General features: G+C 35.8%; 4 protein-coding genes and 1 pseudogene across 7 annotated transcripts in view; all 5 read right to left on the reverse strand.

Annotated features, from left to right (window-relative positions):
* LOC144442640 (rhamnose-binding lectin-like) overlaps window positions 1-11,743 on the reverse strand; it is a 50,068-nt gene extending 38,325 nt beyond the window's left edge. The window contains exon 1 of the mRNA XM_078132020.1: window positions 11,625-11,743. Coding sequence (XP_077988146.1) covers window positions 11,625-11,743 — 119 coding nt within the window. The remainder of the gene's footprint in view (window positions 1-11,624) is intronic.
* Window positions 11,744-22,874: 11,131 nt separating this feature from the next.
* LOC144442641 (putative G-protein coupled receptor 101) lies at window positions 22,875-24,341 on the reverse strand. Its single transcript, XM_078132021.1, has one exon. It carries the CDS (start codon window positions 24,339-24,341, stop codon window positions 22,875-22,877), a length of 1,467 nt encoding a protein of 488 aa, XP_077988147.1.
* A 7,158-nt stretch (window positions 24,342-31,499) lies between these two features.
* LOC144442643 (ATP-binding cassette sub-family C member 4-like) lies at window positions 31,500-48,621 on the reverse strand (annotated as a pseudogene).
* Window positions 48,622-51,028: 2,407 nt separating this feature from the next.
* Window positions 51,029-58,837, reverse strand: LOC144442843 (kidney mitochondrial carrier protein 1-like). 3 transcript variants are annotated; one of them, XM_078132227.1, is made up of 11 exons: window positions 58,705-58,837; window positions 57,511-57,593; window positions 57,023-57,158; window positions 56,145-56,369; window positions 55,344-55,494; window positions 54,935-55,115; window positions 54,332-54,439; window positions 53,964-54,088; window positions 53,533-53,689; window positions 53,148-53,228; window positions 51,029-52,823 (listed from the first exon to the last, which is right to left on the reverse strand). In XM_078132227.1, exons 5-11 carry the CDS (start codon window positions 55,400-55,402, stop codon window positions 52,752-52,754), a joined length of 783 nt encoding a protein of 260 aa, XP_077988353.1. In that variant the 5' UTR covers window positions 55,403-55,494; window positions 56,145-56,369; window positions 57,023-57,158; window positions 57,511-57,593; window positions 58,705-58,837; the 3' UTR covers window positions 51,029-52,751. The 3 variants fall into 3 exon arrangements, with proteins under 3 accessions (XP_077988353.1, XP_077988350.1, XP_077988351.1); XM_078132224.1 differs by lacking the exon at window positions 56,145-56,369; XM_078132225.1 differs by lacking the exon at window positions 56,145-56,369 and having other exon boundaries at window positions 58,801-58,825.
* A 7,686-nt stretch (window positions 58,838-66,523) lies between these two features.
* On the reverse strand, window positions 66,524-68,787 carry LOC144442585 (WD repeat-containing protein 53-like). 2 transcript variants are annotated; one of them, XM_078131966.1, is made up of 2 exons: window positions 68,683-68,787; window positions 66,524-67,886 (listed from the first exon to the last, which is right to left on the reverse strand). In XM_078131966.1, the coding sequence occupies exon 2, from the start codon at window positions 67,863-67,865 to the stop codon at window positions 66,825-66,827; it is 1,041 nt and encodes a 346-aa protein (XP_077988092.1). In that variant the 5' UTR covers window positions 67,866-67,886; window positions 68,683-68,787; the 3' UTR covers window positions 66,524-66,824. The 2 variants fall into 2 exon arrangements, with proteins under 2 accessions (XP_077988092.1, XP_077988093.1); XM_078131967.1 differs by lacking the exon at window positions 68,683-68,787 and adding an exon at window positions 68,546-68,569.
* Window positions 68,788-70,000: the final 1,213 nt, after the last annotated feature.

The following is a 70,000-nucleotide window of genomic DNA, read 5'->3' on the forward strand; positions in this document are numbered from 1 at the left end:
ATATATATATATATATATATATATATATATATATATATATATATATATATATATATATCGTTATCATTTTTTCAATATATATATACAGTAAAGTATATATATGTGATACAAATATATGTATATATACATGTATACATTAAAACCCGACTTGATTTTCTTCTACCCTCAACATATATATATATATATATATATATATATATATATATATATATATATATATATATATATATACAATGTATATATATATATATATATATATTTATATATATATATCGTTAACATTTTTTCAATATATATATATATATATATATATATATATATATATATATATATATATATACAGTAAAGTATATATATGTGTATGTATGAATGTATACAAATATATGTATATATACATTAATAAATTCATAAGTGGTTTATCTACCCAAATATATAAATGATTACAACACCTTAGTAACAGACCAAAAGAGAGAAGGGTAGATGGGGAGTCAACAAATAGCTAACAGCTAGCCTAGCCTGACCCCCCCAGCATTGTACATTACAAATGATAACGATAAGAGGGTTCAGCCATCGATGGAACTGAAATACATACATACATACATACATACATACATACATACATACATACATACATACATACATACATACATACATACATAACTGATTGAAAAAATGTACACTCATATCTGTGTATTTAAAAAAAAAACATTATAATCATAGATATTTCGATATATATCATGAATAGATTTGAATCGCTTGATTTGATAAATTGCAACGGACATTAATAATCTTTCACACAAAAGTTATCGTTTCTATGTGTTCCTAGGTATTACCGTAATAATCGGGATCAGTACACAATTCAGACATCACGTCATATTTTTTAAAACTACTTATCTATCTTGACAAATTATTCAATTGAATATTATGAGATGTTTTATTTATATCAAGGTATACACTACTAGGACTTCTTATCTCTACTTGCGTTATATCGTACATTGTAATAATCCACCTACCGAATAATAATCCTGCACAGCGAAGAAAATCATTATCAGTGTGTATGCCCTATCTGCTTTTGTTTGTTAATCATAGCTTACCGCTTCCGAATACTAAGACAGATATAACGATGTCTTCTTGTGAGTGTCGAGGGTTTTAAATATCAAATGACCTGAAGGAGATTTATGGAAACGATCTAGACTTCACCATTAACCAGTAGTACTTGTTATAAACATCATGATTGTGTATGTACATATGGGATATAGATATCTCTTTTCCAGGGTGTTCAATGATATTTTAGCTTTGTTTTCTTGACACTCCGCAGATTCTAACTGCGGATGACGGCCTCAGTTTTATCCCTTTGTTATTATGTACCTACTTAAATAATATTCATCAAATGCGAGGATAAAAGAACGAATATGACGTAAATACCTGCAGCTAAAAATCATGAACGGAGTTAGTTCATTGATTTTGTTTTGAGTGCTGTCGTACGTTCGGTGTACATCACTGAAGGAGAATGAATATTACTAAGCAAGACTGTGAAAACCATCACACTACAAATTCTTTTTAAAACATTGTAAAGCCTACATATGTCACAAACAGTCCATCAATCTAATTACAGCGCAATCTATCTATCTATCTATCTATCTATCTATCTATCTATCTATCTATCTATCTATCTATCTATCTATCTATCTATCTATCTATCTATCTATCTATCTATCTATCTATCTTAGTCTGTCTGTCTGTCTGTCTGTCTGTCTGTCTGTATGTATGTATGTATGTATGTATGTATGTATGTATGTAAATGACTTAATGGGAATCAATGGTAAATGTATGGAATATATGACATTACTTGTTTTATTAATTAATATTATACGATTACGTAATCATTTATTACTTATGCTATTTTTGAATATTACAGAACTGCTTGTTTATAATAGGTATATTAAAAATGAAAAAAATATGATAGAACAAGAAAACCACTTGCTGAACTATCATTTGGTGAAAGGCTTAAGGGCATGATATAATTCACCTAGGCTAAAGAATTCGACGCAATAACAATTGCATGGTATATAATGCCAAGTAAGGTTGGTTGAATCTAGGTCATCATGTTGACAAAATATACGTGCCTTGTGTATTATCCTTCTAGAGGCCGCAAATGTGATACATACAATAAAGACGATGTTAAGCCCTATCATTGAATCTTACCTAATACATCATTAAAGGATTCGTTAATAGCGTACCTTTAAATTGAAGATTGTGGATTAAAACTCCGATGTCAGTAGGTAGGGTTTAAAGTCTAACAAGATGATGATGACGCTTTCTGATTTGGCAATTCATGGCAAGCAATTGAAATCGAATGGATATCGATTGCCCTAACGTTGAATTAATTCTTCGAATTGAATTGCCAAGTACATCTGACGGATAGAAGACTTCGACATAAGTCCTGTTTTTTTATTCAGGCGAAGAGATTACTATCATACAAGTCAAATATAAAATACTATTCAGGAAATATTCCTGTCTCAACTCAAAATTGAATAGAGCAGACAATATCAACTACCTCGAAATTAGTCACACACTCTGAGCAAAAATGTTGTTACCGGGACTAGAAATGTCCCAATTAGCTTACACCTGTAGTATAGCGGAAATATTTGAAAGTCTCGGATAGAAGACATCCAACGTTATTGATAACTTGCAAGGAAATGGAAAACCTGCTTCAATAATAGTATTGGATTTCACTTGAGTAGGAAACGCTTTCTAATCAGCACACCCAGAAACCGTTGCCCCGAAACAGTTTAATTGGCTCGCGCTCACCATCTAATTTTGAATTGTATGCGAAAGGAATACGTATAAGGTTAGTGCTATGCCTTCAGTAACATTATTCAAGCTGACGTGTGGGTTGTTTTTTTCAGAATTTAAAAAATAAAAACGCTGTAAATTTAACAAAAATAACAACAATGATAATAATGTTGGTTTATATATAGCGCTTTCCCTCTTTTTGTTCAAAGTGCTTTACAATTAATAACCCTGGCTCGGATCTGTATACTTGGTCAACTCCATGGGGAGCATACAATACATTGCAGCCTTTATAAGCACATAGGATTAAAGCATTCACATTGGCATTCATATGCCAGGTCCCCAATTATACAGGTGGGTTAACTGAGGCACAGTCATGGTTCAAAACTTGCCCAAGGACTTTAGCCATTTAGATACAAACGACATCGATGGCCACTCTAACCATTCGCCCATCACGACTCCACAATGTTGGTAAAAGATTATTTTAGGCTCAACTACTGTCGAGACACACTCATAAATAATAAGTATATAATTTCGAAGTTGCTTCATTTTCTTTTAAAGACTTGAGCTGTTAACAAATCTCCGAGATCGTGTATGGTAGAATAATATAAACGAAGTATGTGCTACCTTCATGTGATTTGACGCTGAAGTGTTAGTTATATGATGTACACCTTTTAGCAAATCTCCGAGACCGTGTATAGTAATATATAAAAAGAGGCATATGTTGCCGTCAGATGACTTGACGCCTAACGGTCAGTTCTAATGATGTATGCCTTTCGCTGTTATACGTTTTGCAATTTGCTATATTAATTTGATTAAAGGTTTCCAAATGTCACGTGCACAGATATCATACGAACCTGGACTGTATTCATTTAAATAATTTACTAAATGAAGTTTTGAATAATGAAGGATATTTTGTAAGCGCTAATGTGCTTTTTGCAATAGAGGTGTCATTTATGTGGACGTTAAATATCTAATTAATAATGTACGAAATATAGAATTGGTAGGTAATGTTACAAAGTACTTAGACACCGCTTTATGACATTGTAAGTATTACAAGGTTGCTCATTAATAATAGTTCTTTGGCATATAACAGAAGTGAGTCAATCCCATGTAAATCTGACAGGGATTAAAGTATTGAATTATAAATTCCATTTCCTATAGTTATTAGATTTGCCCTTTTTGCGTTTTACAAAGTAACTTAATACCTACGCATGCGCACTTGTTATAATGTGATCTCTCAACCACGACAAAACCAATGTTAAGTCCTATTCACATTATTTTTTTGAAATGCTGCCACTTTGACTAATGGGCTGGCACATCCTTTGGCAAAGTGTTAATAAGACCTGCAATGTATTTGTGTATATTTGCATGCCTTATCGTAAAGGCATAATATATGTGATAAGCAAGGAATGGTTAGAATTTTATAATGGACACTGAAGGTCAAGGTCAAAGTCTTAAAAAATGATTAGATTTGATAATATGGGGTAGACACAGGTCACCGTGTATTACAGGATTTTATTCATTTAAGCTGTAAAATTTTAACCACAAATATGGCAGATATTCAGTCAAATTTGCATATGTCGCAAAACAAAGGGACATGCGAATGTCCCTTAACCTTTGCGCATATCAGAGAAATGACGTGTTACAGAATTAGAAGGACAGACTACCGGACACACAGACAAGTGGACGGAACCCATTGTAGTAGTCCCCCTTCAGGGTACAAAAACAACAACACATGCGTATATTTTACTGACTGTATATGCAAACAACCAACAAGTAACTGTTACATTCAAGTAACGAATCTTGTCGTTCTTTGATCAACTGTAATTATTTCAGTACCCTCTCTTCGTATGGATCCTCTATTTTGATTTCATCTCAAAGGCAGTTTGCATTTTCAATACTCCGTGCAGATACATCGTAAAGTTCATACAGGTCTAGATTTAGCTATCCTGTTGACGGTTATGAATAAGATAAGACTCCTATTAGTAATCGGATTGAGTGAATTGTGAGCTCAAATCCAGATTTCATATAAGCTTTAATCGTAGGTAGGATGTCAACATAATCTGTACGTATAGAAATCAATAAATAATGAATCCCTTTGTACACGTATAGATCAAACAACCCGTGGTCTTCCAAATAGGTATTGAAATCAAAATCCCAACTATCCTTTGTATTAAAAAGCACATGCTGTGTAAGATCCTCAACATATTTGAATTATTATTGAAAGTGTCCGCGGGTTATGGCCTTTTTTGAAAGAAAAGTAATATCTTTTACACACATCTAATGATGACACTTTTCATTTTGTATGCAATATTTAAGAACTATCTAGTCTAAAAGTGATGTTATAGCTTGAAGTAAGAAGACATATTAATCTCTGGTTAGTTGAAGATGACATACATTTTATGAATAGTACCTTAGCATTTTAGAAAAATGACAATTAAAAAAAAATGATTTTAACTCCAGAGGAAAATGTGAGTGTTAATATATATATATATATATATATATATATATATATATATATATATATATATATATATATATATATATATATATATATATATATATATATATATATATATATATATATATATATATATATATATATATATATATATATATATATATCCGGGTACCAGTTCTTCTGCGAGTTCGAATTCCATCACTTGAATTTCCGTTAAAATTTAGTCGTCCGAAGATCGCATTCAAGCGTGAAACTCTGAGTAACGGCTCCGTACCATAACTTGTTATTTTGTGTAAATACAGCTCTACTTCGCAGTATTGAGCGCTTTCCCTTCAGTTTATGACTTACCTCTTACACTGAATTAGTATATATATATATATATATATATATATATATATAGATAGAGAGAGAGAGAGAGAGAGAGAGAGAGGGAGAGAGATAGATAGAGAGAGAGAGAGAGAGAGGGAGGGAGGGAGAGGGAGAGAGAGAGGGGGGACACACGCACACACACATACATACATACATACATACATACATACATACATACATACATACATACATACATAGACGCACAGACACGTTTACTCCGCTGGTTTGACATGTATTGGACAAACAAATTCATGTAAAACGAATTTATATCATTTCTATTAGTTCGAGTAAGAAGTTGTTATTCGCTCACCTAAAGCCTGGAAATGAACTTCAACGAAATCGATATATCTCCCTATTAAAACGCAAAACTTCGAAGTTATTGACAAACACATCAAATCACCAAGTAAGCATCTATATAGTTCAATACATTAACTATGCAAACCACATTAACTCCTACTCAAGTAGACACCGGATATTAAAAACAAGATGAGGAGGCCGACTTGACATTTGGCAGTAACTCTTGGAATACATGACCATTTTTTAACATTCAGACAGTAGTCAAGAATTTAACCAATGTGCACTTTTATTACAGTACATATGACTTTGTCTAAGTTTTTCACACAATGTAACATGACATTTTTACACAACTTCAAATGTCAAACAAACAATTTACACAGACGGCGTGTACAGTGGGAATGTAGAAGTAGTCAAGTTGGTATGTTGATTATCAGTTAGAAAATAAACAATTGCATCCATTGAAATCATCAAATCCATGTGTGATGTTTTATTAGAAGCTTATTTTACTGTATTGTGAAAGATTAGCAATGCTTGTCACTTTTCGATCTGATTGGGTAAAGGATCCTGCTATGTTTGTCGTGTCTCTGTTATTGTTAGTCTGAGAGTTGAAATTTGTCTATCTTGTCCATATTTGTGTGTGTGTGTGTGTGTGTGTCTGTGTCTGTCTGTCTGTCTGTGTGTATGTATGTATGTATGTATGTATGTATGTATGTATGTATGTATGTATGTATGTATGTATGTATGTATGTGTGTGTGTGTGTGTGTGTGTGTGTGTCTGTGTGTCTGTGTGTACACATACAGTGCCTGCTTGTCAGCAGTAATGTGGTGTTGTTTATATTTGTAACGAGTGGTCTGTGGGAAGCCTGTTTCTTATCTAACTAAACTGTTCTTAGGGAACATAAAATGTGTATGATATGCACAGTCGTTCGGCGATCCCATAGCAATTCCTCGATGTTTTAGCTGTAAATACTTTCAGCAGCTGACAAACAGGCCACCTGACATTTTGACAAACGGTCAGCTGACAAACAGGCCACCTGACATTTTGACAAGATAAAGGTCATTCTGTAATCATGTTGAGGTAGAATGTGCCTAGGGGACAATCTTCCCTGAATATCAAAGTTCTTCAATTCTCTCTATATCTGCACTTTACTACATGAATATTGAATGCTTGTGCCTCGTCCTTTTGAAATAATGACAGAATTTTGAGAGTTCGTCATCTTTTTTCTCTAGGAAATTGCCAATCTTTATACAGTATACAACGGCCATATTGGGTGGCGGCCATATTGGATTTAAAAATGATGTCATTTTGACTTCTTTTTCTATGGTAACCCTTATTTTATTGATTTTTAACTGAGTTACAGTCGTCTTGAACACAGTAACAACAAATTAAAGGCTACAGAGTTTAATTCCGAGGAACATTCTACATTAAAGGAACCATTATTATCGTATTCAGTATGGGATTTGATGAGACTGGCGACGGTCTTTTCTGCTAGCCATCTACCCTGAAGGTTAAATGGGCATATATATGTAATAATGTCCGACCGTGAGCTATGTGCATCATGTGCAAATGTTACCTTTCGGGAATACATCTATCTGCAAAACCCCAGCTTGTCTTATCAAACACTCCTATCATTTGCTAATCTTTGAATACCATGAGGGGAAAAATTGCGTCATTAGGGCGGTTTCATTACTCGGTATTGTAAATTCATTATAGAATTATTTAAAAATTATTATTTAAAAATTAATTGTTATTATCATTATTATCATTTAAAATTATTGAGAATTTCTATTTAAAACGATTGTGAATTTTGTAATATTTAGTTTTATTCATTGAAGAAGTATGATTTTGCCATGTAAATAAACTTGTTATTTATATATCCCTGTGTGCCCAGTAAGTATCGCGTTTCTCTCTTCACGTGCGGTGGCTGTCTATTTAAGTTCAGGGCAGTCGAATGCAATCTGCTCGTACACGATCTGTGACTATTTGCATGTGATTCTTACAAACTAAGCACGGGATGAAAACGTTGAAATAGATTGCTTAAAGAATGAATATCGGACGTACAAATATATTTACCGATTTTACACAGTCGTGATCTAGTCACGCCCATTACCACATTTTAATATCTATAGAAGATAGATAGATAGATAGATAGATAGATAGGCAGGCAGGCAGGCAGGCAGGCAGGCAGGCAGACAGACAGACAGACAGACAGACAGACAGACAGACAGACAGACAGACAGACAGACAGACAGACAGACAGACAGACAGACAGACAGACAGACAGACAGACAAACAAACAGACTCAATATATTCTCCTAAATGCATGTAGTTACAAGATTGTAGTATGTACAATGTTAAAAAGAGCATAAAAATGCCTATCTACCCTGTGCTTCGCGATCACTGTATTTATAGTATTACGAACATGTAAACCGAGAATATATTCCGAGTTGTTTACTCAGATTGTCTTCTTAATGCTGCACCGTACTTTTGAAAGTACTCAAAAACTCCACTCATGTACTCCAAAACCACTTGAAAACTGCGTCAACCTCACATTAAAAGAACTACATGTACCAAAATCACTCAGGGAAGTAGAAATTAGAGTGTGTGAAGTGATTAATAGATAAACACTTTCAATTCCTTGTGAGTGTTACTGCACGAAAACGACTCTCAGTAAAGGGTAGATATATTGGAAATTATAGTTCCAGTGTTGATAAGTAAATCATTTGTAGAGTTTTAGGAGCGGCTTTACATGATGAAATAGTGGGTGATAATCTCAATTAGACGGGAAAAAAATAATTGTGTGTTCCCGATAAAATGGCTGAAATAGGATAGGTAGGTTGGGATTTCATTTTATTTTATTTAGCTTTTAATTTTGAAAACTATTACTCCCCCCCCAAAAAAAAAAAAAGAAGTGTCAAACAGAATACCCCTTCTGTGATAGTTTGATGTAATATTTAAATACATCGCTGGGGAAAGAAAAGAGATTTGCATGAAGGTAAAAAAATGAATTTCGTTTCTTTTTGTTTTAAATGTTTTAAAAAAATGTTTAGGGTCGGAGTCGATCGGATTATTGGAAACGCAATTTTTTATTTGGCCTTAGGTTGTCGGATACGGTTGAATTTTAAAGATTTCAGAAAATAATTGATACTTTATATATTCATATCGTTAGCTCTTCATTGTAATTGTTAGTTTTTGCAATCTCTATGACGACCGTCTATATTTGATGTTCTGTATCTGTGCTTAAATTTGGTGAAAAAAATCAAAGATAGCGCAGTGTTTTTTAAACGTCTACAAAACTCACTTGCCATTCATATAGGCTGAGGGCCGAAGTAAGGTAGAAAGCAAATACCTTAGTATTTTGTACGTCTTTATTGACAGCATAAAAGAGACAAATCCCTGAAGAGAAAAATTACATTGCATTTCGGGAATTTGTGATGATTTTAATTGCAAAATTGAGTATAATTTCATATACCCCACGACCTGATAATTTTAGTTCTTGGCGTAATTAAAAGAAAACGATAAAAAAAATCTCACTGGGGTAGCTAAATAAGGACACGTAAGAAATTATAGCTGTCGATGTGGTATTCAACAACATCAATATTGTAGGACCCGATAAGGAGTTAGTTATCTTGAAACTCGGCTATCTACGTCAGTGTCATAACACTGTCACAAATAATCAGATTTTTGAAGAAAAACACCCCCTTAGAAGACATGTCTTCGAAGATATTTTGGGCTACTACACGGTGCAATAACTAAGTTTAATTCCTGGGAAATTGCATTGAACGATTTAATCATTTCGATTCAATATAAGGCAGGGTAAAATTAGTGAACAGATCGTGTACCGCATAATATAAATCATGAATAAGGCTGACGTCAATTATGCTCCGTCTGTGCAATCCTGTATTTTCTCCTTAAAGAGGGAATGGATTTTTCCGGTGACAGCCGAAGAGTATAATTATTTCTGGCCCTATTTCTTATTCCCCTTTCCACTTAACTTCAATCATATAAAATAGATATTGAAACTACGGAAATTTGACCCTTTTTTAAATATCCGACAACTGACCTTGATCAAGGGTCAAGTAAAGGCCACATGTCAGAAGGAAATGTCATCTTCGGAATGCTTTGATGTCAGTTTATGTAGTATCTGGCTGTAAGTAGCGAGATTACTTTATTCTCCTGATAATTCTGCAAGTCAAATAAAAATACGGAGGAGATTTTTTGGCGCAGTCAAGCGCGAAACACCGCATTATTTTGGTAAATGAGTATCGGTAAAGGGAATCTATTTGATTTAAAGTAACAGAAAATAACCACATAAGAATTATTAGATATCCAATTATAACAAAATCTCTACAATCCTGTTTGGGAGGTAAGACCTAATTATTACCTAAATGCCCAAATTACAAGTAGATATCGTTATTTTCTTTAAAGCTGCACTGGCTTCAACTGGAGAGGGTTTTTTTTCAAAATGTTTTGTTAGGTACAGTAACTTACACTTAATATCATGCTCGAACAATATCGCATGACCTGTGGGTAAACGTATTTTTGTGGCTGTATACACGATATAGATATATTGCCCACTAATTAAAAGATACAATGTCAATGTCTTTTATAATAATGCACCTTTTTTAGTATTTATATCTCTGGTTATTTGATGAAAATGTAAATATCCCGGATGTAGCTAGTGAAGGATTAAAGTCATGCATATACGTACAAACTTTCAACGATTATTTTATGGTAATATAAAAAAATTACACAATATTTTAATTGGATGAATGTTGATAAAAAATGTAGAAACCGAAACACATGGAGTACGGTTGATAAAAAACCGTTTGCATTCATTTGTTCAGTTTTCAATGACGTACTTAAATATATACAAACAGAGAACGAATGGTCTGACGTTACAATAGTCTTCTCAACCACTGAAATAATTGTAGAATTCAATGTACGTTACTCATTCACAGCGGCATGGTCTGATAGTTTTCGGACGTGACGTCTCCTAACGTTATGACATACATACATACATACATACATACATACATACATACATACATACATACATACATACATACATACACACACACACACACACACACACACACACACACATACATACATACATACATACATACATACATACATACATACATACATACATACATACTCTGATCACATTTTGTTCACCCGCAACCCAAGATACATTGAGCGATATCCATCATTTGAACAACTCACTCACTAACCGATCGAAGAAATCCGTGCAGATTGGGGAACGCCTTCATCCATCTCATCAAATATATACAAGTAAAAGTTCATGTAAAAATATGACATAGTATGCACGTGCTTAATGGGGTTACTGAAGATAGCTTTCTGCAAATGTTAGGTTTTGAACCTCAACAATTCTTTTTCTCCAAACTATACAACGCGAAGGCAAGTACAAACAGTTTCGGCAATGACTGTTAAAATGCCAAAGGGCCATGGAGTACTTCGAGTTCGGTAATCAGCTAGAAACTCTTTCCTTAGTCATGTTGTTCAGCACTTTTTAAAAATGAATGAACACATGCCGTATAATCCCACAATTAAAAGAATATCGCCTGGTGGCCATTTTGAGCACATTGTCATTATACACCGGTTTGTACCTATTTCCATTTTCAATATATCCACCATTTCTCCTTTAACTTCTTCTTTTTTATCACGACCACTTACTTGTCTGTGTCACGACGTTTGATTATCAGCATCGTTATAAGACTTCCCAATCGATGTAACTCGTATGGTTCCAAGTGTGTTCTACGTTTATCATTATTCTGTATTGTAGATAATATCATGATTGTGTATTTTTGCTATCATTGTGTAATTTAAGATGCAACATTTAAAAAAAATCAGTATTAGATACTGCTAAGGTAGAGAAAATATAGAGTTTCAATTAGGTAACATGATGTTTTGCATGTCTGGCATTATTCTTTTCTCACAAATTGCACAAATAAAATACAAACTCTGATATAGCGCACACGCACAGAAAATTTAATATTTTATCTCACTATGCACACAAGTACACAGGTTTGTGTTTCAATCTTTCGCGTTTTATCCAACCGATTTCTGTTCACTCTGAGATCAAATGTATCACTGTATATACTTGTGAGCTTTTAGTGTCTGTATTTGTTGGTGTAATTCATGCCAAAAAAAGGTTGTGGTAAATGTGAACAAAACATCATGCTACCTAATTGAAACTATATATATAAGTATAAAGTCTCCCTAGTTTAGCGGTAAGCATGTTTTCTTTTTCAATTACAGTATTTTGAGTCTGCGATAAAGCTACACGGCGATTTGAATTGCATTACAACGATCTTCTACCAACTGTATCCCTAAGCCTGTCTCAAGCTGTGCTAAAACTACTTTCACCACATTATTCTATTAATCACGTACAGTGTAATCTTTCATTCCCTGAGGTTTAATTGTAAACAAATTGTTGATAAGACCAAGGCAGGCTTGTCACTCCACAGATAATATGACACACATACATACATACATACATACATACATACATACATACATACATACATACATACATACATACATACATACATACATACATACATACATACATACATACATACATACATACATACATACATACAATCACTCACTTCACTCAGACGGTAAACAAATAACTCCAACATTTGATATTAAATTAGCAATTAGAACACAATACAACATTGCAACTTTGTTCATTATACCAGATTAGATATCCCACAGTGTCACTATCGTGAAGACACTACTTAGAACTACACCGGTGAAATATACACTCTAATTAAACATCAGGAAGTGAAAGATTACACTGTGACCAATAGAGAAACTTGCTGCTGGTAGGTAATTTTAACACAGCTTGAGACAGGCTAAGGGATACAGTTGGTCGAACATTGTTGTACAAATCAAATGGAGTGTAGACAATGAGTCTACAGCTGTAACTTTATTACAAATTGAACAATCGTAAACAAATAAACCCAGTCTCATAGAAAGGCATCACCCCGTGGATTGTACTTTCCAATTTAGTCTTCGTCAATCATCCAACTATTTCCTTAGGTAAAAGACACAGCGATGTTCCTAAATGATATAATTATCACACATATCGTTGCTGTCATGTTCTATCACATCGTTGCTGTCATGTTCTATCACATTGTTGTCATGTTCTATCACATTGTTGTCATGTTCTATCACATTGCTGTCATGTTCTATCACATTGTTGTCATGTTCTATCACATTGTTGTCATGTTCTATCACATTGTTGTCATGTTCTATCACATTGTTGTCATGTTCTATCACATTGCTGTCATGTTCTATCACATTGTTGTCATGTTCTATCACATTGTTGTCTGGAATCACGAATACTACAGATGTATGAGAAAAAACCATTAAATGCGTACAAGGCTAGTTGCTTAAATAACAACAACAACGTAAGAATCTTTTACAATGACATACTTCACAGATTGAGAATTATTTATGCTTTCAATGTTCATCTTTTATTGAGGAAGGTGCAGTTACCTAACTGAGTGTCATGTTTTCGTTCTAATATTTACCGTGAACGGGTCAAAGGTTTATACTGTTAGATCTAGAGATGGTTCTCATCCATGATATGCCATTCAACTATGTATGTGTACGTGTACGTGTATGTGTATGTGTATGTGTATGTGTATGTGTATGTGTATGCAGTACCGTAGCCTGGGGGGGGGGGGGCAAGGGGGCAGCTGCCCCCCCCCCCCCTGAGATTTGGGAAAAAAAGAAAGAAAAAGGCTACTTTTTGAATACATAGCGATGTTATTAAAATCGTTATTTACGCGATGATTCCTAGCATGCGCGATTTAAATTGATGGTTCACTAAGTCAAAGGTGACTGTACACTGACTCCTCGCTAATATGTATCTTATATCTCTATTGTGTACGCTGGCTTCACTTTGAATAAAAATGTCTCCAGTTAAAAATTGTAACTTTTTGCTGCAAATTAAAAATTCTTTGTGCTGGAAAGTACAAAAGAAGTGCGCACATGCACTGTGCATTTTCCGTGAGTAACAGTTGTCTTGAAAGTCTCCTTCATTTGAAGAAGTTATAATGTCAGCTAGTGAAACTCAAAAAAGAAAGACGGAAAAGGTCGTTCAACGTGAGGTCGCCTGCTATGCTGCCTGCAGTGACTCTGAAGATGCGCTCGAGCTCATTTACATCTTGTTCCTTATATTAAACATTTACTGATAAAATTTGGAATATTTGGTGGCCCTGAAAAAGAATTAAACTGGGTACGCAGCCTTTAAGTTCCACTCTTTGAAGATCCACTTTCAATAATTGTGTTCGACGTTGTCTTTGGTTAAAATGTTGTTTGATATATTTATCTCATTGCACACTGACACTAGCGTTATTCCGCAATTCATTTTGAAGCGACAATTCGCTATGGAAAGAATGGCCCTGAATTTGTAAACAGAGCTGTACCTTCGACATCAAAATCCAAACTTCAATTTCCATTATAATGATAATGACAAGGAGAATTCACTGAGTTCACCTTGGGTTCCGACACAAACGAGGCCATAAAAGTTTTGGGAGTTGGGTAAAGAAAATGACTTGTTGTGTTACTTATTTGAGAAAGCACCATCCAATTTATTTGTTACTTTGAAAGATACGACATAAGGCCAGAAAAAATGAAAAAGCTGTTCAACCTACCCATATATTTTTATCTGGTGATAGGCAATATATCCTCATGCGGGCTTCGCATTTTTTTTCAAAATTAACGACATTTCTTTATATTTTGTGAATAGTACATGTAACAATATACATTTGAGACTATTCCAAATTATATAATATCTTATATAAAGTGGTTTACTTGGCTCTGATGATGCATACAAGCATGAATTGAGTTTAAATTAAGCTGTTGCATATCCAATGTGCACTAAAAAGATTTGAACTAAACGTTTACGACCATGAGAGTGGGCTGAGCAGTCATTGGGCCATCAAAAGTCTTAAAGTCTTGAAATGTTTTGCTCTTTATTCGTGATTTTTTGGAACCAAATTAAACTTCAGGAGAAGTCCTTTACCAAGTGCACATCCGCAAAATATCTTTCAGCTTTGCCACAACAAAATACACTTCCAGAGAATATGTACTGCATAGCATAATTGTTTCAATGCAGGTATTTTATTATTATATTCAAGCATTGTAAGACTTTAAATTGTGTCTATACTTTGATATTTTATGCCTCTAAATGGCCTCCTACACTGTCTTAATTTAGATTTTTTTCCCCTCTGGAGTTGTCAACTTCCAATCAGTAACAATCAAGGTGATAATTGTCTTTCTCCCAAAAGCAAGATGGAAGGTGTCTGACTAAGTACCTCCCTATAGGTTAGAGCCAATCAGAGACATCTCCTTATGCATGTGAAATCCACATCCTGTGTAAAGTAATCTTGTTCGGAGTATTGTAGTTGGCTATCACTGATATTTTTATGCATCATTGTACCATATGATTTTATATCTCCACTGTAGTGTAGGTGACAGAAGGGGTGGCTAAAATAATGCTTGAGTTTCATTTGGCGGGGCTTAACATTTTTTTAGAAGAGAGGGTGCGAGGAACTACACCATTTGTTTAACCGTAAATTTTGTACATTTCCTAACTGTAGCTATGCAGACAAATTGCATGAGATAGTATCAAGATGACTGAATAAGTTCTATATGAACTCGACCTGAAATATTTTGCTATCATTATATATGGTTTGTTTTATCCTTGTCAAGCATTGTGAAAAAATGAAATCGACGTCGACCTACCTACCCAATGTGATGGGTTACGTTACCCGTTGACCAGCATTTTAATTTTTTCTGGCCTTACATATGATATTTAATTGCGTATGCTAAAATAGATATTATGTAAATGACATGTAGATATATGTAAATTGGTACCTTTCTAAATTTCAAATGCATGATTGCACCAAGACAAAGTTCTGCCCCCCCCCCAGCAAGATGGTGAGGCTATGGCCCTGGTATGAGTTTGTGTATGTATGAGTTTGTGTATGTGTATGTGTATGTGTATGTATGTGTATGTGTATGTGTTTGTTTGTTTGTTTGTTTGTTTGTTTGTTTGTTAGTGTGTGTATGTGTATGTGTGTATGTATGTGTATGTGTATATGTATGTGTATGTGTGTATGTGTATGTGTATGTATGTATGTATGTGTATGTGTGTATGTGTATGTGTATGTGTATGTGTGTATGTGTATGTGTATGTGTATGTGTATGTGTGTGTATGTGTATGTGTATGTATTTGATTATATATTTATCATTTACATATACGTCTTGTATTTAGTTACTGCCCATATTTGTCAGGACCATGGACAAGATTAGTTTCAAATGAACTACTTCCATGGACCACAACATTTCTTATTAATGATATTTTCTTTTTGTATTATTATATTATGTTCCTGGTGGAAATAAATAAAGTCAACTAGATATTGCTCCTAGGATGGAAAACAACTTAATCGATGTCATCTCAGAAAAGATGGCAGTATGGAACGAGGTTGAGAAGCTTGTCTGGTTCAATCTACTTATCTCAGGTTAAATGGTTGTGTACAATCACGGGATAGTCTTGACGCTATCCCAGTGTTGTCACGTGATCATTCGGGAACGGCAAATCTATTCCGTGGTGACACACTTCAAAACATGACTCGCCGATTTTTCAAAAAGTCGTGAATATGTATGTGTTTGATCGAAATACTACATACATGTAGCATGGGTTAATATTTTAGAAGTATATATCAGTATAATATTTCAACCCTAACAGTATTTTTAATACAGGAAACATTCAATCCAGATGTTCAAATTTATCACATAACACTTTTGCTTAGCAGATGAATTTACAAATCAGAAACTAGTAGTTTGCAAATGGAATAAGTTTTCATGCTCGTCACCTCTAAGAATAAGTGACTAAAATTGAAATGAAAGGCGTTAAAAATAAGGCACAACTACACAGTAGACGTAATATCCACTTTAAATTTTGTGGACAAAATATACACACTACATAACAAGATTGGTAATACATGTAGTTACAAAGGATGGCAGATGTGGGAGTTTTTATGTTGTTGTAACATGTGTTAATATTTCAGTTTACGTCGCGCGAAATATGGGAATACTTAACACAGTTTGAAAATCGTATACACCATAAACGATCACCCCAGGCAATGCAATGGTTTCATCACCGCTTCAGATTATATAAGGTAACGTATTGCTTTCTCGTCTGGTTTCCTTCTTGACAGAAAATCGAATTAGAACCCGTCTAATTTTATTTCAACTTCATTACCTATTTCCATTTCCCGCTTTGACTCTAATTCTGTTTCTCCTAATCCGGTGTTCTGAATAAAGTACATTCGATATTATACGAACCAAAACAGCCGACAGGGCTCTTTAATTGATTGGTTAAGAACCTCGAATATTCTATGTCAAGTTAATATTCGTGTGAGAAAAACATTCTATAATGAACCATAATAGTTGCTGATAGCAACCAGTTTATTACATGCACTTCGTCAATTTTTACCGTCACAGTGGGATGTTTGTGTTTGACGAGTATATATGTATACGAGATATGTGGTCTTTTGCATAAAATGATATTTATTAAGGTAAACCATTTCACGTTAAAGGTTTTAGTTTTTGTTGATCATCATCATCATCATCATCATCATCATCATCATCATCATCATCATCATCATCATCATCATCATCATCATCATCATCATCATCATCATCCAAAAGTCAGGCACCACCGAACATTTGTTCTGAAATGTAGTAGGTATATTAGATACTGACAGCAAGAGGTTGTGGAATATCTTGATTAAAACATTCTGAGGCTGACTGATCGATAGATCAGTTGAAATCCCTAGAGGCTATGTGCAATATACACTGAACGAGGAATCCACACAAGTTAATTGGCAAGCTGTTGGTGATTTCTGCCCATGGGGAAGTCGAACTCAGATGTTTATGGTATGAGTGAAATGAAAAAAAATTGTTTTTATCAGCAATAGTGGGTATTGACGCACACATGTAATTTAAATATTATTTATTTTCTAGTTACTTTATTCAAATGTCAACCTTAGCTAAAAGGTATCATTGAGGTAATCTTTTTTGTGATAACTAATAATGATAATAAACACAACATGAAACTAAGAGGACATACATGGTTACCGGTTATTATGCTGAAAGAAAGGTGTCAATTTGTGAGTGCATAACTTATAGGCAATACAGTTCCTAACAAATAACTAAGAAATGGTAAAGTCAATTTCACAATGCCGTGCAGTTTTCTGTTTGATACAACCACGCAGCAATCAGTATCAAACTGTACATACTATACTTTAAGATAGCAAGATTAAATGAGTACAGTTTCTTGCTACATTTTGTCTAAGTGAAATGAACCACACGTGCCACTATACAGACATCAAATGAACACCGCAAAGGACATTTTAAGCTTGGCCTTCATCGGGAGTTTGAAACTAAGAAAAACATTGGCGCCCGAATGTCTACATGGAGCTGCAATCAATACATTTAAATGGTTTATTTCATTTAGACTAAATGTAGCAAAAAATGCGATCTTGCTATTGAAGTTTTGTATATACAGTTTTTTGTCGAGTTGATTTCTGCAAAACTGCATGATATGGTGAAATTGATTGTACTCCATTTCACTCTGAATGCAGATGTTAGCATATTGAACACAGTATCTCATTGATTGTTCCCAAGGTAACGGATACTAGTACTTCTCACGATTGATCGCATGAAGATGGCCTACCTTCCATATTTGCGCTATAAAACATATGTCTGTAATTCTAGTGAGACTAGACACTGTATAATGTTTACCTGTCATGAATGTATATGAATGTTTGCATGAAATCAAAACCAGTTTGAGTGTTTGCCAATTTCAGCCTTTAGTTGTCACAATAACGATTTTGAAGTTATAAACTGCCTACAGAATGTCGTATGCGGTCAGGAAGCAGTATTATGGACTACGTGATCAGGTTATTAATCACCAAATACTTACACCAATTTCCCCAGGGATGATATGAATGTTAGCTAAAAACAATGTTATGTACATCAAACAACCAGCAACCAAACCGAATTTCATTCCCCACAATCGTACGTACATAATTGTATTGATTTCACTACATTTCCCCCTTAGTTGAATTTTTCACTACAATCTTAAGTAACGTTTTTATCATACCCTATAACACAGACTCAGTATTCAGATACAAATCGTCTATGAGAGTTCGATATCTGATATGTTTATCAGATAAAGTAACCGAAAACCTTGTATGGTATATGAAACGTGATGCTGAATACTGAAGGTCTGAAATGGAAAAGAGCCAAGGTAACATCTTTGTGATAACATCTTTGTGAAAGGGGAAGTACAACAGATAAGATTAATACAAAGACATGAGTTGCTGGTGATCAAGCCATCAAATATTCATTAGAAGAACCAGGGAAAGTCTGTAGTGACTAAAGCTTTCAGGGAAAATCGGTAAACTCCCTTATTTTGTTAATCCCTGTGAGGCTATATAGGAAGAATGATCACCAAATGCAATAACTACCTTGCTTGGCGGTTAATTATCTTAGTTCAAATGTATCCATAGGTAATTGCAAATCATGGCTATTTGAAGGTCATGGGTAATGTTAAAATGACTATTTGAAGGTCACGGGTAATGTTAAAATGGCTATTTGAAGGTCACGGGTAATGTTAAAATGGCTATTTGAAGGTCACGGGTAATGTTAAAATGGCTATTTGAAGGTCACGGGTAATGTTAAAATGGCTATTTGAAGGTCACGGGTAATGTTAAAATGACTATTTGAAGGTCACGGGTAATGTTAAAATGACTATTTGAAGGTCACGGGTAATGTTAAAATGGCTATTTGAAGGTCACAGGTAATGTTAAAATGGCTATTTGAAGGTCATTGGTAATTGCAAATCATGTCTAGTTGAAGGCCATTGGTTAGAGTAAATCTTTGCTATTTGAAGGTCATTGGTAATGGTAAATCAAGGCTATTTGAAGGTCATGGGTAATGGTAATCCATGGCTATTTGAAGGTCATGGGTAATGTTAAACTGACTATTTGAAGGTCACGGGTAATGTTAAAATGGCTATTTGAAGGTCATTGGTAATTGCCAATCATGTCCAGTTGAAGGTCATGGGTAATGGTAATCCATGGCTATTTGAAGATCATTGGTAATACTAAATCATGGCTATTTGAATGCCATTGGTAAGAGTAAATCTTTGCTATTTGAATGCCATTGGTAAGAGTAAATCTTTGCTATTTGAATGCCATTGGTAAGAGTAAATCTTTGCTATTTGAAGGTCATTGGTAAGAGTAAATCTTTGCTATTTGAATGCCATTGGTAAAAGTAAATCTTTGCTATTTGAATGCCATTGGTAAGAGTAAATCTTTGCTATTTGAAGGTCATTGGTAATGGTAAATCAAGGCTGGTTCAAGGACTTAGGTCATTGGTGATAGTAAATCATGTCTAATTTCATTTGCTGGTAAGGGTCTTTGAGCCGCGATACCCCGGAAAAACGAACAAAGGTCACCTTCTGATACGCACCATTATGTGACATTTTATGTGTAAACAATAAATGGTATGATTTGAATATTTTAATCTATAACCTTTCAATCCTACCATCGATTAAAGAACCCAATTGCAAAGAAAACACATTGAGGTCTTTTCCAAATTGCCATTCAGTTTGCGTTTTCTCTTACAGACAGCCAGACGGACTGACGGACGGGTGGGTGGGTGGATGGGTGGGTGGGCAGGCATATACAAAAAGGCTTAAGTATAATAAAAGGATCGACATTTTGCCTTAGTTTCTAAGCTACTGTTCAAAAGTAATGTTTTACTGTCCAACAGATTTACGAGTTGTGTAGTTAGGTAAAATCAATAAAGCTCCAACCACAATAAAATGGATGGCAATATGAATACTCAGTGATATACAATATTAATGTGGGACCCACAGCAGTTGTATGTACGACTAAACAAATATCTAAATTGCCTAAATGACACTTTGAATGAAAGCCACAAGACACCGGTTAACTGACTTGTTTGTACATATTGAGAGAACATCTCTGATGTATTTATAAGGAGTAAGGCCCATTACAACCGAGGGGGTAATCAGGATTATAACACAGAATTTACCTTAACCGTAACCCAACATCGGCTGATGATATATATATAAATTTGGAAATGATTCTTGATAAGACATTTCGCTCTTGCTTAGCTCAGCTGCCTAAATAGATCCAGTTCATACTGTGATTAATGCATGTAGCACATATGTCCAGTCACGTGACTGAAATGGTAATTCGAAAATGTGCTCTTAATTCTTTTTACGGTTGATACGATTACTGCCCTAGGTGTTTTTTTTATCCAAAAACATTAAAGCACCCTGTCGAATCACCACTTCGATCAGGTGACTGGACATAATGTATTAATCACAGTATTAGAGATTGGGCCTACTGAAGCAGCTCAACTAAGTCTGAGCGAAACATCTTGGCTGGACACATTTCCTGATTTACTATAGATGATCTAGTGAAACTAAAGAGTCTATGTGTCGCCATGTCTGTCTTTGTGTCTCTCTTTTCCTCTCTCTCTCTACTTTGTTCTCTGAACGACTGTAACCATGGTTTAAATAATAAAATTTAAAAACAAAAACGATGACCATATGGACAGACAGTGAAAAAACTGGTCAATTTAAATATAATAATGTAGAGACAGGATCTAGGAAGTTTTCCCTTTGTAGTGGCCCGACAAAATAAACGCGTACTGCTCTGTATGATCCACACAAAGCAACTAGCGTGACATGGGTCTCATTGCAATTATCATGCTTGAATTAACACATACGTTATAAACATTCTAGCTTGTGTTTATATTGTTGCAATGAACACGTAAAATCTCTACTTGATAAGGATTTAATAATATATAATATCCAAGCCAACAGTCCTTTCATTATTTTGTTATTAATATTAAATTATCGCGACACGAATACATTCTCCAATCAAATCCAGCCTGGTGGCTGATAATAGAATCGATGGCAGTAGTGAATTCATTGAAATTTTATGAACATTTTCTATATACACCAAATAGAATACACAGAATCAGAGGATAGGTCCCTAAGATACGAAATGATAGTAGTGTATTGCATATTGACAAATCCAGACGAGAAACCCTAAAACACTTAATCATGCTTGCATCGGAGATGTAGATGTTAATGACACGATAACGTGTACGTACATCGACATTCATATCACTCAACAAAGTAATTTACTACATTTTATCGTCTAGCACAATAAAAATCTTGTCAACATTAATTTTATTTGCGTGACCTACAGGTGACACTGGGATTTCAATTCCAGGTGCTCGCATTACATAACACTGTTTCGTACTTGAATGTATGAAATTTAGCAGCTGTACCATTGTTGTAGATCCAAACTATTCTGTTCTACGTTCACTCGATTCTCCTGTTGTAATCGTAATTTGTTCAGTAAAAACCGGCATCATGATAGGAAATTGAATGACATTTAACAACATGTCTGACATTACACTGTCAAGTCACACACACAAAAATGTGATGAAAATCATTGAACATAATTGTAGATGTCATACGTTTTATTCTCGTTTTTGTTTCAATATAATGATTGAGAAATACATCAAATATTCATATTACAAAAGGATTCGTATTCGTATCTTGTAATATCGGAGTTAACAGAGTTAACAATGATCAAATGTAAGCTAGTGCAGCAACAAAAAAAATCATTTGCCTTTAAAGATACTATCTTGTTTTTTCTACGATTCGATCGATATGTATTGTTAAGATAACTTAGGTAATAATGTTGATGGACGGAAATCCATTTTAGGAGCTGAATAAACTTTAATCGTTGGAATGTTAACCAAGACATCAGCAATTGACCATATTTAAGTGTCTGAAAACCGTACATGAATTGTCGGTGGAACTTTAGATTTCACCTGTCCACTGATTGTAAAAATGTTTTCTTTGTTTTTGTCTAAGTTGTCATCTAATGTTGTAATGGTCGTTATATTGCTATCATTACTTAGTTTAGTTGTCATCACACCACGGTCGTGGTCATGTTCGTGGTCAATCTCCTCAACGGACGCAATCGGACTTAGATCCCGAATGGCGAGGTCGCTGTTTAAAAATTGGGACGGTAATCCCATGTGGGAAAGGGTCGCACCTGAAGTTCTCCATTCATCGGTGTATGCAGCGCTCATGCGATTATTTTGCATTATCGAATCCTTTCTTGGCTTAGGAAGAAGACATTTACATTTAGCTCCGCAGATGAGATGGATAAGATCCCGCCGTATACTACGATGCATATATCCATAGATACAGGGATGCACACAACATTGGCAGAAGAGAAAAACTAAAGTTACAGAGTGCACGACCGTTGTCCACTCTCCAAAAGAAGATCTCTGGGCTTCGAGTAAATTAACCAGAGTATAAGGTCCTATGCTGACAATGAAAGACCCCATTACTATGAAAACCACTTTTGCTGCCTTCATATCCCTCTTGAATCTTCTTTTACTCCGCGAACGTCTGTTAAAAGGCTGTTTTTGTGGATTCGCAGTAATATCATTTTGGTTGTGAAGACTTTCAGTATTAGGCACGGGATGTATCGCATTCTGTCTGTACGCTGCCCTGAAAATTTTCCAATACCCTCTTAGCATGATGAGAACAGGTACAAAGAATGTTGTGATGCCAATGTAGACGGTGTAAGAAAACGAGGACATTTCAGTTTCGTACCAGAGAACGGAACATGTTCCTCGATTAGGCTGCCATCCGAATCGACCCCATCCGTACAGAGGAGGTGTGCTCTGCAGAATAGCTAGTATCCACGTGAATACAATAAGATTTGTACACGTTGTTGGTGTCATTCTACTGTGGTATGATAATGGATGTAGAATGGCCAGGTATCTGTCAATGGACACGACCACTATTGTATACACGGCAGAAAATGCGAAGATATGAGTAAAGCATGCGATTGCATCGCACCAGGCTGTGTTGTATGTCCATTCTGAGTGTAATGTACTTACAATAACAAATGGCATAACCACAACTGATTGCAGGAGATCGGCGACGAGCAGATTGCAGACAAACTTATTCGCGATGTTCATCAGTTTGGGATTGCGATAAAGAACTATCATGACGAGGATGTTTCCAAAAAAGGACAGAAAAATTTCCATAATTAGAATGGTAATTTTCAATGCAATCTCCACATCTCCTGGGCAAAACGTACTTGAATTAACCGTATGCGTAACGCAATTGAAGGTTAGGTACTCCAGCGAACAGTCGTCGCTTTCGTGCCATATATTCGTTCCATTTTTATCGAATATGGTTGTCGAGTTATTGACAGATGTTTCCATGTTGTGTTCAAATATTATTGCCGTAGACTCTTTCTCTCTCTGTGGGTACAGAGACGTATGTAAATGACAGAACTTGATTTTGTTCACTCTAGACGTCTAAAAATATCAAGAACTTGAATTGTAGAAGTATGTCTTCTTCACAAGGCACTGTTAAGTTGATATTTCCAATTATTACTTTCAATGGTATAAACTCACCACTCAAAACACGTCGAGGATGCAATGTCGATGTGTAAATAAAAATCCAATTTCATGCATTCATCTTTACCACGAAATTGTGAAGATGTCTTGACAGCCAGATACCTCGTACAACTGTCTTCATAGCATGATAAAGCGTGTTGTTTGTCACTTGTACGATAAGTGTGGAACTCCGTTAAAAAAATGACTTCTCCAGTGTGCACGAACGTCTACGAACGAGTGACTCAAATGAGAGGATCCAAATATTGTGATGGATTCTGGGTAATTTTGCATGCATTGAAAATTATCTATATTTTAACCAATCATGCTACTTTCGCAGCTGGTTACGATCACTCATGTTGCTAGCAGTATGAGTTCGTCTCCGATTTATAATTAGATTTGGGAAAAACATTCAAGATATTATACAAATTATGTGCGTTATCGGACTCTTGAGACAACAAGGGAAACAGACAGAAAGTAAGACATAATTTTAATCATGTCCGTTGGGGGCGCCATGGCTTTCATCGTATTATGTCAGAAACTAAATTCGATCAAAAAATAAGTACAATAATGAAGTCACGAACCCTGAAAAAAAGGTCGCCTGGTTCTAAAATAACTCTTACTAACACTGTGACATTTTATCGTCTGACTCAACAATAATCTTACTAACAGAGATATTTATTCACGATAAAATGTAATATAGCACTATACGTTGGTAAGACAGTGTAAGTTTTTTTGGACAAGTTTTGTCGACGTTTTATTTCAGGTTATTATTATATATCTGTCTATGGACGTGATATGCGTGCTGATTTGAATTGTATCTGGCTGTGGACGTGATAGGCGTGTTGATTGGGTTGTTTTGTCATAATTAATCTCTTTTGTAAAGCTTTCTATGTTGTGAAGACTGTTGGTAACACGGATTATGTGTTGATAGTGTAATGTCACATGACAAAATGTGTTACAAACTTGTTCACACCGGCGATAACTAAACTTATTTATACATTTAATGTCCTTGTATGTTTGTTAATGACGGAAGTGTTGTGCTGTGCTGTGCTGTGCCGTGTTGTGTTGTGTTGTGTTGTGTTATGTTGTGTTGTGTTGTGTTGTGTTGTGTTGTGTTGTGTTGTGTTGTGCTGCGCTGCGCTGTGCCGTGCCGTGTTGTGCTGTGTTGTGTTGTGTTGTGTTGTGTTGTGTTGTGTTGTGTTGTGTTGTGTTGTGTTGTGTTGTGTTGTGTTGTGTTGTGTTGTGTTGTGTTGTGTGTTGTGTTATGTTGTGTTGTGTTGTGCTGTGCTGTGCTGTACTGTGCTGAGTTGTGTACCAGTCACTCAATGACAAAGAATCCTTCAAATGATTCCTACATCCATCCATCCATGTATTGGATTTCTACCAAAATCTAATAATTTGAAATTAGTCTTTTTCATATTGACAAGCTGCCTACAACAAAATCCGTCCATAATTTCTGGATGTCTTGCTTACTCTATTGCTTTTTCCGTGACATCACCAACAATAACATCATTCGCCACTTGAGGGCGCAATACAAATTAAGGATGACTATCTACTTTTATGAATCTCATTAAATATCTAAAAATAATCGCTCGTACGGTAAAAGAACATTTTTTTAAAACTGTGTTTGTGTGTTTACATGTTTGTGTTACTTTCAATTTATGATTGTACATCTACCAGTATGTGGTTGTCTGCAAAATAACAATTTATCCAAAAAGGAGCTACAAGTTATAAACCATTTGATTCATCAAGGGTTCCTGATTTTATCAGTTCCAACAATAATTTTAGCCAATGATACACATACAAGGTTTCTCCATCATACTATCAGTGAAGTTATTATTTTTCTAATCGACCATATAGGTGGTCATTTTTTAGTCATTTGTTTGTTGGGGAGGGGAAAGAATATACAAATCTACGCTTTGAAGGAAATTATATTCTTTTTATACAACTTTTTTTTTCTTATTATTCAATATACGAAAAGTCATATTTGATGACCATGTCTTTCCATCCGGGGTAAATCTTAAGCCGAGGATATGTTAATGCGGTGATTATGAGACGAAGTTCCACCTTTGATTTAATTTACCCCGGGTGATCTCTCCCCTGAGACGTCAAAAGTGCTACTGTGTCTCGTACTATCACTGGACAGACATGGTGGTTAGGTGAGTCACAGGTTGGGTAAAGGTGGGTAAATTAGACAATATATATATTGTCATCAACAATTCTTCTGACTTATTTATCGTAAAATGTTTGGATACATATATACACACGTTTATACCAGCCATTTCAACAATTGAAAGAGAATTAAATGAATATCAACATTTTTGATCAGAACATTTGCGTAACATACAATTTCTCCCATGATGTATCCTTAGATACGCAAAAAGGGCTTTGCTCTTTCTAGATATTTCCGAACCGGTTTAATTATATACCAGAATTGAAAAAGTGTTCATACTGAAACAGATGTTGTCTTCTCACCGTATGAGCTGAGTAATACCCTAACCCTAACAGTACAGTACAGTACAGTTCAGTACAATACATTACAGTGTAGTGCAGTACAGTACAGTGACGTACAATGCAGTACAGTATAGTGCAGAGCAGTACAGTATAGTGCAGTACAGTATATAGTTCAGTGCAGTGTAGTACAGTACAATACAATACATTACAGTGCAGTACAGTACAATAACGTACAATGCAGTACAGTACAGTATACTGCAGTGCAGTATAGTTCAGTACAATACATTACAGTGCAGTACAGTACAGTGACGTACAATGCAGTACAGTACAGTACAGTATAGTGCAGTACAGTATAGTTCAGTGCAGTGCAGTGCAGTACAGTACAGTACAGTGCAGTACGGTACCGTACAGTACAGTGCAGTAAAGTGCAGTACAGTACACTACACTACACTACACTACAGTACAGTACAGCGCAGTGCAGTGCAATGCAGTAACTAACCGGATACGATTGTGAGCTCGTCACTCATCGTGAACTGTCCCACACTCCCCCTCGTGAGAATTATTTCAGTCATAATCGTCAAACGTTCTTAGTTTATTATTCATTTTAGTATTGCAGAGGAAAATGTCCATACACTTGTTTTTTAAAAAAAAATAGTTATTACCCAGTTACTAGTATTCTCAAGGCCATACTCGTTTAGTTGATTATTTCGCAATCACTCATTCAGGTCACCATTTAACTGAGAGAACAGTTTGTGTTTGTTTGTTTGTTTGTTTGTTGGTTGGTTGGTTGGTTGGTTTTTGTTGTATTTTGTTGATTTTGAAATTATTTTATACATGAAAATACAAAATCTTAGAGTTTTAAATGTATAAATCAGACAAAGCGTAAATATTCTTTGTAGTGACCTGATATTAAGTCACGTGATGGCTTATGGTACACAATTATTAATACAGTTAGATACTGGTATCTGATTTCATTTATGATAATTGATAAAGTGTAGACCTTAATTTATTCACTTCTATGTGGGATATCGTGAGACACAGAACTCGACAACTGTACAAAATGAGACTTTTTTTCCTGCTCGCCGTCTTGAAACTCGTTGCAAGCCAAGGTATGACAGTATTTCTTGACATTTCGACTGTGATTGAGGGTTGCCCTCTACCTCCGACTCTCTTATTGTCTTTGTATATTTTATTTAGTATTTTCTTTGTTACAGCTTGTCCTCTCTGTTCCTGTTACGTTACATGCATATACGCATTTGTTGATATTGATTTAGCAAGACGGCAATTTCTTGGTACATTTTGTCTATATTATAAACATACTTCAACTAGACGTTGGTGCAATGATTTGAAGGATACATTTGATGTTTGCACTTGATGTCTGCATGTTGGCACGTACGTTTGTAGTTCATTTCAATCACACAAAATATCACAAAAAAACTAGCACGTACAATTTCTTGTTGGTCTTTGAGTGGTTGCATCAAACAGAGTCACTGAACTCTAACATGAACCTTGCGATAATATGTAAATGAGTTGGTCGCACGTTTAGAGTGGCCGGTTTAGAATCTGCATTCTAAACAATGCAGTGCCCCTAATGGAGTGTCGAAGACAGGGACCAATAAATGTGGCTGATTTTTTGTATATTAAGAGTTGTATGACGTGAAGGGTAACCAACCCTGTCAATCATAACCTGGATTTGATTTCGCAAAACTTGGGCAAACATTGTATTTTTATCTTATGTATGCCAAAGAGATGTTGACATGCCTAACATATAGCCTTCACACAACCACTGAGCTGCCGACACTACGGGTCCTGTGATGTCATTAATATGTTCACTATTTACCATGACAACGTTGTTACTCAATGCGAGAGTTTCTACTTTGTATTACGTCACGTAATCAGGACTTGTGTTTGTTTACAGCATATAATGAAGAACCGTGTCTGAGCTATGACCATCAAACTCATGGTCAGCGAGGAATCTGTGCCCACCAGGATTGTTGTCCATATGCCAATTACATCTCTGGATTATGTCCAACCCAGCCCTCCTATGTTAGATGTTGCTTTAGTACGCCAACTTGTCGTGAGTATAATATGCGTGGGAACATTACAGTTTACAAAGAAAATTATTATTTTGAAATGTGATCAAAGATGACGCTTTCATTTTTTCTCGGCCTGACTTTAAAATTAAATGGTGACCGTAATTGTTGATAATACTTATAATGACAAGAGGACAATATAACGATCCCTAATTTGACATCAGAGACGTACACGTATCTGGTAGAAACATGTACTATGTCTGAGCATAGAGCCTCGGGTCTATGGTCTTAGCATAATTGATAGAGATTCCACCAACACAACTGAGTAATATCTTCGGGGTGTATTTTCCCCCATGAACTTGGCATTTATTCAACTAGATGACAAATCAAATGAATCAAAAACAATTGACGCTATTAAACTTCAAAGTATTCAGGAACGTCAACCCTTCCCCGGTTCTTTTCCAGTGGACCGTGACCACAAGGCGGTATGGATCAGTGTATACAGAGACAACACATCACCCGAAGACACAGCAACATCATTCGCTGAATTGGCCGCCACTGGTGTTACTCGAATTTATACCAGTGTATGGCATAATGGCCTGGTATATTTCAATTCGCCAACAATGACTAATCTGATTGGTGGGGAAGGCTTCGCTAGAGATTCTTTGAAGTGGGCTGTGGATGAAGCTAACAAACACGGAATGGAAATATATGCCTGGTTCGAGTATGGCCTCATGGCGTCATACGGTGGTCCAAACGCGAATGCCTTTTCCCGATATGCAAATGATCATGGGTGGGTCAGGGGAGAAGCAAGGGGCTGGACATGGCTCATCGCAAGTCATACTGATGTCCTTAATTTTATTTCTGGCATTATGCAAGACGCCATTGACCAATACCCTGGACTGACTGGTGTCCAGTTAGATGACCACTTCGCCCAACCAAGTGAGTTCGGTTACCTTCGCGGAACCATGAAGATCGCCGCCGAGACTGTACTTAGGGATGTCACACAGGGACTCGTATCTTTATCCCCGTCTCCAATCGACTTTTCCAGGGACAGTAATAACGTGGACTGGGAGGATTGGTATAAGAGCGATATTGGATTCTTCGAATACGTTCCACAACTATATTACAATAACTATAACAGTTTCAGTAGTGAATTGACCAAGACTATCAGTTTAGTTGGGAAAGATTGGCTTCTGACCGGAATACGAGTGAATGGTAGCGGAAGTCCTACGCCGTGGGCAGAGGTTGAGAAGATGATGGACCGCTGCGCTAATGAAAAGATTGCCTACAGCCTGTGGTATTCAGAAGGTGTACTCGATACCTATCCTAATCAGTTCAAAAACTATTGGTGAAATAGCGAGAAAAAGAATGACAATTGAACACATGTAAGAAATTGAGGAACAAATAAAACAGTTTTGGATAATTTGACAATGGTGCTAGTCATACTTGTGTTGTTTTGTTGCAGAACTCTTTTCCCCTTGCTAGATGTCTTCTTCGTATAGCCTAGTTCATGTTGGTGTTTACTGGTTCGATTAAATTAACCAAGCAGAAACCGTATCAGTGTAACATCGCAAGATTGAATGAATACAATTTCTTGTGATATTTTGTCTGAATGAAATTAACTAACTTGCCACCATGCAGACATCAAATGCAAGAAACCAAAACATATCGCTCACATATTTAGACAACAGTTAGCAAGATATTGCGATCTCACAATACTGAATTGTAGAATACAAGTTTCTTACTGATTTCTGTGTGGTTGTATCAAACAGATCCTACGAACACTAACATGAAATGTGCTGTAGCATACGTAATAATCTTGTTACCTTGATATGTCATCAAACTCCAAACTTAGATTCTCACTTGCGGTTATGATCATTTTGATTGTTACAAGAATCTCTAGGGTAATTTATTTCGTTTCTCAACCAAACGATAAAGTGGCAGGCCTGGTGGAAAGTAATTACAGAGCAATAAGCGCGCGCGCGCGCGAGTGTGTGTGTGTGTGTGTGTGTGTGTGTGTGTGTGTGTGTGTGTGTGTACGTGCGTGCGTGCGTGCGTGTGCGTGTGTGTGTGTGTGTGTGTGTGAGTTGTATACAACACAAATGTGAACAATAGCAGTGCCAGGCAGATTAACAAGAAAGTCCAGTTGCAGGCTGACACCTTCCACTTACAGTGTCCTACATTAGATGTAACTGTATCGCTGTATCGCAGAGAACAAACAGACACTAAACATACATCCATTATAGTTTTATCAGTCAACGTTGTTCTATTTGTCACCAGAATGACGTACGAGACCGATATGAAGATTAGGACAATCGATATTTATGTTTACGAAAAGTCGTCAGCTGCTCACTCTCACAGTAATTATCAAGTTATCATTGGACAATCCAATCATTGATATACATGCATATAAAAAGTATACACACGTACGTGCATACACGCACGCACGCACTTAAAACAATTATACAGTTTTAACATTCAATTAAATCTTTTACACAGTTGATTCCAGTACTAACTCTTCATGATCAGCCTCTCGCGACAGTTGATCATCTTGATGAGACTTTTGATAGGTATCCATGGCAACGTCATGAAGATTATTAGCCTCGGCATTACCCATCTGTTGTACAAATTTATATAAATGACCATTTGGGTTCTGTAGTAGTAAGTGAGGCTCATCAAACTCCACAACACGTCCCTCGTCTAATACCAGTATTCTATCTGAGTCCATGACAGTATTAAGACGATGGGCAATGGTTAGTACTGTACAGTGGTGGAATCGGCTACGTATCGTCTTCTGAATTAGTGTGTCTGTCCTGAAAAGATGCAAAAGAGAATGAAATCGTTGAACAGACAAGAAACTCGTTGCTTGCACATTGACCCTACAAAGCCAATCGACTTACACGTAACAAAATAGAAAAGTTTCCTTTGAAGATTTACACGAATGCATGAAACACTTTCTAGTCCTATCATATTCATAAAATAGCACTTCGAGGTCAGAGGTCACAACTTGACATAGTAATATTTTGAAAATACAGAGGTCAGGCTACTCTAGGAAATGAATGAGTTGTAGGGGTCAACGTTCAAAGTTATAGTCTCATACAATAAGGCTAATATAATGTGATAACATGACAACCACATAAAGAAGGGGTAATGTAATTCTAAATAGAATGAAGAATTGAGTACTCAAAGGATGACTTTTCACTGTCAGATAATTATATTACCGGTCAATTTCACTAAATGTATTTATATGAGGAATGTTTTAATATTCTTCTTCGGATGGTACTTTTTTCATAAATATTATGAGTGTTAAAGTCATTTAGTGGTTTCATGTCTTAAGGTATCACATAACATTGAGTCTGTGATCTTGATTTCCGTAATTGTCTTCTAAAATTTCACCAAGTTCTTAAATAGCGAAGTTGCTGAACTCGTTATGATTACTAACAATTATTTTCATTAAGTTTTTGTACTTATTACACCTATCGTGAAATATGACTACACTGGTGACCATAGAAGTGGTCTTTTACATAACATACCTATCAGAAAACCCAGCCTTAGACCAACCCACTGTCAACCCAGCCTTAGACCAACCACCTGTCAACCCAGCCTTAGACCAACCACCTGTCAACCCAGCCTTAGACCAACCATCTGTCAACCCAGCCTTAGACCAACCACCTGTCAACCCAGCCTTAGACCAACCACCTGTCAACACAGCCTTAGACCAACCACCTGTCACCCCAGCCTTAGACCAACCACCTGTCAACACAGCCTTAGACCAACCACCTGTCAACCCAGCTTTATAACATTTCAAGGATGCCATCATTATGAGGGGGATATAAATGTTATCATAAATCCTTTCTATGAATCATAGTAATTTCAAATATATAAATGATACAGTCTAGCTGAGAATAGAAAAAACGTGAATATGAAATTTGCAGAGAATTAATTTATAACTTTTGGAAATAGCATCACGTGACTTACCTTGGATCTACGTTGGCTGTTGCTTCATCTAGGATAAGTATTTTATTATTTCGTAGAATAGCTCTGGCTAGGCACACTAACTGTCTCTGACCAACACTCAGATTTGTTCCTGATTCAACAATCTCTGATTCCAGCCCTCCAGGTAATTCATCTATTGCACTGCTTAATTGCACCTGATGACGTAATTAAATGTACACATTGTATGTAAAAAAGACAGTTTCTCATCAGAAAGCTTAGTACGGTAAATAAAAGGTGCAGTTGTGGAAACGCAAACGATACATTTCACTCCTTGAACTTTATTTCACAGATATGTATGATGACGAAAGAAAATGTGGAATTTGTACAATTAATCTATAGGTATGACAGTCTTACCTCCTCTAAAGCCTTCCACAGGTCTGTGTCTTGGTGTTCATTGAACGGGTCCAAGTTCTTACGAAGTGTTCCAGAAAACAGGACTGGATCCTAGGTAAATCATACACTACGTGTACTTCATCTAAATAATGTACTATATTCACTGAACACCATAAGAATAATGATTTAAATTTATGATTTGTGTTTACTGGGAAAGGATTGTAAGGGATATTTAAAAACCAATCAAAGAATTGACAGAAGGCAACAGTGTAATTCGTTGTCCGAAAATGAAGGGAAATTCTGTTGGAGTGTAGTCCAATATAGCATTCACTTCCAATGGTGATATAATTTCACTAGTAAACTATACTAGGAGACCTTGGCAACAAGTTAAAATAATAACCAAAACCAATAATTTGTTTTAAGAAGGAGTTTGACAGTATGAGTTCTTGTTCTATACCTGTGGAATGATTGATACTTTACTTCTTAAATCATGTAATCCGATTTCAGTTATGTTGACGTCGTCAATCTTTATAACACCAGAAGGTTCTGACATACGAAATAACATGGATATCAGAGAACTTTTACCAGCACCTGTTCTTCCTACAATGCCAACCTAAAAGGAAACATATCGAAGAGTATAGATGAAATGACTGCAATGAAGGAACACGAAAGGTTAGCTACTTTCATGTGCACGTTTTAAAATGTATCGATGTCTTTATAAAACATTTTTCTGTGGTGTTCAAATGACATTATCTTCTACAACACTCATTAGAAGAATTTTCAAAGAGAATATTTAACGCTGCAACTAGGACATTTTTTTCCATCGAGTTACCAAAGATATATTGACTACAAAAAGGTAAGTTACTACTAGAAAGACATTGTAGCTGTTATTAGTGGTCAATATTATCCGTGAATGGTGTAAGGACAAGTTTAAATCTTGAGGGAAAACTTGGTATTGAATCTGTTGCCATGTTCAAACTAGTTTGTAACTGTAAAATCATTTTCGATCAAACAACCAAAATGCATTCACTGAAAATTGTTTAAATACCAATACTTAGGCATTGTCCATGTTAATCAATGGTCGAGTAGTAGTGTAGTAACTGGTTGAAATCGTGATTGTTTAGGGCACTGATTTTTTGGGTGCGGGCCCAAAACTCAGTTTGATTTAATTTGAGTTATTGAGAACGGGTTACCCCACCTTTTCTTTGCCTTTGATGTATACATTAAGATCTTCAAGTACATACTGTGAGTCATCTGAATACTTAAAACGAGCGCCCTCTATCGTTATGACACCATGGTCTGGCCAGCCTGGGTTTGGTTTGGTTTCTGTTTCAAGTGGAGCTTCTGAAGGAATATTACTGTACGACAACACTCTTTCAACACTTGTCATCTGTACAATGGAATGTGGATGTTACGTTTATTGGAGAAGTTTTTGTGAGATATAAAATGAAAACTGACTTGTAGAATTTGTGTTTAAGTGTGTGTGTGTGTGTGTGTGTGTGTGTGTGTGTGTGTGTGTGTGTGTGTATGTCTGTCTGTCTGGCTGGCTCTCTCTGTCTGTGTGCGTACGTACGTGGGTGCATGTATGTATGTATGTATGTATGTATGTATGTATGTATGTATGTATGTATGTATGTATGTATGTATGCGTGTGTGTGTGTGTGTGTGTGTGTATGTATGTATGTATGTATGTATGTATGTATGGATGGATGTATGTATGTATGTATGTATGTATGTATGTATGTATGTATGTATGTATGTATGTATGTATGTATGTATGTATGTATGTATGTATGTATGTATGTGTCAATGAACTGTTCGCATAGTTCAGTGTCCGGCTAATAATTTATGGAGTGGTGTACGTACTATTAATCAAATGATTATGCCCAATTCACATTTTACATTTACAAAAGATCTCTTTGATTTGGAATCCTACATGAATCAGGTCGTTCTACAACAATTTGATATCGGAGAAGGGATTTTATAGTTTAGGTACCTGGTTTTCAACTTCAGCACTTTCCACTACCCACCACTGAACCATTCCCATCAATGTAAGAGAGTAACTTAATGATAATCCAACCAGTCCGCCATTTAATCCTGTCAATGAAATATTTCAAGGCAGTGTAGCAAACGAGACAGCATCCATGATGGAAACTGTGACGTCATCATAACAGTGTCATCTATAGAGTGAGCAAGACTCGGACAGACACTTGCAGTTGAAAGCTCTCAGGTTAGTATTTTATGTTGTGTGTATTTTAGTACTCATGAGACCGCATCAATTGTAAAAATTTGGATTACATGTATTTACTTCACTTCACAATTCATTCTTTGTCATTGATTGTAAACACTGTGTTGCAATCGTCAAGGATATCAATAAAAAAACACCTCTCCCCCAACCAAGTTGTACTTACCTTCTGCAACCAGAACAGAAGAGAACGCCACTGCAATAACGAAAGAAACACACAGTAAGTCGATACGGACCCCTATCCATCTACTACTTGCCAGGAAAAGAAACCAGCCTTCGGTGTGCAGATCTTGGTGAGAATTAAATTCTCTGGTAAATATACTTTCAGCATTAAAAGCACGTATGGTAGACAGGCCTTGTAGAGATGCTGATAGATGAGAATATATTGGACTTCGTGCTGCAGTTAATATAGATGAATATTATACATTGTATATTGACATTAGAATACATTGGAATGAATGGGGCACAGCACTGTAGAGAAGAAAGACGTGTCTTACAGCCACAAATGCCAAAGCAATGGGAAATATAACAAATATAAATCATTGCTATAAACCATCAAAGAAATAGTGTAAAGAAAAAGCTTTAGTAAACAATCTAACAAACAAACAAACAAACAAACAAACAAACAAACAAACAATAAATACACAACTTATGTGAAAGCCTACACGCCGTGCCACCAATTATAAAGTTTTTCAGATAGCACAATCTATTGAGATGTGTCCAACTTACTAACTCCTTCTAGTCTTTTTATATCTCTTGATGTGGCAAGATAATATTGCCTGAGATACAGAAATAGTATTATCAGTGGTATGATTGGTATAAACAGCCATGGGTTTATAACACATGCTACAACGATCACAGCTAGAACTTCAAAACCAGTCTGAAATTATAAAAAAAAAGTGATTAAATTATGCTAATGAAATTGACTGACCATATATGGTCATATGCTTGTGTTTTTGTGGGATTGTTGTTACTCGTTCATACGACCGTGTTGTTACTCGTGCAAAGTGTTACTTGATTTATTGGTACAGATGTAGAGCTGATACTTTAATCTCCTGGTGATGATTTATAAACAATGATTGAAAGGTTAACGATTCTATGTCCCTATTCATGTTAGTGTTAACAACCACACAAATACCAATTAGAAACTGCACAAGTCATTTACACTTTAAGATAGCAAGACAGCAATTTCTTGCTACATTTTGTTAATTCAACTGTCTTTATTTCCTGGAGTGGTGTTGGCTTTTAATTACTTGTATAGCAGTTTAAGGACAATATGTACAATTAAAACATTGAAATTTAAAACGTTACATCAAACGTTTATGTTAGTGACGTCATACCTGAACACAATTATAGAACTTCAAAGCCAGCCATTCGTCCATATATCCTATGTCTTTAGAAAATCGGTTTAGAATACGACCTGTCAACCAATGTCAAAAATAAAACACTCCTCAATCTCAATCAACTTTCAATATTTGTCTTGTAAGGAATTCTAACATCATTCTGAAAATGACAATACTGCAAAATTGAGAAAACTTATGAGAAAACTGACAATGAGCCTTCCTTCCTTGTGTGTGTGTGTGTGTGTGTGTGTGTGTGTGTGTGTGTGTGTGTGTGTGTGTGTGTGTGTGTGTGTCTGTGTGTGTCTGTGTGTGTTACCTTGGCGGATGAATGAGGCATGCAATTTTTGAAGAGTTGGGATTGATGTATTGTAAATTTGCTAGCGTTCTATGGCAAAATAGCCGAACAGGTGTTTGATCTAAGGGAGGTGTTAAATTATTGAACTTGAGCATGCAGATTGGTCCAATCCAAGTTCAGGTAACTGTCAAGGAATGTTTACTAGGAAGAGATAGCGGGGGATATGTTACTGCAGAGCCATTGATGTTTCGCGTTGTATAACTATAGGATATGTGCTGTTTTTGGCTTCCCATGTTACTAGCTAGACTTTCGTAGCATAGGGCGATGACGTCCAGCTACTGCCGACAAGGATTCAGTCGTGATCATATTCATATCATCATATCAACCAATGTAATGACAAGTATGGTATGGTATGGTATTAACTTACCAACTGGATTGGTATCAAAGAAGTAGATTGGAGCTCTGATTATTGATGCAAACATTTTGTTGTGTAGATTTCTAGCAGCAGTGACACCCGTTCTTATGATAGCGAAAGATCTGATTAATCCAGAGATTAAAACTCCGGCAATGAAAGTGGCATAAATCAAGATGTTTGTTGTTGTATCAAAATCAAGTGAGCTCTCATATCCTAAATAATTTGTCTGAAAAAAGAAGAAAATAAAAACATGTTCTGGAACTCGTCAATCATCCATAAAACATTAATTTTATGATACATACGACTCGACAAATACAAAACATGTCACAATTTAATTATTTTTGCAAATTATCGAAAATGAACAACGTTGAAAATATTTTTTATAAAAATTTGCCAGCACATTACTGATCTGTGCATACGTTCCTTTACATATATTTTTTTTTCTGGCCTTACATATATTTCCTATTTAGCATCTAAAACAAAAAGCTATGAAACATAATACTTTGACTATATAACATCAAAATAATTATATTACAATAATTAGGGGGTTAGGCATATTTGGGAAAGACCCCTGGGAATAATCTTCATGTGCCTTATTATCAATTTACCTGGTTTGTGCTATTATCAAGTAGTGATAGTAAAGCTGCATGTTTTCTTTCCTCTGTGGTTACCCATATTGATAACCAAAACCCCGATGCTGTTAGTATTCCCTGTAGGTTGTAAATATAAGAGGAAAAAGTCATGTAAATTACCCTCACAATCAGTTCTGAATAGATGTCAAAGGTCAACATCTATAAACAGGTAGTACAAAACCATGAAAGTATCACCCTCGGTTATACTCAGTTATACTACCGATCAATCAAATATATTTGAAGACATATTTATAAACACCCTTGCTGTATCTTTCTTTCATAACTGTCATTGGTATTGTAAGGATATTGACCAATAGCAAATCATTCAGTTACCTATTACAATATATCTATTTTTAAACAATGTAAACTCACCTGCGCAATAAGATTAGTGGCTATAAGCATTATGAACCCACACAAGCTACACCCAGCCATAAAGTAGCATTTGTAGACATTAAATCCCACATTGCCAACTGCTTTATCTTCTTCTTGTTGCCTAGCAACAAGTTCTCCTGTCTGTAAAATAGATTATTAACATGTTATTTCATATAGAGACATATTGTACCATTTTATAACTGCAAATATGAATTTCAAATGAGAGGAAGATGTTTAATTCATAAGCCTGAAAGAATTATTGCTTGTTGGTGCATGTAACTTACACTTTGTAATTTGATGGAGTTCAAAGAATGCATCGAGGCATTTATATTTGAGGGACTAAAATCTGAATTGGGTTTTTCTGTAAGGTTTGTGGATGAATCCATTAAGGAAACAGGTCTCATTTTAGGAGTGTCTTCATCGCTTCTTTTCAACAAAGATGCAAAGTCTACACCACTGGCCAACAGTTCATCGAAGGTGCCATTTCCAACTATTCCCCCCTATAAAGCAATAGGAGAAAACCCTAATGAATGAATTACTTCTATCAGAATATGACTATTTACCATAGTAAGATTACCATGGTAACTCAAACCTCTGTAATGTCAGAAATTACCTATAAATGTACCTTAGTCAGCAATACACACCAATGGAATTGTAATGTAATCCTGGGTCCGCACCCAAAAATCAGCACCCCAATAAATCACGATTTCAACATATTGATATAAATCTCTAATTATTTGCAATGAGTAAATTGTAGGTTCTATGATCGAAGAATTCATCCCCACTTACAGCTTGCGCAGGTTTTAAAACAATAATTTATGGTGCATACTGCATTGGTGGAGGTATGACCTCCAGCGAGTGTCTTCGATCTGCATTACAAACTAGTGACGTCATTCCATTTGATGGATTACGCCATTGTACTCAACACCTCAAACATAGTGATAAGTATAAACATTCATCATAATCAGAGTTTCATTTATATGAGTTTAGTCACGTCTCTTTGCTAAATTTATGAAATAAACAGTCACCTGTTTTAGTATGAGAATGTTATCAGCAGCTGTCAGATACTGGAGTTGGTGAGTAACTAGTATACAAGGTTTGCTGGACAGGTGACCAAGAATGCACCTGGAAGTCAAACGATAATTATTGGTGATGATTTACTTGACTTGGTATGGATAGATGACCAAGAATGCACCTGAAAATCAAGACCTTTAATGGACAGTAAATTAATGCAGAATACATTTTAATATGATCACACGAATTGTTGTTGTCGTTGTAGTTGTTCTTTTTGCGTGTGTGTGTGTGTGTGTGTGTGTGTGTGTGTTGTGTTTTTGTTTGTTTGTTTGTTTGGTTTTGGGGGTTTTTTTGGGTTTTTTTTTGAGAGATAGAGAAATGATAATTAGCATTGTGCCCGTAACACATCAAACCTAATGTTTATACCTATTCCCAAATTAATTAAACCAAATCAAGACAACAGTCCAAAACCAACAAATGTCTGTGACCAACCTCAATCCGAGAGAGAGAGAGAGAGAGAGAGAGAGAGAGAGAGAGAGAGAGAGAGAGAGAGAGAGAGAGAGAGAGAGAGAGAGAGAGAGAGAGAGAGAGAGAGACTATATTCATATACGGTTTCAACAAACGATATCGTGTTATATTTAGCAATTTGTTACTTGTTAAAAAGATGTCTTCCTACAGCAGAATCTACAGCACTAAGTGGATCATCAAGGAGGTATACGTCAGCATCTGAATATACTGCTCTTGCTAGATTGACCCTTGCTCTTTGACCTCCACTTAAGGTCACGCCCCGTTCTCCAACCATAGTCAGGTCTGCGTCTGGTAGACGTTGGATATCCTGATAGTGGATAGAAGTTGCAATGTCACAGTGTAAGTCTGTGGATATTTTCCATGCATTAGACGACTTTACAGAATAATTTAAAATAAAAACTTGCATATCAAAACAATCTTATTTTTGAATCTGACAATTACCACAATACGTGGAAAGATCACTCTTTCAGTTCAAATATATTTGCATGATATACACAAAAAACTAAATTGCTGATATAATAATATGCAAATGCACCAATCAATCAATCAATCAATCAATCAATCAATCAATCAATCAATCAATCAAAATCAATATTTGAACGTCTCTAATTTGCGATGCAATTATGCAAGAAGTATTGACACACAAAGAACATCATAGAATTTCTGTCGATGTCCTCTATTTCTATGGGAGTGACAAAGATATATACAAATACTTGTGATTGATTTCTTGGTCACATTAGTCTGTCTTCAAAGATTGATTTTCTTGGTCATATTAGTCTGCCCTCAAAAATCTTCAACGAAACCTCAAACTAGCGCAGAAACTTTACTGGTTTATGCAAGAAATAAAAATGTCATATATTTCTTTTAGATCGTATGTAATACTTTTCGTGTTATGGTAGGTAACTCACCATTCTCAACGCACATAACTCGATAACCTTGTCATACTTCTTCTTATCATAGTCCATACCAAACAAGATATTTTGTCTGAGTGATGCTGAGAATACCCAAGGCTGCTGGGATGCATACGCCACTTTACCTTTGACCTTTAGGATACCATTATTGACAGGCAACTCACCAAGTAATGCCATCAGTAGGGAGGACTTATTTCATACATGTACACAGAGATTCATAATTAGTTTGTAAGTATACACAAAAACAAGACATAGCCATACAGATGAACAACTGAACCACCAATTGCCACATGGCGATTTACGACAAATGATAACAATTATTCAATATTCAGTTCATATCATTAATATTCCCTGCATAAAGGTAAATTCTTAACCTATATGGGGATTGGATTTTCTTTTTAAATAAATTTTCCCTTATTAGGCATAAAAAGTTGTGTGGTTCCGATTAAGCTCGATTTTAGAATAGGTGGGGTAGGTAATTATGTTTGCCGTTGTTTCCTTATGGTCTCAGTGTTATTGGTTTCTTCTCATCAGATGTACAGCTTTTACAGATTGGAGGAACATTTTGCATTTTTATATTGTCTTTTAAGTTGATGTCAGTTTACTCATCCGCTATTTCATGGGAGACTTCACAATTTTCGCGATTTTATTATTTTAATTGTTGAATACATAAAAAAAAAAAAAAAAAAAAAAAAGGTTTAGGGTCGGCAGTGAAAATTTAGGTGGGGTCGGGTAAGCGGAACCAAACAATGTTTCAGGTCTTAACATCATGGTAAATATCATGACAGCATTCTTTGACAAAAAGTAGCGAAAACGATCATTATGACATCCAGTATTTATGAAGATGACTGGTGATGTACATTGGGAAAGGTATGTGAGCATGATGCATTTTGACCAAACATTATCTTTATCCCAAATCTAATAAGTAGACATGGTTACCACAAACGTTTGTAGTTTTATGATTACAGGCCAGAGTCGAGATTCTACTGTTACATAGTACCTTTCCTGCACCAACTGGACCGATTACACCCATTAGCTGTCCTGGTTTCACGTCAAAAGTAACGTTCTTTAACGTTGGAGTATCACAATTCTGAAAAGGATGATAAGAATGAAGATTTAAATGAATATTATTAGTCGACACATATTGTAAATCGTAATCCAAATTTCAATCGGATACAAACAAGCTTTTGGTCTATTTTTTCATAGATTCATGTTATATCATGTTACTGCAATCATCTCGACAATTAAAAAAATTATTTCTTGAAAAATATGAAGTCCAATTATTTTGTTGGGTATTTAATTTAAAAATTAAGAATAAAAGAGATTTGTTGCTATGTTGTAGATGTTTTTTTTATTATTAGGCAGAATTTGTTTTACATTTCTGTCACACTCGTTATTTGAAGATTAAGAACTAGATAGCAACTTTCTTTGTCCTATATTGGTGTGCCTACATAATAAATTATGCCATTTATAAGACCATGATAAATTGCGGTTACTGTATTAGATATAATTCCACTCCAGGGTTATTTACCCATGAAGTATTACTCACTGCATCCCAGCTTCCTGTCACATTTCGAGCTCTCACTTCACATTCATTTGATTGTACGCGTACATTATTGTTCTTTGTAATATCTAACTTATCCAACTCATCCAATAACAGAAATGTCTGAAATATCAAAGTATTGGTAATGACAAGTATATATCAAAGGCAATTAACGAAGGTAAACTCTGTAATTTACTGTAAAGCGGCGTCTATAAATGTGCATGCCTCTTTAAAGTAAAAACCCAGAACTCTGACAAAATATAACTCGACCCACGCCTTTGTCTCTGAAAAGAACTTTAAATGATAATTATTAGGGTTTTTACAGATCGACTTTGGTTGTAAAAATGTGCAGGGCAGGGCAGGGGGTGGAAAGGATAGGTACCAAAGCAATCATGTGACAATAAGCTTGAATTGGCGGAAATCTTGCAAGTCTGTAAGATATGAAATGTCTCTGTTATTTTCAAAGTAATTTATATTCATGAATCTAGCTAACATAACGAGAGTTGGGGTGCAAAGTTGGAAAGTAAACATCAGACATATTTACTAAAGAAAGACATATAACCAAGAATGTTCCTTGCCTGATAAAAAAAAAACAATTATTTACGTCTGTCCTGACCAGAAATATACTTGGGTTTGGTGTATGTTTGCCAAAAGGATACCTTAATGTTGTCTTTGTCTTTGTATAGAGAAGACTGAACCCAGTACAACGTTTTGAAGGAAAAACTATTTCTGGCAGTAATTTATGACGAACTGTGGCCTACTTTTTGCCTAAAAGTGGCAATTACCTTAAATTCAGCAAATGTTCGGAAATCATCTGTAACTTATGATAATTAGCATTGTGCCCATAACACATCAAACCTAATGTGTATACCTATTCCCAAATTAATTAAACCAAATCAAGACAACAGCCCAAAACAAACAAATGTCTGTGACTAACCTCAATCCTTGAGGCAGAAAGACGTCCTAACATCAGGTCTCTGACGGCAACTGGCATAAATAGAATCGTTGCAGTCCTTATATTGAATATCAGCATACACACTGGAAAAACTATTTCAGGTGAGAGGACATTTCCATTTAGTAGAATAGCCATACAGATGAACAACTGAACCACCAATTGCGGACACTCCATATAACCTCTGTGAATAGCCACATAGTCAGCAAATCTTCGGAGGTATTTAAATTCGTTCCTGTAATGATGCAATAATTACATATATGGCATGTACTATCATTTTGACTCACCCTGTCCAGTTTAATGTCATACACTCACATTTAAATCCAACACTCAAAAGAATTCGAAATGATGGTCATTCTATATAGATAATGTTCAAATCAGGCTTAGCCATGTTATATCGAAATATATGTTGAATCGTCATACATTAACAGAATGCTAAACATCTGATAATTACTAACCTTCGAACTCTCCCTATTAGTTCACTAAACGGCTTTTCCCAGGTGTACATTTTAATAACTCTCATTCCTGAGATAATTTCATTCATAATTCTAATTCTCTGGTCTGTGTGTATAGTTGTCGTGGCCCTATAATGACAATGTGTGTGTGTGTGTGTGTGTGTGTGTGTGTGTGTGTGTGTGTGTGTGTGTATGTATGTATGTATGTATGTATGTATGTATGTATGTACGTACGTATGTACGTACGTATGTATGTATGTATGTATGTATGTATGTATGTATGTATGTGTATGAATGCATGCATGCATATATATATATGTGTGTGTGTGTGTGTGTGTGTGTGTGTGTGTGTGTGTGTGTGTGTGTGTGTGTGTGTGTGTGTAAATATTACAATTTAGAGATGAGAATAATTCTGATTAGAAGTACTGATGTGCTTTGTTGTCATACTGGCTAAGTGTTGATAAATGTACACAATTCCTGAAGCGTTCTACACGTTTGTCATAATATAAAATGAAGAGAATGCGTCAACATTTTGAACTCTCACCGCAGCCAATCACAATGCGTCAACAATTTGAACTCTCACCTCAGCCAATCATAATGCGTCAACATTTTGAACTGTTATCTTTGCAAATCATAACAGGTATTTGTTTACCTGGTTTTTGAGTACAGTGTACCCATGAAACTCTGAATTGGAATCACAATAAAAAAAAACTGAGAAACCAGCGAAAAGGGATGGACCAATCTCTCTCCACAATATTACCATCACTGCGATGCATTCAAGCGGCCCCACCAGAAGGTAGTGAAAAAACATGGTGACCTGTGAATTGCAAAGGCGTTTTCTTATGGAAGGTGGGTTTGACATCACTTCCTTACATATCTAAATATTTATTGGTCTAAAAGAAGATATCAATTAGTATATTTGCATATTTACTCTTCTAAAGTACATATTGATTAGTATATTTGCATATTCACGAGTAGAAAGTTGAATTTTAATCATGATATAATATGTCGGTGTCCGTCTATTCTGGTTTGAAACATAATTCAAAACCATACAGGATATATTCCAAAGACTCAGTAAAAATCCTGAGAATTGAGATCTGGGAAGATTTCAGTTTCGCGCGCACGCACGCGCGCACGCGCGCGCGCGCACACACACACACACACTCACACACATACACACACTCACACTCACACATACACACACACTCATACACACACACACGCACGCACACACACACACACACACACACGCACACACGCACGCACGCACGCACGCACACACACACACACGCACACACACACACACACATACACACACAGTTTCCCTACTCTCCTCCCCAAACTTACACAAATTTATATACAATCGTTGACATACGAGAAATTTAAACTTACCTTATCAAATTTATTAACGTCATTTGAGAGGAGGTTTACGATTTTTCCAGTCGTTGCTTCTACCATGGAAGTGTGGCTAAGTTTTAATGCCTAGACCAAAACATGAATGAAGACATTATCACTGCGTGAGTCATAAAAAATATAAAGTTCATTAAATTCGTTTACTTCTATACATTGATACCAAATAAATAGGCAAGAACACAGGCACAGACACTCACATGCATACAGCCACACACACATCGCACACGCACCACGCATGCACACACACACACACACACACACACACACACACACATACATACATACATACATACATACATACATACATACATACATACATACATACATACATACACACACATGCATACATACATACATACATACATACATACACACACATGCATACATACATACATACATACATACATACATACATACATACATACATACATACATACACACACACACACACACACACACACACACACACACACACACACTAGGGTTATAATTAATTTATAATCCACACTAGATGTGTCATATCACCTGCATATAGACAGAATGGTAGTATTTTACTGTCCATAGAAGGTTATTACAATAAGTTATAGTAATGCAGTCAGTTACAATAAGTTGTACCTACTTTTCTGTACACTAACGAACAGCATGCAATTCTTATACGCATTCCAACTCGTTGTACGTAGAGCTTGTGTGGATGTTCTACCAGTTGGAAGAGAGTACAAATAGATATACCACTTGCATACAGTAATGCGTCAGTTCTTGTTTTGGTTGAAGCAGGTGTGAAACAGCTGATAAGTTGAGAAAGTAACAGTGCTGACATGACTTTAAGAGTTTCCTACAGGAAGACGACACATAAATTAACATCTCCATGTATGTATTACTAGGAAAATAATGTGATCGGTCAATACTAATAGGTACTATTACACCAGAGTGATTATAGCGTTTCAATTAAGGTTGTCATCTGGGCTATTTTTCATCTAATTCTTTATTGTACAATTTTTTTGTAACTTTGTTAAAAATAAAGATATTGACTCCACATGTCAGTGTATAGTTCGTTTACGTTATGATGAAATTTGACACCTGTGTCTATTATTATATCATATTTTTTCATATTTTTGAATTTGTAGAAGGCATTTTTTTGTGGCACGATCGATGTTATTGGTACATCTACTGTAACAAAATGCACGCTTCCTATACATACTTCAAATTTCATATAATTTTGTGTGTATGTTAAGATAGCAACATACATTGTGGGAACAACAATCCATACTATACGGAAGGCATTCCAATTTACAACTAGTTTCTATTGAATCATATCTTACCTGAAACAGTAACGACATTCCGCTTAACATAAACTTAAAACCAAACATGCGAATAATGGCTTTCGCTAGGCTAGGTTTTACTCCAATGTCTAACTTATTCAGTTCCTTCCTCCATTCCCTAATTGTAAGAAAGAAAATTATTGAAATATTTGACCATGGAAATCATGAAATCTGCAACAAAACATTGTCTGACTCAACAAAAATCTTACCAACATTGCTATATTTATCATCTGACCAGGACCAAACAAGTATCTCAGAGACGTTGATAAATCTTATCGTCTGGCTCGACAAAAATCGAATTAAACTTCTGTTAAAGTGGCCATATGGATGAGGATTGGGTATTTGTGTTGGATTTTTAATTTACAAAACAGTTTTATCATGGCTTTGTACATATAAAATCAATGTGAAACAACATAGACTAAGTCTGTGTTTGTAGCCCAATTTAGTGCAAAAAGCTCAAAAGTGTGTAAAAAGTTTGTTATTGTACGTACAATAACAAAGATTTTACATATTTATCAATCTCCTGCAATTTATTGAGTTACAACCAAGTATTTGGGATATGTTGTTTCATATTGATATTTCATTTAGGACGCCATGATAACATTGTCTTACAAATTAAAAATCCAAAATAAATACCCAATCCTCATCCATATGGCCACTTTAAGCTTTTCGTCTGGCACGAGAAGAGGTGATTTCAAGTGTTACATTTTAGTCACTTGAATATTTCAGACGATAAAATTCCACAATGTTAGTAAGGCTTTTTGTCGAGCCAGGCGGAGTTTTGTTTCAGGTTTCTGGATTTTCGTTGTAAGGGATCCTGTACTCCTAACTCATGCCGCTGAATACAACGTTTACTCCATTATTAATTCTATGCCTACCTTTCAAGATTACTTGATAGTTTTTCAGCTGCATCATCTGGTAATATTTCAAACATATCCTTGACTTCCAGTGTCCTTGTGTAGCCATACTTGAAAAGAGGATTCAGCCACCTATACGATATAGCAAAACGAACATATGAACTACAATACAATACTGGCATACATACCATATCTTATGCTCAACGTCAAAAATCGTTTATACCAACAAAATCTTGAAACCAATGCATTTGCACCAAAACTGATTTTCTATATGTTTCATGGACATTGTATCCACTCTCATGTGAGGCAGCAAAACTTCGCCAAATATCCCGTGTTTTTAACTTGATTTTAATATATATAGTAACGCGTATAGGTCTACATTTACCATCTTTTACCAGTAGATAATAATGCTTTCCGAGTACCCGTTCTCTCATCAGAATAATTTAAGCACGCTATCCAACAAATTTAATACTGAGGTCGTGATTGATGTCTTTAAGATATCATAATTCAAATAACAAATAAGGTGACTTGTAGTACGAACAAGAGATGATCTATTGCCATAGTGTCAACAATTAGAGTGACTGGATGTCACTTTTCAGCCATTTCTTCAGTGCGTTAAAAACGGTCAATCTTTGAATTGTTTCACATTGTGCGAGGTCAAAGATTGAGCACACAACGCAGTACAGAATACTCAGTATCTCGTTGGTCCCTATCCATTACATAACTTGTCACATTCGATTCCTTTCATATAAAGTTATCGTAACATTACTGCAGGTAAACTTTAATCTCGATCTCAGACATATGTCTGGCGTTATCCGGAATGATACATAAAGCGCACAATCATGTCGCCCCCTTCTCGACGTACTGGGCTACTAATTTTGAATGACTTTAGGGAACACAGACACCGCCTACTTACCAAGAAAGAAACCATGACAGAGGGTTTGCTGTTGCGGCAGGATTTTTCTGTGATTCCTTCTTGAATTCGTCCATATTGTCCACTGGTATTAAATCTCACACTGATTTGCCACCGTTACCAATGATAATGAGATCAAGAGAGGTTGGTTACAAACCCGTCACAAGTTATCACACACTAATTTTCACACACTTGAAGTGTTAACGCATGCGTAAGTCATATAGTTGTCATTGGTATGCAAACTTGACCCCTTTTGTTCCCTCTCAGCCGTTCACTGTCAACTCAATGCTCATACGCCATCATCGTATTGGCCATTATTTATCTTATATTTCAGAAATCGTAAAGGTTTTTATCATAAAACTGTGTCCACATCAAAAAAAGCATCTGTTATTATTTTGAGAGATTTTACAATAAATATGTCTTCTCTATTTCAAATAAATCAAGTTAACACTTTAATAGTAACAATTCTGAAAGTTATCAGACTTGTAAAGAAGTTACCACGTAATGTTACCAATTTTAAAATTGGATTATACAGGTACTGTTATTGCTTTTCTCGATTAAAACGTGATAATAACATTTGAGCGATCACGACACAACTTCTGGGTCGTTCGATCATGCGCCATCAACAGTACCTGATAATTATCCTTCGTCTTTATCATGTCCAGCGTGCAAGGCACTTGTCTCGGTTACTCAGACTCTCACCGCCTGGGGGCTCTGCCTACGAGACCTCCCCAAACCGAGACTAAAGCAAGGCCAAGGGAAAGCTCAATGAATACGAATATGGGCTAAATAACTACATCTGTAGTGTTTGGCATGGTTCAAGCCAATCATGGGAGATATATAATATAGTCGTTCAGTCGAGACGGCATTTTGACGGCCTATCTACCCTTTTGAAAAGGTGACCTGCTTGCGAACACCACAGCATGCCATTATGTCATACTGTTCACTCTACCCTATTTTAATACTATTATTTACAATACCAAATACATGTTGACAGTAAAGACATGAAATTATTTCTACAAATAACTCAAGATCCTTCTACTGTCGTTCCAAGCAAGACTTCTGAACCACCCCTAATATTCATGAACATCATGCTTCAATGAAGCTCGAACATCACAAGGACATGTGTCCATTGGATTTGTTTTTATGTATATGCCGGTGTTCATTTATCAACTCAAACCAGTTCATTCCAATGATCAAATTAACTTGGCAGCATACTGTAATCTCCTACACCTTAACAGTTCTTCCTAGATCCTAGCCACTCATAAAAAAACACAACACATCCAGTATTATTAAAGTAAAGTTTATTATTTGAATAAAGTGTCACAGTTCTGATGGTTTAGTTACGCAAGGGAAATATCAAAGAACCAAAAATTGTCATTAATTTTGCGAGTACAATCCGTTTTCAAAAAGGTACCATGGGATTAATATCGCTGGCCTGTCAGAAACAAGGACTGTCACTAAAAATAAGTATGGGACAAGGTTTCGTAGTCGGTAGTACTCAGTATTAGTTTAGGTCTTGAATAAAACTTTTTCAAGGTTTCAGAGTTTCTGACTGGCGTGGGTTAGGTGTCAATTAAGTGGTCAAAAGACTTTACTCAATTTAGTATTTTGGCCACTAAGCCATTCTAACTCTGGTACCCATCAGTGTACTATGGAATCGTTGATTAGGAGTATATAAAGTATGTGGTGTCTGACAACAAGAAAGAAAATGCCAAATTTACATTTTCTGTATGTATCAAAGATGGTTTGGTAGGTAAAGTTGTTTTTATTGTGATTGGTCACAGCTTACTTCCCATTTTGTGTTCAAATTTGAGAGATACTGACCAAATATGTGTCCAATTTGAGACTGATACTGACCAAATATAACACTTTGTGTTCAAATTTGAGACAGATACTGACCAAATATAACACTTTGTGTTCAAATTTGAGACAGATACTGACCAAATATAACACTTTGTGTTCAAATTTGAGACAGATACTGACCAAATATAACACTTTGTGTTCAAATTTGAGACAGATACTGACCAAATATAACACTTTGTGTTCAAATTTGAGAGACAGATACTGACCAAATATAACACTTTGTGTTCAAATTTGAGAGACAGATACTGACCAAATATAACACTTTGTGTTCAAATTTGAGAGACAGATACTGACCAAATATAATAAAGTCAGGAAAAAGAAAAGAATGTTGAAGTTGAAAGTCAAGTTAGAAAGTGACATTAGATATTAACCCCTTCAATACTGAAAACATTCCCGCCAAAATTGTGTGGACAAAATTCTTGTTTTATGTAAGTTTTTGGCATATATCAACTTCATTTTAGACTGGAATTAAGGAAATGTTAGTTCCTAATAAAGTAATATTATTGTAATATGAAAATATTCATATAAATTGGGTCCCCATATTATTTAAAAATCGTCTCTAGTCATGAAAGGGTTAACATAACCATACACACACAAACAGATTGTGTACATTGGAAGTGAAATACAGATTCCAACTTTATTCATGTCGCACGTCATGTCACGTTCAGTAATTCATTAGACATGTCCGAGAGTGTTGCGTTTGTTTGATATACTACAATCCCATACTATAAACATCTAAATTTTACATGTTATCAGACATTGGCATGTTTTGCAATTTTTCAAATTGATTGAGTATAAAAAAAGTCATGAAAATACCTAAACACCTCTCAATAGCACACAAAAAGTTGGCATTGTTTAAACAATATAATACTGTACACATACAAAACAGAAAAAACTTACAACTGGAAGTTTATATAAATATGTCCATTATATTAATATTAGTCTTGTACAGTTTTGTCAGCAAAATGTAGAAAATCAGCACCAATGGCATTGTACTACAACTGGATAGGGTTTTAAAAAACAACAACCCAAAATGTATTTATCCACATGCTGATTCATGCTTTAAATAGGTGGTCATTTGCCAGTGTTTATCCAATTATCCAGCCCTGTTGTTAATTTTACCATATACATCACCTTTTGGCTGTTGCCGTGGGACATCTGCATACATTCTTAAAAAAATATTTACCCACTTGCCGCAAAAAATTTTTTAGCAAAATATTCTGGTATTCGGTTGTTGCTAAGGGCATGGTCATGGTTGCTCAGGCCAATTGTGTCAAAATGTTTTGAACATCTGCAGAATAACACTTTTAAGTTTTAGATGTCCTCACCAAATACCAAGGCAATTGGTCTGACAGTTTTTGACTTTAAGTCATTCACACAAGCGCACACAGACATTTTGTGATGGCTATTGCCCTACTGAACTCCATCAGTGTTCAGTTATGCTAAAAAAACTAAGGTTACATCAGAAAATATATTTATCTATAATCTATACTGATCACCACTGAGAATACATACATTATTTTCACTGCTGTCGACCAGCCTTGGCACCTTATTTACAGGGTTGCATTTCAGTTGAAGATGACAAACCTTGTTAGAGTAAAAACTACAACTCTGACATCTCTGTCATAATACTTTTGCTGGGGCATACTATTGCTGTAGTCTGTATGATAAGACATTCATGCCATGCTATCAGCTATAAACACTGACAGGGCTGAATACCACAACGTATCATTGTATAATGTTGCTTTATATACTGATTGCCAAAGTAGTGTGGTTAGACAGCATGAAAGTTTGCTGTATACAAAGTGATGACCAATGTCACCTAGGTTGTGATATACCATGAGACCACTCCGAGGTAGTAAAGGCAAGCATCATATGGTGGGATTGACAATGAACCACGGCTCCAATACAACTACTTACACTTCGAATTCAGTGTTTTTTAAGTTGGTAAGAGGGTTTAACATTCCCAGGTATTATACAAGGGATTCTCATCAAATCTAAGGTGTAGGAATCTGGAAGTTTAACACTTCCCCTGTTTTGGGGTCATGTATCTTGGCAAGAACACTGACTTTTTACAATAAAGTATGTTGTGGATAGCCGAGAACTGATCATACCAAGGTTACTGGAAATGGTGGAACTTGTTTACAACATATCAGTGTTGTACTGTTCAAAACACCTGCTTGGATTATACCAATATTGCACAAATATTAGTTCTCTTTGGTTCATTAGTCTATGTCTGGTATTTCACAACCTATCTAAGTGTAAAACTAATCTAAATTTGTCATATAGATCCTACATCAGCTGCTTTTATAGTACAAGGCAGTCAGCGGTAGAAACCATTTCAGCACCATTTTTCATCACTGTGTGTAACTACTGTATTCAGTTTCTTCAGCTGCTCATACGTCAAAAAGAACTGTGAAAGAGTTAAGGAATATACAATGTACTTCAAAAATGTCAATTTTGAAATGAGAAATGAAATTAGCATTTAGAATTCCCATGGCTAACTTTATAACTCTGTCGATTATAAATAACCACTGTATTTGGTATGTAATTTCTTGATCCCAGAAGCTATGTACTTTGCTTTCAAGATGAAACTTAACAGAGCTCGCCACCATCACTGATATTGATAATTGTGCACAAATTCTCAAATTGAAAATGCAAGTTGTAGAGTATAAATGCTTTAGAGATTACTGACAAATAAAACTGTTGTTTTTCAATTATTTCTTTGAAAGGATACAATGATATTCCACGGACCCATTCGCAACCAACTTGGGATAAATCCTTTGTACAAAGCTCGAAAGCCCTCTGTAGTTGCAGTCTGGAAGAGAATCCAAATATTGATTGAGCATTTTGAAGAAATTACACAAGAATAAAAAGCTAAATTTACAGATGAATATTGTTTACATCTAGGGCAAACTGCTGTATGACTGTCTCATTGGATATGCTCCAACACATTCTAATATTACTACTGTACATGTTGGTACACTACCTTGTATTTCAGAAGAGGTTTCCACCATCAATATCATTTGTTCCCAAAAGCACCTTTTCACACAAACGCATCACGTAAGTATCTCTATTTCTGATAATTCTGTTTCAAACAAAGCACAGCTTTTATATCTCACCTTGAACAGACAATCTACTGTATTTTTGTAGAGTCTTCTGTCTTGTCCTGCTTTCTGTAAATGCACTTTAAGCTGCTTCTGATTCATCATTCTTGTCTTTGCAACATCAACAGGGTTGGAAGCAATACAGGCTGCTAAACCTGCTACAATACTGGACCTACAAATGCATATCAAAACCAACATTAACACAATGACTTGACGTACAAATGCACAGCAAAACCAAACAACAACTCAACAGCACTGTTTGGGTTTTTGATCAGTGGGTATCACAATGTGTGATTCATCTAAGCAATATGGGATTTTTTTGTGTTTGCTTTAGACCACTGAGCTACGCTTCCCTTTCCATTCTGAACTATAAGAGGTACAAAATTTCAATGTTTACAGAAAATATTCAGCATGAGTTATAAAATATTGTCTAGAACACCACTTACACAAAATGAGTTGAAATTGTATCGCCCATCAGTTGATGCTCAATAATTGCAGTCTTGACCCAATCATAAGTTGGAAGTTGCACTCCTGCAATGATGGCTGCCCGTTGAGCTGTTGGACTGACACCCTGAAACAATAAAAACATAATATTCTCAATGATTTGCTGCACTGTACTAACTACAACAATTTTTTTAAAGAAAAGGGGGATCTATACAGAAAATTCCATCTGTAGGATTCGAATGGTTTGTATTCTTAGTTTAGCTGGGATCAATGTTGTAAAAAAGCATAGCTACATTATTAGTTTAACTATATGTCAAGACAAATTCACTGCTTCATAGCACTGTTGCTAATGCAAAAGTTATACACTTACCCGCCATAGGCCTCTGGTTCCTTCTTGATGATATATGGTTAGAAATGATACAATGATTCCACTGTTTGCACTACCAGTGAAACTAGCCTGCTGGGCTTGCATACGGATCTACAAAAACAAATCAAGTATAAATTATTTGACAATTTCCCATCAATTATCTTGGTACATGCATGAAATGTGGTCTCTAAATATAAAAATTTATATCTATCCATATCATACTATTTATACTGAAATATACAAAATATTAATCATTTTAAAAATAACTTCTATATTTTAGCATGTTCAAAGTAGGAATAACAAAAATATTAAACAATTTCTCTCGGGTGACAATTTTGTCTTTGAAGAATGTTACAGGTTGGGCAGTCACATGCTGTTCTCTTAGTCTTAGTGAAGTGGGCCAAAGTACACCACAAATGTGCCACTCTCCCTGTGCATGCTAAACATGCAAGAATCTCATTGGCTAGTCATGTGGCACATTAGTCAATTTCTAGTGACATGGCCCATGCACTGATCACATGCAGGTGTTGCTGTTGTTGTAATGCATTACCTTATGGGTTCAACAAACTACATCCACCTCGCAAGCTATACAACGAGTGAACCTACCTTGACAACATCTGTAGGATTGGCTACAGTTGAAGAAATGACTCCAGAACAAACACCACACAACACATTAACTGGCAAAGAATCATTTGCTGGGTTGGGTACAAGTAGTCTTTTAAGAGAATGGTAACAACCTATCTTGATGGTTCCATACGTGGATTGTCTCAGAACGGCAGCTTTGATACTGTCAAAATGAAAAAGATAACATTCTAAACCTATGGGGGTATTCATAATTGGTTTCCACTTTGTTGCACAATAAAGTTGTCACTTTTCTTTCCAGCTATGTACTATTCAAAGTACACTTTAATCAAGTTTATTACAGAATATCCAGTAGCCAAAGAATTGTTTTATTTGCAACTTCACAATCACATCAATTTGTTATGAATCAGTAGTGTTATAAAAATAAACTTACCCAGAATACAAAGCTCGGACACCTTCTTCTTTGGAGATCTTACAGAATGCATGTATCATGCCCCGGTACCTAATTTCCTTTAGATGGGCTTCACATGAATGCTGGCCCTGTACTTGTAACCTTGTTTTGGTGGTGTCTATTGGAAAAGTACCTGCGAATGTAAGCAGAAAAAATCCAACACGTAAGTATATTATCAAGCAATTTCTAGACATGATTACTTTACACATATACATAACACAAATACATTGAATACAGTACAAATTATTTTAGAATTCCATTTATGAATTTGCTTCAATTCTCACAATATATTTCATATGCGTTTCAGAACTACATAATTCTAGTTAGGAATTTAAATTTGAATATTTCTCCTTGATTCACGATTCTCACTTTATTCAAAACAAAGTTAAGAATGTATATTTTATTGCAGCACATTGAAAATGGAGCACTGAATATTGTTTATTTTTTTCATATTGCACATCACCCACCCACTTTCTTTTCACGCATACTACTTTGACTCCCTTGCTCCCATTTCCTATCATTTTTGTTCTTCCATGGTTAATTAGAGTAATTTTTTCTGATCCTATTATTCCTGATTGACATTGATGTGCTTTCTCCAGTTTATAGTGGATAGTGGTATTATGCTGTAGGAACAAATTACATGAACAGCGCACTGATATAAAGATCGCGATCAAATTATCAACACCACAAAAAAAATTACATCACACAGAAAAGTCCTAGCACTGCACTAGCCCGCACGTCTAAAATGATCATATTGTTATTACAACTATTCGGTAGGCTTACTGTTAATAAGTTACAAGGATTACTGCGAAGGTAGACTAACAGAGACAGCCTCCCCAAGCAGCCGCTTCACGAAGAAAACTGCAAACGCACATCATCCTCAACTTCCTCCATCATCCTGCAACTTGTCTCATTCCCTCAGCCTGGATCCAGGTCTGTAGGCGAGACACTCCAACCAGAAACCATGGTATGCACCCAGTGAATGATGCAGCAACAGATGATCCAGGCCTATATGACATAGTGAAACTTAACCCAGCATGTATGGAACATTCACTTGCATGGGATCATTCAATACTAAGCTAAGGAGCAACCTTGCAACATATTAGTGCACTCTTGGGCAATTTTAATTTACTTTTTTTAGTTACAGTTTTATCATCAATAATTTTAGTATCATGAAGCCAATTAGTTGTGACTAAACAATAAATTCAAAGTGCAATAGCCAGACAAACCACCTCCAAGAAATAATTCACAAGTTCAAAAATTCATACATTTAAAAAATTCACAAAATCAATTGTCATTATCTGAAGTCTCATGAACAAAACTTGTGTACAGGTTAAGTTGCAGTCATATATAAAAGTTGTAGTCCATTATCAAAGGCAACAAAGTATGGCTTTAAATATAACTGTGCTAACATGATAAAATATAGACAGTCAGTCAGTCAGTCAGTCATTCTAAATCATTAAATGAATCATACAAGATATAAATATATCTGAGAATGATAATGATACACTTCTCTAGACTGGTGGTGGTCTGTCATGGCTTTCAACAGTACATAAATACAAGGAAATGAAGCAAGATCACTCCTAACATCACTTGTCAAGTGTTTTAGGGCAAGCAGCAAAAAAACAATGCACAGAACATCTAAAATTTAAAGTACCTACCGAGTTCTGCTGTTATTGAAGCTAGGCCTCCAAATACAAAAGGTTTCCATGAAGGTAGACCAACCTCGTTTCTCATTCCACGATATGCAAATATTTCTTCAAAGAACTTATTTTAAGTACAAGTAAACCTGTAGAACTGGACAAATTTTAGGATAGACAATTTAAGTACACTTAATCATGAACTGTCTCTTCAAATCTCACAAGCTAGGAGTTGTGTTACAGTGGTTATATTCACTTGCCGGCCTCTGCTTAACATGTGGCAGACTACACAACAAACTCAGTGCATTATCATGATTGACTCAGACAATCACACATTCACATCATGCCTCATTGCGACCTTTAGCGTTATTACCAACCCTTGCCCCTTGTACAGCATTCTTGATAAATTATACATTAACAGTTTATTTACATCACAGGAGTCAAATATAAACATTACCATGTGTTTTGCACCCTCACCTAAATATTCACCATTATTTGGGCAGGCTTACCTTTGTCAATGATGATTTTGGTGGTTGGAACTCGTTCTTTTCTTGAACTTACTTGGCCTCAGAAATAACATGTAAGCTGTTTTCTGTAATCAGGACAGATATGAAAGATAAGCTGATGTGTTTCATTTATTTTATCATAATTGAAGAATGACAGCCATGTACTGTACATGTGGACTATTCCAACTACCATATGGTCCGTGGCATTTTCCACTTTCCCCAGTGCTTTTTCACATGTAAATTTCTTTGTCAGAAGAACAAAACATCTCCGTTTAAAAATCGATAGGTCCCCAAGAATAAATTCCCCGGGAATATTCATGTCACCTGTGTGACAATGACAGTTGTAACTTGTACGTGCGGTTTTCAATGTAGCCCTGTCTAATATTACAGGTGACAACATTGACAAACAAGTACCAAAGTCATTGGCTAGATATATTGTATTACTATTAGTAGATGGCAAAAGAAATTACGTCAAAATGTCAAGGTGATTGCAGAAATGACCCGTGTGATGCAAGCCGAACATGCTTTCACACGAGATACTGTCTTTATTTTTGCCGAAATAAAAGTCCAAATTATGACCCACTTTTGGTTCATTACCACAACGCCAAATACACACCAGACACTGTAGAAGCGACAGTAATGCGGCAAAAACAAACTGCGTTACAGATGCAACACAATATTCACATTCATGATTGATAATTCCCATTTTGAAAATAAATTATGGTCAACGCCTATTATATAGGATACTTATATAATCTCAAAACCAGAAGTATTTCTTTCAATTACAAATTCAACCAGAATTATCACGCATAAAATCAAAACAATTTCAAATTGCGATAAATTAAATGCATGTCTACCCAGACTAATCGATCACAACAGACGTGCGGCATGAGCCGCCAAAATGTAACGGAAAAATTCAGTTTTTTCAAGAGTCACACAGAAATATTCAAAATCTCATTAAGTGAGTCAGCTCACCACTCTGCGATACAGCTTTGCCAAAAAGGATATAAATTTTACTTAAATTTACGGAAAACTCGACCCAAAAATTACAGGGCGGGACTTCCCAGTTCCACGTCGATAATAGTATGCACTACACATGGCTTCCATAAAACACACACGTACACGTTGCAGAACGGAAAACGTTCAATAAAATACGCGCTCGCCATGTAAGCCACTCGCACTGGTGTCCAAACATACCTGTGTGTGTTCCTTGCCCCCTCTGACCAATAAGTTGACGAAAATTCTAACATGGAATGGCGAAATCGGCAAAATAATTGCTAAAATTGGACTTACAACAACTACACTGAACAACGTCTACTATCCTCTGCCGGGCCTGTAGAGTGAAATTTGCATATTTACAAACACACGAGGTGTTCACGCTTTGGCAGCATGTTGCCACATTGTCCGTGAGGGTCCGTTTTTTTCTATATAAAATTGTCTTGTCGCCAAAAAGGCAAAGATGTATTAAAGACTGTATATTCCAAACTTATACAAACGTGGAAGGACATAATAACGGTCTTAAATGCAAAAATCTTTATATTTTCTTTGTTTACAAATGTACATACACACATTCATTCATTACTTTGGTGCGTGATAGCCAAGCTAAAATTAGCATATATTTACATACATTTCTGACCAATCCTGGGAACGGATGTTGCGAAACCCATGTGTCGATTGGTTTTTATATGAATATATATATAAATATGAATAACTGTTACCATATTTATTTATTTATCAAGCCGTGTACACAAGAAGCGACACTGGCAAGAAAACATATGAAATGAAGCATTGATGTTCAATATTGAATTGATTGGCCGGGTTGTTCAACTATATGACGTATATACATGCACACAAATTATATGTGAGTAGTGTAACGAAAGTCACCTAGCAGTCTTACAGGGTCAGGGTTATTGGCAACTGTAGCCCACCTGTACATAGAATTCCTTTTTCTCTTTTTTTTTTGAAATTACTACATGTCATTACAGTCATATAGAGCAGAGGGACTATGTTGTAAAACTACATCTCAAAGAATGCAGTGAAATTTGACTCACCATTGCTAAGCATGCCCTTCAGACCTCCTCAGCGATGAGTTTATTGGCAAAAATTTGCAACCATGCATTTTTTTTATTTACAAGTGAAAGACATTTCTGTAATGGCATAATATTTTTTTCATGAAATAACTTTACAATAAAAAAAATAACGACAGTGTTTTTGTTTTTATAAGCATTTTTTTACAAGTTAATGGCTTTCAATAATGACATGTTTTTCCTTAAAATTGCTAGTCAAATGAAAAAAAAATAACGAAAATGTATGGGTTCTGTTGGGGTTTTTCCGCCCCTACTATACACGAGTAGGATCTTGAAAATATGATGACAGAACAAAAAGTCAACACTTGGGTTCTTTTTATCTGACAGTTTCTGGAGTAAACGGGGTAAATACTAGCCTGGAATCCTGGCGACTGGGAATATAGAACTTGATTAGGATTTCCCCATGATGGGAGATAACGAATTCAAAACCCACATTCGCATGGATTCTAGGCTATGTAAACGCATACTAAAAACTGTGGATTATTAATTTATTGATATGTATGCAAGCATTAGCAGCCTTGCAACACATTTGGCGAACAGCCAAATAGGTGCATGTCCTAGCTCAGCATTGATAGTGCGTTGCCTTATTGTCACATAGCACTGGTCACAGTAAATACAAGAAACAAAGACGACTAGTGTCTGTTTGTCCTTCCAATTCCTTCGTTGTCAAGTTATAAATTAGACGGTCAGATGACGATGACGTCATTACAGTCTAGTTATATAAACATAGTAATGATGTTATTATTATTGGCCCTATGATCAAACCAACAGATTTGATGAACAAGTTCACAGGTGTGGACAAAAATTCCAGTTTTTGCTTTCACTATCAATTGTGTGTACAGTATCTCAAAAAGTCGAACTGTCGATAATGATGCTTGAGATTTTGACATGGCGAGCTTTGATTTAATTAATAGGCAATGTTTTTTATTTCCCCTGAAATAACATGTAGGTTTTTCGCCTGCTTTTAAGATATCACACACCTGTCATGTTTTGTATCACGGGTAAGATCTAGACTAATACGTAAACACTACAATGACCTGACATTTTCGTGTTCGCAACTGAAATCAGACACAACAACCCTCTACCGTGTAAATATGAATTATTGTTGTGCTGTTATTGCACTAGTAAATCAATATTGATTCAAAGTAACATAATATATCAACCCGGTACATCAAACCCCGGAGATGTCGCCTTTTCAATGGTGACTTTATGCGAATCAAAAAAAACCATATGATATATCAAAACATTGCCATTTTCAAATCAACGGACATGTAGATTGAAACCACACATTTGTATCCCGGCTTTGGAAAAATTACAACCGATCGAGAAACAAAAACATATAAAACTCAATATTGTGGGAATTGTGGTGAAAACTGAACATCCACTTCCATAAAAACTTCTTCTAGACTGGAGCATTTATATTTCAACCCTTCATTCACAATGATAAACAAACTTCAAGTTTGCTCCACAGATCATTCAGGAGAAGCTTTATAATATGTCTGTTGCTCTTCTCTCTCCCCTCCCTCCCCCCCCCCTCTCTCTCTCTCTCTCTCTCTCTCTCTCTCTCTCTCTCTCTCTCTCTCTCTCTCTCTCTCTCTCTCTCTCTCTCTGAGAGTACACACATACATATTTATGTTTGTCACCATATACATACAATATATTTTCATTTCCTATTCGAAAAATCATTAAATGCGGTGGTACAGTGGTATCACAAGCAATATACAAAATTGTCCTTCTAGAACTATATTCTTTATCGTTTTAAGCTCATAGAAGACGTTCAAAATTATAAACAAGGTATAAAATGAATTAATAGACCCCGGGCCCTACCTTTGTAGGTTATTCACCTGCCTTGTAGATAGAGTTCATACATATGTCATGGGTGCAACATATTCCTTGCCAGCGTGCAATTGATGTTTACTACAGTAACTGTGGACATAAACATCTAGGCCTTGAATAATACTTGTGACCTCACCCTTCTGCAGCCGACACTATACAATATACTACACAGACACAACAACAACACTCAAGAGTATGGTTTGAATAATTTCTACATAGTGTGGTATAATATCCTTCACTGATCCTCATCTCTACATCGTATATCAACATAGACTTTTGTAACACAATACTACATTATACATGGAATAACGGCAGACTAAAGGTCAAATGAAGAGCATATGCGAAACCATGTCACACATCGAAACATTACAATATTTAGGGTTAGTGCTAGGATCGATTTCAATGCCAAACTCCTCAAATTGTCCCTAGCCCCATAACCCGGGAGCCATAACCGCGGGTTAATAGCCACATGCACAGTGTAGTTTCAATATGAAGAACAGTTTCAGATGTTAATTTACCTATAATTATACATTGTTTTGAAGGGTTGCATTTAAATACTTTTCTTCACTTTTTAAAATAGTTAGGAGAAACCCATCTGAGACTCATGCTTTATCAACTTATGTTTTATTTATTGTTTTTATAATTTTGTAAATTTATGTGCATGATTTGTACTTATCATGCATCTTATATAGCGGTCAATGTCACGTCAGAGAAAACCAATAATCGTGACTAAAGTATTCAATTGGTAACAACCACAGGCACTCGAATCAATCTGTATGAGTTTTTTAAAATGCTTATTCACTGTACATTTATTTTTTTTAAATCATACAGATTGATTCGAGTGCCTATGGTAACAACGATGATAAGACCTATTGTATTTTTTAATCGTTCTGGTTTCTTATACCGTTACCAGGAAAAACGGACTTCCTGGTCTAGAACTAAGTGGCAAATGCAGTTTGAATGGTGTTGTGAAATTCACCGTTACAGTAACATCTTTCAAAACCCAAACCACAGACAAGTAAGAAAACCCAAGCATGATGGATTAGTATCCTCTCCCAAATAATTTTAATCAGAGAGGCTAATTGACAGGTAACTGAATACATTAGATTTCCTCCATCACTTTGCTGGTGAAAGGACTGAGTCAACATGTCTGTATGGACCCAAGCTCTGTCGTCACCCTTCCGGACCGTGATGTAAATCTTGACGTCACACGTGATGTAAATCTTGATGTCATGTGATAGTCCAAACATTGAAGTCCTTGGACTTTGAAATCTAGATTCTGACGTCATTGACGAACGATTTATCTGACGTTGTTGTTACAGAGTAGTTTTTCAACAACAATATTTCATATTTGTATCCATATAAATTCATATTAATATGAAATAATATTCATGATGGCTGAGTAACGTTGCATTTGTATTCTTTGGACTTCAGACCATACAGAACACCAAGACAATATTACTCGGTTGGATTGATGTGTCATAAGTGTCGACGTCATATCCGTAATTTTATCTAATCTTTGGTATTTTGACTAAATATCAACATGTATGACGTCACTGTCTACAACTGTCACCGTGTGAAGGTCATCCATAGGTCACGTTGAAAAACTAAATGAATACTTCGGTTTTGTACTAGGTGTAATATATCAGACCATGTACCACTAAATTCTTTTAATGGTCTGAGGTAATATATTGTAAAATATCCATCTATGCGATGGGGAAAACATGTATTTATTGTTTATCATACTATAGAACTTGTTGATTCAAGTGTCAGTGCTTGTGTGTATAGCAAAAGAGAAGGGTCTTGGCTACTCAAGCTAGCTGAGAGGGGTTTACAAAAAGTCGTCCACCACCCCCCACCCCCCCCCCACCCCCCACCTTGTGCAAATACTCTACATCATGGTACCAGGGACCATGAAGTCAACCCATCACTTAATTTATAACAATTTATTTGACAATCAGTGCAAAACATCGAAGAGCAAAGAACTTTCACATGCAGGACCAACTCCTCCCCTCACGCACCCCCCCCCCCCCCCACACACACACATCATGATGTAGTGACACAAGTGCTGTTAAGTGTTCTGCAAATTGGTAAGATTTTCGAGTTGTATTCACAGATGTGTTAAATAAGGGCTTTGGCGTATGGGTGTGCAATTTCTGACTAATACATGACTGAAACGGGGAACAGGGACACTACACTATGTGTATCCAGAGATGTCAGTACAAGTTCTACTACAGCCTACAGGGCCTGTAAATTTGGTCAGCTTTCAGGACTGTGTGCCTATACATGTAACAGGTCTAGTCTGTTGGTACAGGTATGTACATGGTGTATAATTTCTGTGAAAATCTCACAAATGGGTTGTAGTCTATTTATAAATTCCCCCCTGGGGATGGTTTAGCCTGGGGTTTGACCAGTTGATGACACACACACACACACACACACACACGAGCATCAGAAAGTGCATATTATTATACAAACACATGATCATGACATGATACAATCAGACCTGTAACACATCTGCATACACATCAACCTATAGTCATGCGCATATAAATACTTTCACATGTAGAAAATAGACCATGTGAGTGTGACACATGCCTGCTTTGTACACATCAATGTCTCAGCGGTGTACTATCCTCAGCACAGTACACAGTTATGTAGCAGCACCTCTGTTGACAGGCCTCAGTGGCTACATCTCTTTTACAACCTTGCGTCTTCACTAACAGACCTGTACCGCAGGGGTGCTACAGTTTCTTCACTAACAGACCTGCACCCTAAGGGTGCTACAGTGTCTTCACTAACAGACCTGTACCACTGGGGTGCTACAGGGTCGGCATAGGACTTGTTCCATGGGTAAAATTTTATTTTCTGTGTAAATATCTGTATTGATACACTACAATTTGAATGATTCAGGACAGAAATATCCTTCATTAACAGCCCTTTCTAAGATGAGGATGATTTCAGTAAAAAAAACAATTCCTTAGCCTGTCTACATTGCGAGCTGTGATTTTGCTTCATTCTTGACGAATACACAAAATCACAGATCACAATTTAGGCAGGCTACTAGTACCTGTATTCATATACAAGGTAGATTTTGCTGACACTATTATTTTAAACATACTGTACAAACCATGAAACTGTTTGAATAAAGTGTTAGTTGTGAAGATTACAATGCTACACTTGATAAAAGGAAAGTAAAGTATAAACATGTAACTACACACTGACAATTGAAAATAATAGATAGATGGACATAGAAATAGTAATACCAGTCTTGTGTTCAGGGTTTGGGAGAATAGCTGTACGAGTTGTAATGTTCCATTGGCAAAGAGCCAATCATCATGACCCAGATAACTACACAGGTTAAACCTTCTCACGCTATAACTATATTTAGTGTTTCAATTAGTATAAATTATTTCAAATATGGATTGATATGCTAATGCGTACTGTTTTGATAGATAAAGGGTAAAATTAATTTATCAATTCAATCAAAATCGTTCCATGTTTTGTCCTGGATTAGTTTCAACTTTGTATGACGACAGATAGTACATGGCGATAATGACATGTGATCTATACAAATTACTGTATGAGATGGAAACAACTTTTGTATTCTACATACAAGATCACAACCTCTTCATGTTAGTCTTTGCCCTAGGTCAGTGACTCTGGACGCCACTTGTTGTGGAAAAAACGACAACAAACCTTTTCCTGATATAATTAGAGTACAGTGAACTGTTTACTATGTTCACTTTACACTATACTTTTTTCACAGACATGTACTATTTTAAATTTGCATAAGGACCAGAGGCCTAGTAATGCAATAAATTATTACTATTATTTATTATAGTAAACTGTGTTTTAGGCCAAATTTCATAAAATTCATTCAGTTATGCATTATAGTACTTATGATAATTCTGTTAACATTTTACAATCACTGGGAAGAGATATTTGTTTTTTGGCTTCCCACACATAATTTCTACAGGCGTAGGAAGGTACGTCTAGTAATCATAGGTAAAATATATTTTCTCAGGATTTTATTTAATTAGAATAAAAAGGAAATAATATAGAAAATAAATTCCGAATGAATATTTGATTTTTCTTTGATGTCATGTGATTGTTATGAATAGAAGGCTCATGTAAAAAGTCAGAGAACCGCAAGTAGATTGCATCTAAATAATACACTGACGTTGTCATCGTGTTGAAGTCAGCTGGTGTGGTATTTTTACAATCATGTGACATGTCTGCACATGTCTGAAAAGACTGGATTTGAATTGCTAGCAATTATATTTTATGTATGCATGGACATTATCCCTTTATGACAAAGTTGTCAAAGAAGAAAGTTAGTTTATGTATTGATAATGGCCGATATAGTTTCAGCCCATTTTATTCAACACAACAGAATAGTATAATATTACTCTATAGCAGTCCACCATGTGACAAACTCCCCATGTACAATGTTGACATTATACAGACTTTCACAATGCTATACTCAATCAATGCATTCTATGTATTGCTCATAGTGGTCTAACATTTGAGTATTTATTTAACATATGGTACATGTATACATGTAAATGCACTTTGTAGGTGTATTGGAAGAGTACCCACAGCTATCCTAATTACCCAATTTTAAGCATCCACAAAAATTGTACAATTATGATATGAAAACTAAATTTTATTTCAAAACCACAGTACCAGCAACTTTTTGGTGATCTGTTTTGTAAGTTTTGTTTTGTTGTCTATGTTGACTTGCTTTGTTATCTTCCTTGCATATATGCAGTGATTCAATAATTCATCCTTAATATGTAATAATGTTGTACTCAAAAGCTATCCATTAAATGTTTTGAGCATTTCTACTTATGAAATTGTGTTTAAAAATTTGCTACATCTTTTATAGAGCTAACAAATATATCCTTTATGTTATTTTAAAAATAACTTATGTCAAAACCTAAATTTTGACACTCAATATATGATGTAATAAGAAAACAGCAAACTTAGTCATGTGACAGAGCAATTATGTAGGTGATACATAATTGCAGAGGTAGCATTTTGGAAGGAGTGCAGACCAGTGTGCCCTCTAAGCCAATATGACATGCCACTGATGCACACAATTTCTAGTGATGTACCAAAATGTGGTGTTCCCCTATCTCTCACTATGTGGTGACTCACAAGAAATGCCAGTTTTTGTCATTTAGACTCACAACAAAATTAGAGGGCACACTGGTGTAGACCTTAGTTTTAGTGGACCGCCACAATGGTAACACAGCTCTCAACTCCAGACCTGTTGTCAGAGTTGTCATTGTCAACAACCCCAATCCCACATTTTATAAATTAAGTTCATTCCCTTCGAGTAGTAGCCTACAGATGGTGTAAATGCAGTTTTTTGATTTTGTAAAATTTCTATTGATTTATGTGGTAGGCTGAAATATTTGGAGATTGGTCAGCAATAAGAACAAAGTCTTTGTTTGCAGGATGCATAGAAGATATCCAGTTAATTTTGTCATTATGGTTTATTTGTAACTTTAGGCAATTTTGCTCAGAAGTTGTGTCCATATTATCACTGGCTTGTGCACCTTTTCCATCTTGGTGTGATGCTTCTACAGACTTCTGTACTGAGACATCCCATAATAGTATTTTCCCATCATTCCCTGCTGACAACAACCAATCATTTGGCAGCATTCTTGGAAAATGAACTTGTGACACACCTTGTGTATGACCAATCAAACTGTTCATTTGCTGTATTCCCTTTTTGCCCTGAAATTCAAATACTTGTACTGTGGCATTTTCCAAGGCACAGACTAGAAGTCTGTCATTTCTGGAAATATCTACACAATGAATCAAGGGAGGATTAACCAAGTACATCTCACCAGGACTTGCTTTTTTAACATATTCCTGCATGTTCAGTTTTCGTAAAACTTGCCCACGACCACTTTCCCAGTGAATTATACATTCGTCCATCGCTCCAGAAACAAGCTCCCATTGTTTCTTCCTGCGGAACTTCACACTCGTACAAATGTTGGAATGTCTTCTCAGAGTTCTATGCACTTTCTTCTCTCTCAAGTTGATGACTTTAATTTGACCTGCATCATCACAAGACGCAAGTAATTCCTCATTAGAATTTAAAGTTATCTGGTTAATTTCTTCTTGGTTAAAACTGTAACTACATACTGGCTCTTTTAAGTTTTTCAAATCGTATGACTGGATATGATTGCCTGACGATAGGTAGAACTTGGACGAGTCTTTCTGGCAGAAACAAATGGAAGTAATATCTTCATCAAATTTATCAAGAGTGTTAATGACCTTGCCCTCCGAAGTCCACAGACAGCAGCGTCCATCTTGACCTCCTGAAGCTGTGACCCCATTGGTGCTACTGTCCAGGCATAGAATTGTGTCCGTGTGTCCATCATTCCATACCTGGACAGTAAAATCTGAGCTTGCCATTCTGTAAGTACCTTCTCAATGCTACAAGATATAAATTGAACAATATATTTCTAAGTGGTCATGCTGAACACACATCTGACTTAAAATTGACATCATGCAATGGCACTCATCAGTTTACATGATTGGTTAGTTTCAATTACCAATTTAAATTTTGTAACCACTCGAAAGATTTTCTAATAATGACATTCTAGAATGAACACTGTGTGTATGTGTGTGTATATGTATATATGTATGTATGTATGTATGGATGGATGGATGGATGGATGGATGGATGGATGGATGGATGTATGTATGTATGTATGTATGTACATGTATATATGTATGTAACGGTATGTATGTATGCATGTATGTAGGTATGTACATATATGTGTGTGTGTACATGCGCACGCGTGTGTGTCTGTGTGTGTGTGTGTGTGTGTGTGTGTGTGTGTGTGTGTGTACAACACATACAACCATCAAGAGTAAAAATGATCATTTACAGACACAGCGACACACAATGTAATGAGAGTCATGCAACTTCTCACTATGTCTACCATGGAGCATGGATGTATTACTATAGTATTAAGGGAATACATCCATGCATGGAGGTATGAAGTCATGTCCCTACAATCATGGATCTATCTCAATAATAGATCCATGCTACAATCTCAGATCACTATAGAGTCTGAGCTACAATGTACCTTCATCCATGACCATGGCATGTGTCTACCAACTGAAAGTTATTGCATATGGATGTTATTACAGTGTTATAGTTGTCATATCGTCATACTATAAACTAATTTCGCAGATTAAAACATGATTTATGTGATAAACTTACATACACTTATCAACGTGACTGGTTTGAAGTTGACATCCACAATGTACAGTGGGGACAGCTACCCTGGATCGTCACTTGCGTGTGTATGATCATGGATGATGCACGGCGCACGGGGGCAACCATTTTGATTTTCATGAATTTGGCTCATGGGGGCGCAATTCAATAAAATTTGCCAGTGAGATCGAGGCCAGTGTCTTCCTTCGCATCTAAAGTGAAACTGCGCGATCACAGAAACATGTGTAATTTTACCCCTTTCATATAGTGTTGGTTTAATACGTCAATATTAACGATATTATCGACATTTTATTGTATTCTGATAGAAATATTCTGAGCCATAACTCGGGAAACAAATGCCTGTGGGTGAGACAGGGATCACTTATACATCAGAACATCAGAACGTGACCAGGGAACGTGATCAACCGTGTCGTGACAGTCGAGTCCAAGGCTGACCATGTATCAGTTTGGGATCATAAAATCAGCAAGAGTACATTTCGTCCCTATCAATGGGTCGGTACGTGTTTTGTATCATATAACTTTCAAGTGTACATCGTACATGGCTAGATCACAGCCGGGCACTTGTTTCCCGAGATATGTCTGGAATTTTTCTATCAATACAATAAAATGTCGATATATATATCGATAATATAGACATGTTTAGCCAACTATATATGAAAGCGGTGAAATTAAACTTGCTTCTGTGATCGCGCAAGGTCACTCACTGCGAAATTTGTTGATTCAACAACATGTGTTGATTTCGCGGTGATTTGTTGATTCAACAACATTTGTTGATTTCGCGGTGAGTGAAGCAAATATATAGTTGGCTAAACACGTCTATATTATCAATATTATCGACATTTTATTGTATTCTGATAGACATTCTGATACATATACTTTGATGGGCCATGGGTCTCTATCCCATATCCCAGTGGAAGTACGGTCTGATACTCCCTATAAGCTTATACGGTAGCTGACAAATGATAGACACGTGTACACGACGGAGCTAAAATGTAACTTTTGAAATTCACATCTTTGATATGACTGCAAATAAAGTAAAATGACATTTTACAGTAATGTACTACTACTAGTATATGAATTGAATCTGGAATGTGTAACCATATTACAACAACATGTACAGCCAATCCTCTCAATCTACATGATCTAAGATTCTCAGCCTTCATACATACTCAGTGGTGATAATCTCGACCAAAGTATTACAGGCACTTGTTTCCAGATATATGTATCTGAACATTTCTATCAGAATACAATAAAATGTCGATAATATCGATAATATAGTTTCAGTGGTGATAAACTCGACCAT

Source organism: Glandiceps talaboti, chromosome 11 (genome assembly GCF_964340395.1).
Source record: "Glandiceps talaboti chromosome 11, keGlaTala1.1, whole genome shotgun sequence".
Classification (NCBI taxonomy): domain Eukaryota; kingdom Metazoa; phylum Hemichordata; class Enteropneusta; family Spengelidae; genus Glandiceps; species Glandiceps talaboti.

Bases quoted from the DNA above. Each gene is read 5' to 3' on its own strand.
- LOC144442641 (XM_078132021.1), bottom strand. From the start codon at position 24,341: ATGGAAACATCTGTCAATAACTCGACAACCATATTCGATAAAAATGGA.
- LOC144442843 (XM_078132224.1), bottom strand. From the start codon at position 57,098: ATGAGAAACGAGGTTGGTCTACCTTCATGGAAACCTTTTGTATTTGGA. The intron at 55,495-57,022 runs GTAGGTACTTTA...TTACATTCGCAG, and splicing joins TTCAATAACAGCAGAACTCG to GTACTTTTCCAATAGACACC. The intron at 53,690-53,963 runs GTAAGTGGTGTT...ATGCATTTGTAG, and splicing joins ACAATTTCAACTCATTTTGT to GTCCAGTATTGTAGCAGGTT.
- LOC144442585 (XM_078131966.1), bottom strand. From the start codon at position 67,865: ATGGCAAGCTCAGATTTTACTGTCCAGGTATGGAATGATGGACACACG.